The sequence below is a fragment of the Chanodichthys erythropterus genome, chromosome 20 (assembly GCF_024489055.1).
Source record: "Chanodichthys erythropterus isolate Z2021 chromosome 20, ASM2448905v1, whole genome shotgun sequence".
In the NCBI taxonomy this organism is placed as follows: Eukaryota; Metazoa; Chordata; class Actinopteri; order Cypriniformes; family Xenocyprididae; genus Chanodichthys; species Chanodichthys erythropterus.
In genome coordinates this window covers 22,178,703-22,250,791 of record NC_090240.1, presented here as the reverse complement: position 1 = coordinate 22,250,791, position 72,089 = coordinate 22,178,703, and the positions used below count along the sequence as shown (strand labels likewise).

The window sequence follows — 72,089 nt, the reverse complement described above, 5'->3', positions numbered from 1 at the left end:
GTCTCTAAATGTCAAATTCTTAAAAGGCAGTTACTGAGTGAATATATAAAAAAGTGAATAAAGTTTCCCGTCTTTTTTCAACAACAAAAAAATGAACGTTTGGCAGTTTCGGTACAAGATTTGGTCCACCTGACTCCAGCAAAAACTTTAAGATGAACCCTCGGCCACTTCAGATACCATCTTTATTGAAGAAACAATGAGCCATGGCACCAATGTGACTGTGTGTGTTGGATAGAGTAATTCACGCTGAGATCAGGTGGATGGTCACTCAGGTTGCTTTACTGGGCCTGACAGACAAAACTGGTACAAACACAACCAAAAGGTTGGTTAGAATACAGCGAATCGATGTTGATTCAAGTCAGCAGGATGAGATATTAGACTCAATATCTTTCGTGAAGATCTAATTTTTCCCAACAGTCCTTGATTACCAATCAAGTAGGCATGAAAGTCTATGCTGATTACACATTTTTACAAAGTGATCGTGAACATACAGGTGCATCTCAGTAAATTAGAATGTCGTGGAAAAGTTCATTTATTTCAGTAATTCAACTCAAATTGTGGAACTTGTGTGTTAATTAAATTCAATGCACACAGACTAAAGTACTTTAAGTCTTTGGTTCTTTTAATTGTGATGATTTTGGCTCACATTTAACAAAAACCCACCAATTCACTATCTCAATAAATTAGATCAATAAAAAAAGGATATTTTAAACAGAAATGTCAGGCTACTGAAAAGTATGTTCATTTCTATGCAACTTGGTTGGGCCTCCTTTTGCATGAATTACTGCATCAATGCCGTGGTTCATGGAGGCAATCAGCCTGTGGCACTGCTCAGGTGTAATGAATGCTTTGATAGCGGCCTTCAGGTCATCTGCATTGTTGGCTCTGGTGTCTCTCATCTTCCTCTTGACAATACCCCATAGGCAAGTTTGCTGGCCAATCAAGCACAGTAACACCATGGTCATTGAACCAGCTTTTGGTACCTTTGTCAGTGTGGGCATGTGCCAAGTCCTGCTGGAAAATGAAATCAGCATCTCCATAAAGCTTTTCAGCAGAAGGAAGCATGAAGTGCTCTAAAATTTCCTGGTAGATGGCTGCGTTGACTGTGGACTTCAGAAAACACAGTGGACCAACACCAGCAGATGACATGGCACCCAAATCATCACTGACTGTGGAAACTTCACACTGGACTTCAAGCAAGTTGGTTTCTGTGCCTCTCCACTCTTCCTCCAGACCCTGGGACCTTGATTTCCAAATGAAATGCAAAATTTACTTTAATCTGAAAAGAGGACATTGGACCACTGAGCAGCAATCAATTTCTTTTTCTCCTTAGCCCAGGTAAGATGCTTCTGATGTTGTCTTTGGTTCAGAAGTGGCTTGGTACATGGAATGTACCACAGTTGTAGTCCATTTCCTGAAGACGTCTGTGTGTGGTGGCTCTTGATGCACTGACTCCAGCTTCAGTCCACTCCTTTTGAAGCTCTCCTAAGTTCTTAAATCAGCTTCGCCTGACAATCTTCTCAAGCCTGCAGTCATTCCTTTCACTTGTACACCTTTTCCTACCACACTTTTTCCTTTCATTTAACTTTCCATGAATATGCTTTGGCACAGCACTCTGCGAACAGCCAGCTCTTTGATCAATGACCCTCTGTGGCTTACCTTCATTGCATAGGTTCTTGATGACCTGTCAAGTCAGCAGACTCCCCCATGACTGCTGTTGTGATTACTGACCTAAACCCAGTATTTATACCCTGAGAATTGTAATTTAATAGAACTTGAAATCAAATATTTTAATAATTTGAGATACAGATTTATTGATTTTGATGAGCAGCAAGCTGAAATGATCAAAATGAAAACAAAAAAGTCTTTTTTAACACAGAACAATCTGAATAAAACACATACCTTTGACAAACACGACCAAAAACAAATGGCAAGTTTGGCCAATTTATGCATGAATTTAACTAACATAGGGTGACCATTTTTTGGTGTCAAAAAAGAGGACGGGTGGGGTGGGGTTGTTGCTACCTAAATACTTGACAAATACATTCACAACCCTGCAACTATGTTATTGAACTTTAATACATAAAGTAATACATCCTTTCTATTTAACTTTTGGCCCTCAACAATAGATTAATAACAAATAATAACTATTTCAGTCAAAAATCATTTCAGTACACCTTGTGTTCTCTAGCATACTTTCCTGAAGATTGAATCTTTCCTAACAGTCCTTGATTACCAATCAAGTAGGTATGAAAGTCTTTGCAAGACATGTTTAAAGTTGTTTTGTGTACACAGAAGCCCCTGCTATGTTTCCACTAGAGCTGCAATATTGAAGAAAAATGTGATATGCCATGCAACATTCGTTATGCGATGCGATATTGTTTTAAGTGTGTAAAATCAATTTAAATTATAAACGATTTAAAACTACTTAAAATTTGAACTATTTAAAAACTGAAAATTATAAAACCAATTTATATTTTTCACATTCTTTCTGAGAAAAGCATCATTTCAACTTGACAATCAGTTTTATAGCATTCAAGTATTGCGTAATCAAATGTAAAACTAAAACAGCATAGTCTTCACATAAATTAAATATACATTTTCATAAGATTCATAATAAACTAAAGTTATAAAAGTTATTCAGTCAAGAGCAGTGAGTGTTTTTCTCTTTTTCTTTTGTTGTTTGACAGACAGCAGCAGGTTTACTGTATTAGGCTGCTTTCACTTCAAGACCTAATGCACAGATCCTATTGACACGCATCCGATCTTTCCCAACAGTTTCATTTAAGACATAACTGACTGTATTTACATAAATACTTGTCAAGACATAACTGTCTGTGTGCGTATTTAACCGTTTGAGTATGATAAGGGCCGGAAGAGAACCGAAGGGAGACACGATCGTAGAAAGCAAAAGATGAGTCCCGGACATTTTGGGCAATTTAGAAATCCCGGCCGGATGCATTTTTTTAAGGTCTAAAAAGATGACGTATGGTCACCCTAACTAACATTGTTTAAACTCTGTTACACATTGATAGAATTTGATTGATTCAACTGATCCATTTGCTTCATTATTTGATTAATTGTTTGCAAATGATTAATTCATCATTCATTTTCTTTATTTTCTACCAGGTTTCATGGAGCCTGTCTTTAGCAAGCACAAGCAAAAAAAAGAGTGTAGTTTGCACTGCTTCAAAATGTTCAACAGAGGGCGGCATTAACTAAATTTTGCCTTATGGTGTCACGAAAAATCCATTCAGCATACCCTTATTTCATACACAACACAATAGCTCTAAGTGCTTATAATTATCAGTTTCAGGTATTATGTTTTAAGAATATGACGATGACACACATATGGAAATATATTGTATTAGCAAGGCTCGAAATTGCGACCATTTTGGTCACATATGCTCCCTAAATTTAATGCATGCGACCTCAAAATATATATGGGAGCATTTGTGCAAGTACAAATATTCGTTGAGGTGCGACCTGTTTTCATTTCTATACAAAACGTTCACTAATTACTATGTGCCTGCTGTGAGCTGACACAGTGACCGGTCCACCGTTCTATCACACAACCAATTAAACTTCATCTTTATGTTCTTAAGTTTAAAGTGGACTTTAGGCTGGTTAAAAGCTGTCAATCTCCCTTTCAATGTGCATCGTTGTCACGTGAAAGGGAGCTAACTAGCGCGCAAAATGTAAAGAGCTGAAGAGAGAAGAAGAAAAGAACAGTTGCAGCAGGGCTCCACATTAACACTTGAATGCTTAAAAAAAAAACTATGGTGTCACCAAAAAACGAGAATGACTCATATTTTATTGCATTTAGTGTAAGTGGCGAGCGAAATAATAATATATAATAACCCACGTAGAAGGCGACGTTCTCAGGACCTTGTGCAAAATTCCCTAAAAGTTCTCTAAAGGTGACGAAAATTCCGAACCTTAACAGAACAATCGGGACATTCCTAAAACATCCTCTTTTGGTAATGAAAATGCTGCAGTTCAAGGTTCCTTATATGACTTTAGGGGGACGTTCCATTTTGGTTATTTTATGGTCAAAAAAGAAAGTTACAAAGATGACTTTTGGGGCATTAACAGAACGCTCCCTCACGGTCCTCTGTTGGTCATTTAATAACGTTCCCAATATGAGTTTAGGGGGACGTTCTTTTTTGTTTATTTTATGGTTGCGCAAGAACGTTACAAAGACATTTGGGAAGTTAAAAGAACGTCCTATAATAATAGTCTCCTAAACATTCCCAGAACATCCTGAATGTCCTCTTTGTAACATTCTCGCGCAACCATAAAATAACCAAAATAGAACGTCCCCCTAAACTCATATCGGGAACATTATTAAATGACCAACAGAGGACTTGTACGTGGGTGTTTTATAGAAAATAATCAAGTTTGAAGTCACCGTAATGGAGATGATCATTTACTTTATATGATTCAAAAATTACAAGAGAAATTCTAATCAGATGATTTTGATTATTAAATGATGGCGATTCACTGATCCTCTCCAGAGTCTAAACTCTGAATGTATTAACCGTTAGTTTTGTATTAATTAAAGGTTCATTTTGAGCAGTGTCTTTTAGACTCACACATACATCATGAATCAACATATGAACCTCAACAATGGTGACAAACAAAAATCTTTTTTGTGACTTTAGTAGCTTGTTTTGTGATGCCCAGCATTAATCTGTTTATCTGAAATTTTTGTCACCATTTTTGAGAATCTTGATGTCTGTGTGAGTCTACATGATCCTGTCAGAGTAATTTCTGCACAATGATACAAACTTTCAAAATATCAAAGCAGGACAGGATTTTATGCATTATCATAGGGCTAAACCAACCTGAGAGAAATACAATAATCAGAGATCAGTTAATAAAGTTATTGTATGATGAAATCATCAACAATGAGCAACCAAATCCATGTTATCTGATTTTTCTTCTTTACTCAGAATTTTTTTTTTTTGTAACAGATGTGCTTTAGAAACCCACAGTTACAACAATAAAAAAATTCAAGTTAAAACGTCAAGGGTCAGGAGCCCATAAAGCAAGTGCTTACCTCCATAACGGTGACATTTATACATTTTAATGAAACATCAACACCTCATTAAGAAGTTTTGTATGAAAGAAATAAAGTCAGAGTGGTTTGTAATAAGTGAAGATGCAGAGATGTAGAGAGATCTGTTAGTATTTAATGTTCTTTTCTGTTATCTGAGTTTTGTGAGGTCACCATTGTGCTGAAGAGTAGAGCCTGTGCCTCAGTCAATGATGATCCAGAAACACTGATGTTCTGCTGCATGTTGCTTTATTTAAAGGCTGCAGTAACTGTGTAGTTGCTGATGCAGTGATACAGTAGTGACATTAGCTCATGCATGTGCTGTTGTCAGCTAATGACTTACTGCAAGAGATTTGCATTTTAAAGAAAAGGTTTCATATTAGTAATTCAAGAAATACATGTAAAGAGCTTTTTTTTTATGTAAGACATTTAAGAAAAATTAGTTTTTGTTTGAACAGAAACTTTTGTTAGTCAATTCAGCTCTGATTTTCAATTCATTTTTTTGACAAGGGCAGCAGGGACATTCTGAGAACATTTCCAAATAAAATATGGTTCCCTAAATGTTCAGAGAACGTCCTGAATGTTTTGTGAAGGTCCGCCAAATAACGTCCCCCAAACCTTAAATGAACTCCACATCGTGACTGACTCTGAACGTACTAGGAACGTTACTAGGCAACGTCCTTAACACCAGTGGGGACGTTCTGAGAATGTTCTGGGAATGTAAAATTTCTAGCGGGGAATGTACTGACGGTAACAAGGTTGCGCAGTCTCTCGAGGAGAAATGGAAACAAATGAGCACAGCACACACAAACTCAGTTAACATACTGAAGTAAAAATGTGGAGTTTTTATATTTATAACATATGATATAGTTAAAGTTAAGCAACATCACACGACCAAGAAAAGTGCTGTCTTCTACCACCGCGATTGAAAATGTGATACATTTTAGATGCAATATTGACTTTTTTGTTCCGTTTCAGCAGCGAAAATAGTTCCAAACAAAGATCACAGCAGAACCATCGTGCATCTCACAGAAACACTCAGCCGTGTTTTCATTACTGAATGATTAAGCATTTTGAACGAATCGGTTGAGTCAAAGATTCAATGCCGCCTTCATAAAGAACTTCCTCATTCTTGAATGAATCAGCTGTTTGAACGAATTGTTTGAATGAATGACTCAATCACTCATTAAATAAGACGGTCTCATGTTTAGTTTCACGTTTAAACATATCGGTCTTTCCAACATTTCTTATATGTATTATTTTTTTTCAAACAATCTCATAACATTATTTAATGCAGTTGTAATCTTTCAGTGTAAATTATTTCATTTTATTGGTAACAGCCCCATAGTGTCGTATTATTGTAGAATTTATTGATCAAATTTAGGAATTTAAAAAGAAAGATGAAGCATACATTTAATAACATAAAAAAGCCCTTTATAAAAGGTGAAAAAAAAAATGCCCTCAGGGGTAAATATCACAAATATGCAGATTTAAATATGTCAAAGCTGATAGAACACTGATAAGATTATTGCTTCAGAATAAATTATATGTACAACACAAAAATCCATTTTCTTTTCTGGGCAAGTAAATAATAATGTCGAGCCATATATATATATATATATATATATATATATATATATATATATATATATATATATATATATATATATATATATATATATATCCAAGCACATTAATAGGAGAGGTGAAGGGAAGGAAAAGATGTGGTAGAAAAAAGTATACAAGCAATAGGGATAACCGCACCCTGGAGAGGATTGTGAAACAAAACCCATTCAAAAATGTGGGGGAGATTCACAAAGAGTGGACTGCAGCTGGAGTCAGTGCTTCAAGAACCACTACGCACAGACGTATGCAAGACATGGGTTTCAGCTATCGCATTCCTTGTGTCAAGCCACTCTTGAACAACAGACAGCGTCAGAAGCGTCTCGACTGGGCTAAAGACAAAAAGGACTGGACTGCTGCTGAGTGGTCCAAAGTTATGTTCTCTGATGAAAGTAAATTTTGCATTTCCTTTGGAAATCAGGGTCCCAGAGTCTGGAGGAAGAGAGGAGAGGCACACAATCCACATTGCTTGAGGTCCAGTGTAAAGTTTCCACAGTCAGTGATGGTTTGGGGTGCCATGTCATCTGCTGGTGTTGGCCCACTGTGTTTTCTGAGGTCCAAGGTCAACGCAGCCGTATACCAGGAAGTTTTAGAGCACTTCATGCTTCCTGCTGCAGACCAACTTTATGGAGATGCAGATTTTATTTTCCAACAGGAATTGGCACCTGCACATAGTGCCAAAGCTACCAGTACCTGGTTTAAGGACCATGGTATCCCTGTTCTTAATTGGCCAGCAAACTCGCCTAACCTTAACCCCATAGAAAATCTATGGGGTATTGTGAAGAGGAAGATGCGATATGCCAGACCCAACAATGCAGGAGAGCTGAAGGCCACTATCAGAGCAACCTGGGCTCTCCTAACCCCTGAGCAGTGCCACAGACTGATCGACTCCATGCCACGCCGCATTGCTGCAGTAATTCAAGCAAAAGGAGCCCCAACTAAGTATTGAGTGCTACATGCTCATACTTTTCATGTTCATACTTTTCAGTTGGCCAAGATTTCTAAAAATCCTTTCTTTGTATTGGTCTTAAATAATATTTTAATTTTCTGAGATACTGAATTTGGCATTTTCCTTAGTTGTCAGTTATAATCAAAATTAAAAGAAATAAACATTTGAAATATATCAGTCTGTGCCACATGGGCATTTTTGCCCAAAGTGTTTGTCTTTTATTATTATTTTATTATCATATGAAATTATGTAGTTATACAATATCACACAAGCAAGAGTGCCATTTTCCTCAAATCAGAATGATTGCAAATGTGATATTTTACAGTTAAATGAACAATAAGTTACCATTGTGAGTTACATTTTAGAAATTTTTCTTAATTTCACCAACGAAAATTTCAAAGTCAAGAACAGCAGAACAGTCTCCGTGCAACAGACAAACTTTTTTTATATATATACTGACTGAATCCTCATTTTGAACGAATCAGTTTTATTAATGATTCAATGACCTATTCATTAAAGATGGTCACTTGCTTCATTTCTGAATAAATCAGTCGTTTGACCAAATCGGTCGATGAGTGACTCACTCATTAAGAGTGACTTGCTGCCCCCTACTGATAGTTTAGTTTCATATTTAAAGTACATTTTATTTAAAAATTGTATTTATGTAGACAAATTGTAAATGCTGTGTAAATATATCAATGCCACTTCTCATGCCGCTTCTGTCACCTCTGCATTGCAAAGATGGATTTTGTTGATAATGATTTAATTTAAAATCATTCAGCCATAAATTTGACTTTAAAAATGTGCAGCAACCCTGATTTACAATTCAGACATTGTTTAAAAAAGTTTTATGTAAGATGACTGTCAATTGTATTGGCTTATGGTCAGATATTTTTATTAGAAACATTATCCATATTAATGCTTGACAGATTAATTGTAGCAATTTATAATAAAAAAAATACTTATTGTAAACATTACTTAGGAATTTAAATGAGATACAAATTAGCATTGAAATTATAGTAGCTATTTTCTATAAGCGTTACTTAATAATCCACCAAAAATTATGTGTAGCCTTTACTTGAAAACATGCTGTTAAATTTAAGTGAAAATTGTATAGCTTTTCAAGTAAATCCTACTTCAAATTTTTTTAGTGTAGGCTGCAGGTGAGTTTTTGGACTTAAGTGTACATATGAAATCTGGTAGTCTAAGAGAAAAAAAGTCTTTATGTGTGTGTGTGAGAGAGACAGGTCTTTTGTCTTTTTGACATTGATATAACCTGCTTCAAAAGTCAATAGTTCAATCTAAAATAGAGAGCACTGCAAGTCCTGTTCCCATCCAAAATGCCAGATCAGTGAAAAACGAGAGGAGCTACAGTATCCTTGTGCTCACACAACCAAAGATATTGACTCTCTCTGTCACTAAAGCATCATGGGAAGCAGACTGGAAGATGTTGTACATTTTTGCTCTCAGTTCCTGTGTAGCTAACATAACATGCCGAGACAACAGCAGAAAACTTCAGTTTGACATGCTACTCCATCTAACATTTTTCTAATTCTTGTATAATTATTCTACATGCAGTTTTGTGACATCATATTAATAGAATATTTGGTCTTTTAAAAATGCATTTGAAAACAGGACTTTACATAAGCTTAAAATAAATGGTGACAAATATGTATATAAATGGGCACCAAAACTTAAACACACTTAAACATACATTTTTACCTTAAATGTTGAAGATAGATAGATATAGATAGAGATAGATAGAGATAGATAGATAGATAGATAGATAGATAGATAGATAGATAGATAGATAGATAGATAGATAGATAGATAGATAGATAGATAGATAGATAGATAGATAGATAGATATAGATATAGATATAGATAGATAGATTTTGAGAGATTTTGTAAGCAGAACTGGATCAGCTTATAATAGAGCTTTATCTCTATGAGTCCTAAATGACAATGTGAAAAGTGCTGTTCCATTATTTATGAGGAATAGGGTAATCTAATCCTTCCTTTCACCAGTGCTTTGTGAATGATGTCAATGATGAATTTGCACGAGTCCGATTCAAACCTGTAACATTAAAAATGAATGTTACCTATAGCCGTTTATTCGGACAGAATGAATGTGTGTCCATAATGCTAGCAATGCATTTCTATGTTTTAAAAGCAAGTGAGAGACGTGAAGTAGTCAGCATACTATTTACAATTCAGCCATCTTTTTGCTAAGATCTGGCTATCTATCTGTCTGTCTATCTCACCCCCACACCCCACCCCACACCCACACACCACACCCACACACTTGTAGCTTTGTCAAGTATTAGTCTTGACACATGTGTACCACAAAGATTGTGCTATAGCTGACATGTCCATCAACCTAAATCAGTGAAACTGAATCAACCATGCATCACAACCTCAGAGTCATTATGTCAGTGCCTAGACCGTAAAACCATATGCAGTAGTGTTTAGAATAGTGTTAAGATGGTTTAGAACAGTCTTAATGGTATCTGTTTTTTTTTTTGCAATTAAGATCATTTCTCCCTTTCACTAAACAGTCCAGTCATTGTTGTTCACTGTTAATTCCCCACTGTTTACTATGTGTTTGTTCCCTTGAGAGACAGTAGAACAACACAAACACGTTATGCAACACCTGACTCAGTCCACATTATGTCTTCTGCTTCTTTGTAGTTTATTTTAGATGCAGCATGAACAGTTGTTTCTCTTGATATTACTTTGAGGTAGGAACTATATATACATTTTTGAAGAAAAAAACGAGTGTTGAATTTATATAGGACAACACTCATTTTTTCTTTAAAATACATTAATTTTCTATTGCTCAAACCTGCAGTTAGCATGCTTTCTGAATGAGATTCAGAAGAGATTAAATTGATTATATTTACAGAAATAAAGGATTTACTATACCGGTCTTCTTGGTCTTATTGCTTCTGCAATGACTAAAGAAAACCGTTGTCACAGACCTCAGTTTCAAAAAAGTTTTAAACTCCAAACTCAAGCCCTTAAGAGGTTTCATACATAATGCATGCCAGAGGGTTCAAGTCAGTGAGCAAGTCTAAGGGACGGACTGACAGACACAAGGACTGAATGAGCTCATAGGGCTGCCAACATCCTGCCAGAAATTTAGCCTTCTCTCTCTCTTTCCATCTCTGCTCTGATAACATTGTGGATTGCAAGCCTCTATTCATGTTTTATTCACATACACCACTCATATGGAACTCGAATTGATGGGCCCCCTCCTTTGCTCTCCATGCCTGACTGTTCAGAGCAACATGTCCTCATCTATTATGGATCTTAGATATACTGGACAGTGGAAATTAAAAGTTATATGAGAACCACCATCTGCTATCTACTGCATCTTTGTTATACATTTGATCACTTTTTCTAATCTATTGTCATTAAATAAGTTGATATAGCCTATATATTTTAAAATTTATTGTATGTTTAATACAATAAATACAAACGATTTTAACCTATAGTGCAGAATGTTACATCATAACTTAAATTTTATATCATTACATTGTTTGTTTTAAATTATACAAAACCTTGAGTTTGCACCTCTGAGTTTTCTCTGTTTATTTTTGTATTCTTTTGTTCAGGACAACAATGTGACTTTGTGGAACCATCTGTTTATAAAAAAAAAAACATAACTGCAGTGCTTGTCTAAATCTTTTGCAAAAATGTTTACTGCACAGAATTTCTCTTTTGGCATTAGTACATGCAGCATAGCTCTGGGTAAGCTAAGCATGTCTATGTGTGTGTTAGTGTATTTGTGATTTCTCTGCTTTCTGAGTATTTTGCAGCAGTAAGATTAAAATGCTTTGGACTGTCACCGTCTGATGGAGAATGTTCTGCCATGCGTTTCTAGGCTCAGCAGCACAGAGAACATCTGAGACTACCCCATCTCACTACAATAGACTGACTACGCATGGGACACGTTCATATATTTGACATGAACACATAAAAAAGAGACACCTGGCAGCCTAACATTCTCTCCCAAACCACAGAACTGTCATCGGATCAGACCCATTTTCCAGTAAACTCTTGACAGTTTTGAAACCGTAATAAAATCAAAAGGGAGCCTCAACTATGTATTAGTTCAGGGGTGTGCAGTTATTATTATGCAGGTTATTTTAAGTTTTTATTTTTTATTCTGTCTTTCTCTGAAATATGTCACTTTAGTTTTCAGTGGCATTGCATGGGTTGTAGTTTTTATATTAAAGGTGCAAAAGTTCTGATATGATTATTCTTTCTTTCATTTTTTAATGGGGGTGTGTAGGTCTTTATATCCACTCTAGATAAATTGCATAAAGAAGAATCGTTTATAATAATAATACATTCAGATTCAGAAAAATGGCACGGGTTCACAGACAGGGCTTAGCCCTGAAAAAATGATCATGATTTTAAATGGTAAAAGACTGTAAAAATGCTACAGTGAAAAAAAGTTAATTGGTTTACAGGAAGTTTCCGTACTATATATGGTGAATAATTAAGATTATATCAGTTAATGAAATACGTTTTTTTAACGTAAATGTTTACAGCGTGTAAAATAAAAAGTTATGAACCATAATTATTACAATATAAACCTTTAAATTATACGGTTATGAACTATAAAATAGACAGAAAACTAAGTGCTGTCCTGTAAAACCTAAAACATTGCTACTGTATTTTTACGGTAAAGTTCTGGTAACCACAGCTGCTGTTTTTTTACCGTAAATTTTAACGGGAATTTTTTTTTTTGTTTTTACAGTGTAAGCCAGGATTAGGCTTTAGTTCAATTAGGACATTTAAGTAGCTTTTATAAACGTACACTAGACTAAACGTACACTGGCACTGACATATTTTAAGATACATCAGTGCAAGTTGCTCTCAGTTAAAACAGCTCAAACATGCATTTTAGTCTGGGACTAGCCTAAGCCCTGTCTGTGAAACCAGGGGAATATGTTTAGAATACTCAAAACATTTGAGGAAACTTATTACGTCAATACATTTAAGTAAACTAGCTTTTTAAAATTTTTGTGACAAGTGGGGCGGGGCCGAGAGCCGTGGAAGCGAAGCAAGGCCAGTGTGGTGCACAGGTGTCTCTCATTAACAATCACATCACCAGCATCCCTTCGCTCCCACGGTTTTCAGCCTCAGTCCACTAATCATAATGTTAATTATAGTTAATAAACATCACATTCAGATCTTGGTTAAATGTTAGATAGCAAATAACACATGCCAATATAACTATCAAAGAGTCTGTCATTATATACTTGCATGTATATAATCAAACAAGTATATGTGGTTTTGCAACCCATCCTCAACTTAATCTCAGGCTCTACTCTTCACCACAATTTAACCCTACAAAACTAACATAACAGAACTCACTGTTCCCAACATAACACAACATCAAACACTAACTTATGTCTCCCTATTGTAATCTTGCGCAAAAACAAAATAACACTTAATTTCAGCATTAATTTATACAGTCTGACGCAAAGCATTCTGGGAATTAGAAATCTGCTGCACCTCAACTCAATCATGTTAAGTTCAGCTTACTACAATGAAGTTTTGAGTTTACACAACTTTTTTCTATTAAATACAATGAACTTTCATTATTATTTGAGTGAAACAAACTATGTTCACTGTTCAGTTTTACAGTGCATAAATGTAACAACATTTAAAAATAAATGGAATTCAAGACACATAATACATATATTTACTTCTGAAGCAAAAATGTCCCTCCTTTATTACATCTATTTCAATATATTTTATTATTTTAAGAATTATTAGTATTTATATAAAAAAATTGTATGTACATGAATATGACTTAACATAAATTATTATTTTAATATTCTTATTTTATTATTTTAATCACTAAGGGTCTTAAAAAGGTTGAAGACACCAGGTATTACAGCCACAAAATGAATGTGGTCTTAGACATATTTGATTGGTTCATATCTGACTTTTAATTATAAACTTTGATATTTTGGCAAATCTAAAAAAGGATCTACTTTTGATATATAACCTTTATAACATGAATTTACTCATGCCATGAGTCTTTAAACTGAACCATGTGAGAAAAATGAGAGAACACACAGACATAAAGGACTAAGTGGGGTGAAGAGAGAGAGAAATAGAGAAGGGGAGGGATCAGAAAAAGGAATAAGACAGAGAGAATATGAGATAGATACAGCCTAATGTGCAGGGGGAGGGGGAATAAGAGAGGGAACCGGAGTTTGATGCTACAGTACACTTCACTTCTGCCCTGGAGAGGGAGCGCACCATGACCAGCTAGCTGTGAGAGTGTGCACTCTCTCCACACCTCCAACTGAGTGAGTACAGGCACTTCTCTATCCTTTAGCACACAAAAAAAAAATGGTGTGTTTGGTTAATGTTCCACAGATTTATAACTACGAATATTTTGTGTAGTTTAGCAATGTGGTCTGAAAAAGCTTTTGATTATAACTTATTCAACACAATAAAATCTGAATCTCATATAAGTGGAAAAATAACATATTTTACCAGAAATTAAGGAGGCTGGACATGTTCTACAAAGTGTGAATGAATTTATGTCACTTACTGAGGCCAGAATGTCTTTACACTGCTGATGTTGTAACTACTTCTCGGTTTCATTTGAAATGGACCTAATTTCATTCCAAATAAAATGTGTTCATTATCATGCAGATTTATGTGGAATATGCATAGATTTTTGTTTTATCACAGTGGAGCTGTTGGCATACTTGCAGGCGCTCATGGTGTTTCTTTTGTGTTGGGGGAAGGAGTGCATTTGGAACCGCTGGGCTTCCTGTGTGGGGTCAATTAAATACTGCATGAGACTAGAGCACTAAAAGCCTGTCCCGTGAGGAGAGGAGTGCTTTGTGTATGTGTGTGTGTGTGTGTGTGTGTGTGTGTGTGTGTGTGTGTGTGTGTGTGTGTGTGTTTGTGTGTGTGCAATGGAGCATCAATGTGCAAAGCCTTGATTAAATTTGATAAACCAGCAAAGTTTTTAGAGGTGAAGACATGTCCTTTAAACAGTTTATGGAAATTTATGCTTGATTTCTATTTAATGGGAAGCTGGAATAAAAGTTGGAATGTAGTGCTCTAGTACCGTACATTATAGTTTCTGAAGTTTTTAAAAATCAGACAAATAAAATGTACTAAACATTTCTGTTAAAGTCTAAAATTATGCATTGCACACAGAAATTCTGGCACAAGATAATCTGCAGCTCAGGTTCCTCAGAAAGGCTTTAAAAAATTATTAAAAAATAAATAAACATTACTTTGTTAAACATATTCATTTTCAAACCAGTAATAAATTAATGACTACAACATGGTAAAATGTTAAAAGCGAGCACATCCTTGGTTTCTTTTTAACCTAGTGCTTAAAGGGTTAATATTTGACATTTTTGACCGCAAGACCTTCATTCATCTTCTGAACACAAATTAAGAATTTTTTGATGAAATCCGAGAGCTTTCTGACCTCCATATAGACAGCAACACCAATTTCAAGGCCCAGAAAGGTAGTAAAGACATCGTTAAAATAGTCCACATGACATACAATGGTTGAACCTTAAAGGGTTAGTTCACCAAAAAATGAAATTTCTGTCATTAATTACTCACCCTCATGTTGTTCCAAACCTGTAAGACCTTAGTTCATCTTTGGAACACAAATTAAGATTTTTTTTGATGAAATCTGAGAGTATTATTATTTTTTTTTATCTCCCTTAGAAAGCAATGAATTACTACATTCAACGTCCAGAGAAGTAGTAAAGACATCATTAAAATAGTCCATGTTGGTTTAACCTTAATGTAGCGACAAGAATACTTTTTGTGTGCATTTTTTTTTATTTTTTAACTTTATTCAACCATTTTTTCTCTTTACTGTCAGTCTTCTACGCAGTGCAGTTTTTGTGTTTACGTCCGAACGCCAGCTCAGTATTGGCCGACGCTGTTCACGTGAGCAGCACGATGCATGCGTGTTCACTGCATCAACTGTGCAGTACTAGTCAATTGTGTTAGTACTTCTAAATGAACCCATAGCCTAATTTAATTGCATTTAATTCCAAAACTTTCTCCAGCACTTACTCTTATGCTGTACAGTTGTGCTATTCTAGTACTCAATTGAAAAGTTGCACTATATGGACTAAAGCATCTGCTAAATGAATAATTGTAAATGAAAGCATGGGTATTGTAGATCAGGTTGCCTTTTATAACCTTTCTTGCTGTCTTGATATATAGTTGCTCAGTCAAGTCACTTGATCAGTATAGGGGTCAATGCCATAGTGCTGCTATGCGTGTTGTGTGGCCAGAATAAATCTTTAACTGTAATATGTTTAACTCTCATATATCTAATTTGGGTGACTTGCGTCAATCTGGTGTCCATATTCCACTTTCACTGCTTGCGGTTGAAATACAAGACGCCGTTCCTATTTATATCACCCTGCGCATATAGGAACTCATCTTTGATAGGAATTGTGTCCTTGGTACAGTAACCAGATGTATGTGAATTCAGGATATAGTGTGTAATTAAGACCGACTGCCTTAGATAAACAGTGAGTTGTTACTTAAAGGAGGAGAAAGAAAGATGAAACTTTGCGAGATAACATGAGGACAGGAAGTTCTCATCAGGATGAGGTATCAGTTTGATGGTATTGATGAAATGAGAAGTTATCAAATTCAGGTCAGCTGCTATATATCATTTCAATTATATTATATATATATATATCAAGCTCATTAACCAATAACAAAAATAACCAAATCAAATATATATCTATATATCTATATACAGCATAGTTTAGGCCCTGTGAAGGCTTCTACCTTACCCAAGCCCACCCTTCTGTTTCTCATGGGCCATCAGTCTACTCCCAGGCAGCCTGTATGCACCCAGCAGAAGAAAAGCAAGTAGAGTGGAAGAAAAGCTATATATAGATCAACAGGACAAAAAAAACATGTACCGTCTTTCTCCATTGCTTAGGCTGAGATGGAGTGACATCCTCAATTTCTGTCCCTCCACTCACCCTCATGATTTTCTTCACCACAAGCTCTATCGCTTTTTTCCTCTCACTTTTTTCTCCCTCCAGGCTGTTCTCTTGTTCATCTGATACCTGATTTAATTTTTATATCTATACTCTGTTTTCATCTGTTTATAAACAGGTTTAGAATATTGGATTTGGAAGTACCATATTGGTTATTGATCATTACATGAATGTAATTATTCAGTGTTATAAACAGGGGTCCAAAAGTCTGAGACTACTAGTAAAAATGCTTCTGTTATCATTTTTAACGAATTTATTTATTTCCTAGTATACATTATAGAATTTCTGAGTATTTGACTTAATATTTCCTAGAATTTTTAAATGTCTGGGTATCCTGTATCATACCGTTTCTTTTTCACAATCCAAAACCTCCTAATCTAAATTATCTTAATTGTTTTATCATATTAAAAAAAAATCCTAATTATTTATAGCAATATATTATATATGACTTATATTATTTTCAGATTTTAAATCCCAAATCTTCGATGTAGTCTCAAGCTTTTGGACTGATGTACCACTATTAAATAATTCCAACTATTATAGTTCCTGTTACAGCTAAGGTATGTGAGTGAATGTGGTCTTGTTTGTTTTCAAGCTCGCCCACTTGCAAACATGTGTATTAAGTGTATGAAAGAAAGCACAGCGGTAGCATGGCCTCAAGATATGCAGCTCTAAAAGCCACAGCGGACAAAGTTGAATGAAGAAAGAGCACATGCTTCCAATATAATGGAGTCCAGAGAGAGGTCCAAACAACCTGGGGCAGCCTTGGGCCTCTGTTAGCATGCTGATTTAATACAAACTGAAGAGGGTAAGGGTCCCTATTCATGCCCCACTGCTTCAGTTTTGGTACCGTCCCATTGTGACTGCATGGAAGCTGACTCACCTTGTGTTTGTGGAGCGTTCTGCATCATGCTATTGTCAGGACAGTAATGCTGCTGTGAAGGCATCCATCCCCGACCTCATTGGGCGGAACAGATTTACTCTCAGTGGGATCAGGCCTGGAGAGATAAGCGGACAGAGAGAGAGGTTATCTAGATCAAGACTCCAAGGGAGTTTGTGTGAAAATCTTCCAGTGCTGTGAAAGATACAAAACAATGTAATCGCAACGGACCGGTAAATCCTCTTAGTGCTATAACAAAAGCATCACTGCATGAATGCGGTAACCAATAGAACAGACTGAACCAGTGTTGTGATGCTATGAGACATGAGCGAATGTGATATTGCTTTTATAAAACAAGCAGCAAACATTGAGAAATATACATTTTACAGCAATATTGCCATGTCCGTTGTCTATTTTTGCTTTGCCAACTAAAATAGTTTGAAACAAAGTCAAATCAGAATTGTCTGTTGTGAATCTCAGGATGAGTGAATGATCCATTCATAAAGAAAATCACTTGTTACGCTGCTGAATGAAACAGCATGTTTAAACGAATCAGTTGAGTGAATGATTCAAAGAAAAAGTTGGAATGCATCAAAGAGGAGGTGTGATCAAAAAGTGAAAATAAAAAAAAAAAAATCTAATTAAAAAACTGGAACTGGTGTATAAAAGTATTTGGACTACTTATTTCGGTGGTCTCGATTGAAAAGGTTACAATAATTTAATGACATTAATGATTTTTATCTATCATTAATTTACATAGGATTTAGAAAACATTTCATTCACTGTTCCCCATTATAGGACACCAAATGCATTAGTGCAATTGGTTTCCCAGCTGTTTCTCATCAGGCAGATGTGTTTGTTTGCATTGTTAATTCATGCACAAGTGAGCTTTTTCACTGCCTGGTCCTGATTTAACTTTTCCATTAGCTTCTGCTGGTGTTGGAGTCTTCTGCTCAATGAAACAAGCAGGAAATGAAATAATTAGAGCAGCGAGGAAAACACTACCATATGGTACATTAGTGCAGTAATCAGATTAATTCACAAAAGATTTTGCAATTTATTAAGTCTTTTAACAATTGTGATGCAAAGTGTCAGTGTATTCAAAAGCTATGATCTCTGATTGACACACAGTGACCGTTTGGCATATTCAAACTGCTTATATAATTTAACTGTTGTCAATGTAGTTCAACCTCCCTTCTGATACTGATTACATATAGAATGATCATGCAAAAATGAATTGTTGCATGTGTTTATTTAATTTTCTCGCGGTGTGTTGCATGTAGTTGATTCTTATGGACTTCTGATCCCTGTCCTCATTATAATCAAGATCTATCATGGCTACATGACACATTACAGCAGGAATACGGGAATTTTGACAATATGAATGAAAATGTCAGTTTAGCAGAAATAATTTGTAATTACAGCCCTGAAACATCAAATCAGACAATTTAACCAAAAATATACTTGTGACATCCAGTTATGACAGAGCAGTCTTACAGATTAATTATAGTGTTTTTCTTGAATGCACAGTAGATAGGTTACAAATGGGAAGCATTTATGCATTTTATGAATGCATTTGTATGTAAATAATATGCATATTTATGCATATTTTAATGCATATTTAAATTCCCTATGACATTTTGCTGGAAAATGAGAAGGGCCTTTTAAAAAACTGACTGGGATAAGTAAGTTAATATAAATGAGGCATGTTCTAAAACAGATACAAGCTAAAAATGTTGGTAACTGCATATTTTAAAAACAAAAAACCAAGGCCTATTACTATTAAAAAAATAAATAACTGCATAATTTGAGTATTCCTCACATACAAAATGGTTAAAATCTTCTTATGCAGTCATTATTGTATACTAAATATATATACAGATACAAATCAACAGAACTGCTGTTAACATTTCATAGTCATTTAGCAGATGCTTTTATCCAAAGCAAATGAGGAACATCACATGTATTGTATCATAAAAGAGCCAACAATACCACAAAAACTACCTGTTACCTTTAGTTTACCAAATATGAAGCTTCAATGCTTTGTTATGGCACACAATGAACATTATTTTGAATTTTACTGAGATGTTCAGAATATAATAGGGAGACACATAATACTTGGGAGCGTGTGTAATTATTAAAATGTATTCATTTTTACCAATTCAGGCTTGCTTGTTTTCACATAACACATTTGGGCATCATAATGTGAAGAGCCTCACTTCACGCAACCCACTTCTTAAAGCACTTCTCTGTATTTCCTGCTGCAAGAGAATGAGATCTCAGTGTCTCGTGTGAGAGGTAAACATCTCCTCCCCCGCAACATTGGCTGCAGAACAGCATCTCCAGTGTATGGAGCAGGAGAAAATGGAGCCTGATTGAATGTGAGAGCAGGCGGAAGAAAGGCAGCAGCGGCAGAGGGAGGGCGTTTGCTCTCAGTGAGCAGCACAACTCAGCTGCTGCAGTCAGGGCATCAATTTTGTATAGGCGTTGAGTGCAGTGCCAGTGCGTCCGCTAGTATCAGAGCTGAGGCTTCCCCTCTCTCTGCCAGCCTCTTTACCGCTGACCATGGAGAGCAGCTCGCGTCTCGCTCGACCACAGAGTGATGGGGGGCGATACGAGCTGTCTCTATAGGCATGTCAGCGTCCGATTCTAGCGCAGCGCTGCTCAGCTGCAAGGTAGGGATAGTTTGCCTTCTCTCTCCCTCACTTTCACTTTATCTCTGTCACTCTCTCTCTCTCTCTCTTTCTTGCTCGCTCACTGATTTTCTCTCGCGTGCTCCCTCTCTATTACATTTTCACTCCATGTGATTCTGTAATCAATCAGTGCTGCTTTGGTGGAGTGAATGAATTTTGCATGCATTCTGCCTGGGTCATAGTCTATTAATATCCTCATGTAAGCCTTTTTTATGAATAAATTATTCTCAGTCGAGATGTAGCTTATGCCTCAGACTTTCGCCCAGCATACAGACTCATCAAATGCATTCAGCTGCATTGATTGTTTAATTGAGAACATGTATTCTCTTTAACTCTCTCGTATATTTCTGTGGGTATGCTTTTAAGTTGTGTTGCAAGTAGTTGATATGTCGTTTTGCAAGGCAGAAATGTCCATTCCAGGGGCTTGACCATAATATTTTTATTACCAGCAAACCAGGGTCAGAATTATCCAGTTTTAGGCAAAACATGGCACTGAGAGGTGACAGAAAGCCACAGATATTTATGTATAAGTTTATATTCACTTATATATTTACATATATTTATGTAAATTAAAATTCTTCTGTTTTTGCTTTTATTATTTCATAATTTTATTCCATAATATTCTGTTATTGGTCTTTATAGGTTTTTGGACACTGTATTCACTTGACATAAATACATGGCATGCAGTGTGTTTTATATTCAAAAAGATTTTTTTTTAAAACAAACAAACAAAAAATAGCCTAAACATCAATTCCAGGGGGCAAATATCTGATTTTTTTTTTTTTTTAACATTTAATTGCAGTCAATGTAGTTCAACCTCCCTTCTGATACAGATTACATAGACTGATATAATACAATGCAAAAATGCACTGTTGCATTTGTTTATTTATTCTATGTGTGTTGCATGTATTTGATTCTTATGGACTTGTGTGATCCCTGTTCCCATCACAATCAGGATCTGTCCTGGCTTGCATCCATGTTCAAACACATTGCAGCAAGCATACAGGAGACTGGGAATCGGATTCTGACAATATGAATGAAAATAGGGCATGAAACTGTTTGAAGTACAGAAAAATGAATGACTGTTATCTAACAAGCCTTGTGAACAAGGGGAGGTTCACTGATTTTTCGCCCCCTGTTGGCTGTGTGCTGCTATTGCACAGCTTGCACAACAAGTTGTGCTAAAGGCAGAGCAGGCAACATTCATATTCCCATGTATATGCTCCAGTACAGCACATCAGTTGAAAGAAAATGCCAAAGGCAATGCTTTTAAAAGTCTGTGATTGAAAATGTATTTTAAACATGGAAATAAGCAGAAAGTTTAAAGATTTTGAAAAAATTTACATTATGATGCTAGGGGCCAGATTTACTAACAGCTTGCGCCAGCACAAACCCTCTTTTGGTGTTAAAAAACTACTGTTGGAATTTACTAAAGACATGCAGTGCAAATTTAGCGCTGAAAAGGCATGGACTGAGTTGTTTTTGCGCTTGACCTTATTGCATATGCATCTGTAGGAGTTTCCCTTTCAGACGCAAAATTTATGAGAGGAGAATATTTAAATGAATCACGCAACGTGATTTACTAATGTTTGCGCTAGTCAATTTACTGGTATATGCAACATTATTTAACGCCCAAAATAAGCATGTCTTAACCCATTTTGCAACATGGCTTCAATTAGGAGGAGACACTGCAGAGAACAGAGCATGTGGTAGAAGGGAGAAAATATTTTCCACTCGTATTAATTTCTTTGGAATGCCAGAGGAAGACGTTACCCATATATTACATGTAACAAGTTGCACCTGTGTCGACCCGCACCTGATAAGCATCAGCAGCTCTGCTTATTTACGACCCAACGCTAATTTGCACTGCTCTAGGTAGATTGCATTGGTCATTATGTAAATAATTTGACTTTAATTTGCGTGACTGTCAACAGTAGATCACATGCAAAACTTGTCACCCCCATCAGTGCTTTTGTAAAATTTACGCTAATCTTCCCCGTTTAGTAAATCTGGCCCCAAATATGTAAAATTATTACATTAATCATGTGAAAGTCTTTGTACAAACAGTCAGATTTCCATGCACTGTAGCTCAAGATGCACTTTGGATCATTTTCAAATCATGATCATCAGGTTTTACACAAACTTGTGGAGTTAATGCAGCTTGAGTGTTGCTGTCATTATAAGCAAAAAGACGTTCTGTCATGACAACAGTTCCGTCTGACATGAGTGTTTGGCATGATAATGGATATGACAGTTTGTTGATATGTTTGGCCTTGTCAGAATAGATCTGCTAGATGTGCTATGCTGCTGCAGAGCAAGTATGGGACTTGATACAGCAGGAACCAATCAGCTGTGCCCTATTCAGAATTATGTGTTTGCTAGCAGATTGAGTCAAGGACCTATCAGCCTGTGGCATCTAGAGTTTCATGACAGAACTTTGTATCTAAACCTTCTGAAAACATTAAGAAATTCAAGGCAATTTTTCAACTTTCGGTAACACTTAAAAGCCTTTATATATAAAGCATTATTAAAGTTTTTTAATGCATTCTTTATGCCTTGTAACGTAACTTGTTATAATGCTTCGTATGGTCTCATGAATAATTGTAACCACAGTTATGTTGCATTATAATACGCATCTATTAATTGTATAATTAATTGTTTAATTGTGACAAACAACCGATTTCACATGTAACAAGGAATCTGTAAATATAATGAATTAATGCATTTTAACTTTGGTTAAAATTATTTATGAAAAGATATAATGCATTATTGGGCCCTATCTTGCACCCAGCGCAATTGACTTTGTACACCGACGCATGTGTCATTCCTATTTTGCACCCGCGCAAAGTGCGCTTTTCCCTCCACAGAAGCACGTCGCTAAACTAGTGAACGAACTTGCACTCCCTGGGCGGTTCAGTGCAAAAAAGGAGGCGTGTTCCGGCACAAACAATCCCTGGTGCTATTTTGCTGTTCCATTAAACAATTGCGCCACTGACCAGAAAAAACCTAGTCTAAAGTCAGTGGCGCGTTGCGCGTTGTTCATTATGCTATTTTAAGGGCGCATGCTTGACCATAATGTATAGCGTGCACAACGCGCATACACTTTGCTCATGTAATCTAAGCAGATGCAACAGTTATTTTTGCAAATCATAAATTGTTACACTAAAAAAATATTAACACATGAGATGACGGAAATCATTGTGGTGTGCCACGAAGATGTGAAAAAACCTGTTTAACCGACGCTATTTTGGGTGGGTTTCTCCCATCCCCATACAACACAACTTCTCTGTCTTTCACTGCTCTTACAAGAACATCAGTCTCCTCGGCTGTGAACCGCTCCTGGCGTGCGCCTGGTAAATACGCCATAATAATAGCAATCCATAATGGAACTTGCGCACGTGCTTTTAAAGGGAATGTTGGATGACGCTCTGATTTATCTGGTTTATTTCACGTTACGCCCAAACCACACCTATGAATAATGAAGCTACTTCAGACCAACCCATTTTAGATTTGCGCCGGGCGCAAGAGCCATTTATCCCGCCGGGAAAATAGCAACAGAGCCGAGACCCGCCCACAAAGTTACTTGCGCTTCGCGCTTTGACACTTGCGTTTCAGATCGTTAAAATAGGGACCATAATGTACATTATGAATACCTTTATAACTTATTATACATAAAGGCTTTAAGTAGGCCTTTCATTGGTTGGGTAACACTTTGCCTTTATGTACAGTATATGTATAATATTCACTTTACTTCAAATGACACTTTACTTCACCAAAGTGATATGCTGAAAATATTATTTGCAACAAAAATGTGTTTTAATTAGAAAAACTAAAAATAGATGTATTTTCAAAAGTGCTCTCAGACTTTTGTATACCCCACTGTCTGTTAAAAATGCAAATGAGTGATGCTTTGTAGCTCATGACACAAAACACTTAGAGTAAAGCTTTATTTAATCTATATACTGTAAACATTGTATCATGCAGCCTTTTCTGGGAATGTCTAATGGTTAGAAAGTGTGTTATAAGTGGATGAGGTGTTGTGAAAAAAAATACTCTGAGCGGATGAGGTTGCTATGCATCGTGTCTTTTAAAGGATTACATTATCGATCCAGGTACTGAGCGAAAAATTGCTTAGTCTGTCAGGTCATCTGAAAACAACTCAGAGTTAATGTACGTTAATACACACTGTGTATGGAACACAAAATGTGTCACAGCCTTGTACAAGTACTCTGACGCTTATGAGAACGACCCCTGCATCACTGTTACCTCCTGTCAATAAAAGTGTCCAAAAATAAAGAAAAATGTCTTTGATATTGTGTGTTGTTGTGCTTCAAAGCCCTTCTCTGTCTTTCTTTTCATTTATTTCTAATCTGAACACATGAAAGAGATGAATGTGGTGTAGTAGATCATCCAAGTGCTGGTTCAGGATAGCTCTGTGATAGAGATGCCTCCCATAGCAGGGCTGCCTTTTAATTAACATGTTCATTTAGACGGGAGGTATATTTTAATCGCATATAAGAATCTTATCTTAGCTTAATTATGCTTTATCTCTTTCGACGGTAGGTGTCGCAGACACCTGCACCCTGCGGCTGCCTTTGATATTTAAATCATATCCTCACTGTGTTCTAGATTTTGGAGGGAAAAAGAGAAAGCAAGAGAAAGGCTGGTCTGAAGGAGAGATCAGAGGGATGGAGGATTGCAATACTTGTTTAGGGTCAGTGGGTGTTTTGTTTTCGGTGCATTTGTTCTAGGGTCAGAAATGTATGGGGCTTGAGGCAAAAATGTGGCTGTTGTGATTAAAGTGAAACGTGTAAATGAATAAAAAGTGTTGATTGCGGCATTACATTTATGTCTGCTCATGTTGCATCAGATTTATTTTTTCTTCTTTTTTTGAGCATTAAAAAAAAATCACATTTCTGTTGAGCTTATGAATGCATTTATGTATTCTGTTATTATTCAACATACTCATTATTGCCATATCAAGAGCAATATTGTCAATAATGATACTGTCGTAATAATACATCCCTACCTTGTAACTGAGTTTTTAATTTTATAGTTGATATACTTTTTGGTGGCTATTTATAATATGCAGTTGTTGTGTAAATACATACATGCCAACTTTGAGCTGCGTTAAACAGCCTGTCATATGCAGCTTCTGTTCCAACTTTGTGGAAAGTGGTTTGATAAAAATTGGTTGAAGTTTTTTACATAAATGTCAACATGTTACAAGTTTTAAGGTGTCAAATATTGTTACATTAGTATTGCCATAGCCTTTGCAGCAATTGCTTTGTGTCAGATAAAAATAAAAAGTTCTGTCATGAAACTCTAGATGGCACAGGCTGATGGGTCCTTAATGCAACCTGATTTAAATCATTTACTGCATGGCGCAAGATGATTGGTTCTTGTTGCATCTGCAGCCAGTGAGCTTGCTGCTCAACATTCAAATAGCTGGTGAGCATTTACTATAGCAGCCAATTCCAAATACATTAAAGGGTTAGTTCTCCCAAAAATGAAATAATGTCATTTATTACTCACACTCATGTCGTTCCACACCCGTAAGACCTTCATTAATCTTCGGAACACAAGCTAGCTAGCTAGCCTCCGTTTTGTTTGAAAACACTTCAAAGGTCAACAGGAAGTTACTCCACCCAGGATCGCTTAGAACACCTTTAATGTACTAAAAACATGTTTAAATCAGTTCATGTGAGTACAGTGGTTCAATATTAATATTACAAAGCGACGAGAATATTTTTTGTGCGCCAAACAAAAACAAAATAACAACTTATTTAGTGATGGCCGATTTCAAAACACTGCTTCAGGAAGCTTCGGAGCATTTTGAATCAGCGTGTCGAATCATGATTCAGATCGCGTGTCAAACCGCCAAACTGATGAAATCACATGACTTTGGCGCTCTGAACCGCTGATTCAACACGCTGATTCATTTATGATCCGAAGCTTCCTGACGCAGTGTTTTGAAATTGGCCATCACTATATAAGTCATTATTTTGTTTCGTTTTTTGGCGCACCAAATTTATTCTCATCGCTTTATAATATTAATATTGAACCACTGTAATCACATTAACTGATTTAAATATGTTTTAACTGCATTTATGGATCTTGAGAGAGGAAATGTCATTGCTCCGTATGCAGGCCTCACAGAGCCATCGGATTTCAACAAAAATATCTCAATTTGCATTCCGAAGACTTACGAAGGATTTACGGGTGTGGAACGGCATGAGGGTGAGTAAGTAATGACAGAATTTTCATTTTTGGGTGAACTAACCCTTTAACACTGTCATATATCCATTATCATGCTAAAAATCCTTCAAGAGTTGTCATGACAGAACTGAGAACAGAGCAAAACAACAAATTAAAGAAAAAGAAAACTAATATAAAGTGGAGTGCAATAAAGAATACATTGAATTTACAAGTAAGAAAAATAATTATAATAATAAAATATGAAAAAGCATTTCTCACATTGGACTCTTTTCCTTTTTGCAGAGTTCTGCTGATTCCTACACGAGTAGACCATCGGATTCCGACCTGTCCCTGGAGGAGGACAAGGAGGCGTCTCGGCGTGAGGCCGAGCGCCAGGCCCACCTCCAGCTCGAGAGAGCCAAGGTTCATCTTCATCTGCAAATAACGTTAACTTTTCTTTGTTTTTGTAACTTTTTTAATGTTTTCTTGTTTTTTGTAGACCAAACCTGTGGCATTTGCAGTGAGAACCAATGTCAGCTACTGCGGGGCACTTGATGAAGACTGTCCGGTTCAGGGTGCTGCCATCAACTTTGAAACCAAAGATTTTCTACATATAAAAGAGGTAGGAAGTGATCAATAAACTAAAGTTAACAGTAAGCTAATTTAAGTTTCAGTGTTTTATTGAGCACATTGTCTCTCATCCTACAGAAGTATAATAATGACTGGTGGATCGGGAGGCTGGTGAAGGAGGGGGCAGATATTGCCTTCATCCCCAGCCCTGTTAAACTGGAGGCCATGCGGATCAAGCAGGAACAGAAAGCAGCTCAGAGGTCATCACATCAAATCTAGTCATTACTGAATACTGTATAAAGGCCTGTTTACACCATTGTTGATAATTATAATGATAAAGATACAGCTTTGAATATCATTCTAAATGTAAAAGAATAGCCACACTAATCCACACTATAACTATAACGATAATTGCACAGAGAGAGAGAGACGATATCATTGAAATCACTTTCACAATGATTTTTTTTTTTTTTTCAGCTGGTGAACATTGAGACTGATAGCCAATCAGAATCCATTTTACATTAAAGAGCTCAAGCATTTAATGCCGGAGATGACATAACTGCAGCATGCACTTATAATAAACCAAATGGAGAATGATATAGTGCATTGGTGTGGACGCTATAGTTATCTTTATAGTTATCATTGTTGGTGTGAACCGGCCTTAAATTATCATTTAAGAATAGTTCACCCAAACACATATATTCTGTCATTATTTAGTAATGGTGCTCACCATTAAAATAGCTAAAGAAGCTGACGTGGCACTGAAAAACCATGAAGAGTTAATAAACAGAGAGTTAATACTGAATAGCATTTATTTTAGAAACAATATCACCGGTTATCAAAACAAAGACAGAATTGCAGCAGTGATTATTATTATCAGTACTGGCTCATTTTTGGTGAACTAGGTTATATTGTAGGTGAGAGATAAAAGCTTCTACCTTCAATTGCTGTGATTTGCCATTTAGCTTGCTATTAATAAGAAAACTTAACTCATAAGTGCTGCATGGGATTCTTAGTTCAAAGTATGATATCCTACATTCAGCTATCCACATATCTCATCCCCTGGTTTCCAAGACAAGCCTTAAGTTAGTCCTAGACTAAAATGCATGTTTGTGATTTTTTTTAACTAAAAGCAACTTGCACTGACATATCTTAAAATATGTCACTGCCATTGTTTTGTCTCAAGATGAACACCAGTAATGTTTTTTTTTCTCTAGGGTATGTTTATAAAAGCTATTTAAAAACCCTAATTGAAATAAGGCTGAATCCTGGTTTAGCCTAAGCCCTGTCTGTGAAACCGGCCCTATAATTTCAAAGTTTGTGTGTTATTAACAGGAAAATGGGAGGGAATGCATCGTCTGGGGGCTGGAGGTCTACTCCTCCTTCTGCAGGTGAGAGGTATTTAAATACTCTCACACATCACTGTCTTACTGTAATGCTACAATCTCTCATTTCCATATCCTTCTTTTTTCTGGTAGCGTGATTCAATTAATATTTCAGTATGAAATTGTTTTGCATAAAAACAGCATATTTCAGATTTTCTTTTAAAACCTCTCTCTTGTTTTCAACAAGCCAAACAGAAGCAGAAGCAGGTAGGTGGTTAAAGTTGCTTCCTTGATTTCATAGTGCAACACAGTCCCTCAAATTATCTTCGGATTATCTTCGTTCTGAACACCACTTTTTACCCCGGGTAAAGGGACGTTTCTCACTTGTAATTTAGAAGTGGGGTTAGCATCACTTTTTACCTGGGGTTATGAAACCCTACTCCGTAACATGGTTTGCACCGGTTTTGCGGTGTTAACCCCGCATTGCAGTGCCAAACTTGTACAGTGTTAAAGTGTTATGTTACAGCTAGACACTTAGCAACAGACCACCAATCGCGTACTCAAATTGGCCTGCTTTGGACAGTCACGGAAACACATCGAATTGTATATAAACAGTAAATTCAGCGTTTGAGGGGAAAAATGTCAAATGCTGATACAAAACGTGACAATGAGTGAAGAAGAGACCGCTTCCTTCTTACCTTTATAGTCCGAAATGTCCATTCAGTATAAACTTGATAGAACAGTCGACAATACGAGGATGTGCAATGCAATGTAAACAGGTCGCGTGCTGCGTTTATCCAATCAATAATACTGACACCGCAAATATGCAAGAACGGTAAAGGGTTATAGTTGACCCAAAAAATTCTGTCATTTATTAATTACCCTCATGCCGTTCCACACCGACCTTCGTTAATCTTCGGAACACAAATTAAGATATTTTAGTTGAAATCCGATGGCTCCATGAGGCCTCCAAAGGGACTTTTCCTCTCTCAAGATCCATAAAGGTACTAAAAACATCTAAATCAGTTCATGTGAGCACAGTGGTTCAATATGAATATTATAAAGTGACGAGAATATTTTTGGTGCGCCAAAAAATAAATAAATAAATAAATAAATAAATAAATAACGACTTATTTAATGATGGCCGATTTCAAAACACTGCTTCATGAAGCATCGGAGCACAAATGAATCAGATCGCGTGTCAAACTGCCAATGGCTGAAATCACGTGACTTTGGCGCGAACAGCAGATTCGACACAGTGATTCATCTGTGCTCCGATGCTTCAGCAGTGTTTTCAAATCGGCCATCACTATAGAAGTCGTTTTTTTTTTTTTTTGGCACACCAAAAATATTCTCGTCGCTTTATAATATTAATAATATTAATATTGAACCACTGTACTCACATGAACCGATTTGAATATGTTTTTAGTACCTTTATGGATCTTGACAGAGGAAGTGTCATTGCTCCCTATGGAGGCCTCACAGAGCCATCGGATTTCAACTAAAATATCTGTTCCGAAGATTAACGAAGGTCTCACGATTGTGGAACGGCATGAGGGTGAGTAATAAATGACAGAATTTTCATTTTTGGGTGAACTAACCCTTTAACCAGGTTTAGGAATGTACAGTGTGAAACCTCAGTTTATGAATAGGCCTACCTAGGATGAACGTTAACCCTGCATAAATTATAAGCAGTGAAATGTGAAGCAAGATAACCCAGGATTCCGTTTACCTGGGTTTAGAATAACCCAGGGTTAACTATTTAAAGTGTGAAAAGCCCCAAAAGTGGTGTTACATATTCACAGTTTGTGTCAAGCCTCTCAGATGATTCTCTGTGAGAGATGTTAATGCTGTGTTATTAAAAACTGCATCCCTTGCGGCTACTCATTAGATGTAGAGAAATGTTAGTTAAGATTCAGAGCGTGTGTGTGTTTGTGTGTTGCAGACAGAGCACGTTCCACCCTATGATGTAGTTCCATCCATGAGGCCTGTTGTTCTGGTTGGCCCCTCACTGAAAGGCTATGAGGTAAATTCTGCAGGATCCACAATTAAATACCACCAAGCAAGTAAAAGTTGAGTTTGATGAGTAAATAAAACTTTGCTAGCAACTTTATGCAATGTAAGAATAATAATATGACAAACAAATCAAATCAAAGATAAGAAATCATCATTCACTCAGACTTGTGTGTCTTTAACTTGTACCTCAATGTGATTACATTATATATTAAATCACCAAAATTAGAATATGAAGAACAAAACAATGTTATTTTTGTAATATTTATATAATATTATAGTATTTATTAATATTTTGAAGAAACTTTTTATTTTTGTTTTCATTTTAATTTTAGCTAGTAACAGGAATAGTTTTAAAGTTAGTGCTCATCATAATTATTTGATTTTTTTTTTAAATCTATATTTGAAATATTTCTACATATCTTTAATGCATTTTTATTTTAGTTCATTTCATTTTACACCATAAACTTATATGTAAAGTTTTTTAAGTTTGTTATTCGTCTAATTTTATTTTATTTCAGCTTTATTTCAGTTGCATAAAATGGTTTTAAAAGATTTAATTTTAGTTAACAATAACAACACTGGAACTAAATCACATTTTGCAACAAGTTCATGCAGAGATTTGCTTATCTAAAATATGAAATGATATGCCAGTGACACTTTTTGTCACAAATGAAAGAAAAACAGGTAAATAATACCATTGTCGTGGGGGGTAAAGATATATGCAGTTTGCATGAAAAAAATGGTCAATATTTTTATTTATATTTAATAAACAATATTTAAATAACTATATTTAACATAATTAAATTTAATATAATAATGAAAAATACAGTTTTGTGGCTTATGAAAGGTAATTATGGTATGTAAATTCTTATAATTCACTCATGGAAAAAAGTTTGTTTTGGATCCTGCTATACGTGTATGACTGCTCAGGCAGTATAAAATGTCTTTTTCTGTTATGGTATGTGAGAGGATTCACGAATGTGAAATATTTAAGTCCAGCTGTGGCACTCTGGACACATTTGTCAGTCAGCTCTTTAACAGAAGACACCAGGGACCTGCTTCTCCTGCTGACTCTCTACTCTCTATTTCTGGAGTCATTCATTTTTCACCCCGTGTCTAAATAAAACCACCTCATCCAAACTATATTAGCCTTTTATATGACTCTTCTTCCAAATCCCCTGTTTAGGTCTCCTTATTTTCCCTCTAGATTCCTTAGACAACAAAATCACTGGTTATATGTTAACACTATTAATAGCTCAGGACCTAAATGACCTCAGATTGACAGATTAATTATACTGTACATGAAACGTTTCTGGGGTTTGTATGTTTTCTCACGATCTTCTCTGATACAGGTGACTGATATGATGCAGAAAGCCTTGTTTGACTTCCTGAAACACAGGTTTGATGGGAGGTGAGTGAGTGAGTGAGTGAGCTACGCTTAAAGGAACAGTTCACCCAAAAATGTGAATTTGGAAAAATGGAAATCACTTACTCACCCTCATGTCGTTTCAAACCCATATGACTTTCTTTCTTCTGGAGAAGAAAAAAAGTGATTTTTGAATAATATTGTGGCCATTTTGAAGGTACACTATGCAACTTTTGGCCCTCTAGTGGTAAAAAACAAAACTTCATGCATTTTGAGATAAAACATCCATTGTCTCTTAAGAAATATAATTAATAGTGTTTATAGCTATCCAGAGCAATTTTTCTCTGTTTATGGATATGACAAGATGCACAGGTGCAATTTTCTGTAAAAACCATCCTGCTAGGTCTAAAATATAAACACTTGTAATAGGCTTACAATAGTGAATTTTGGAAGAGGGATTGATGATGTATTGAAAAAGTTACATAGTGTACTTGTGTAATGAAAGTGGATGAGGACTGGGGCTAAGCTTCAAAATATCAAAAAGCACCATAAAGTATCATAAATCAACTTGTGTGCTATATTACAAGTCTTCTGAATGTATTTCTTTTCTTGCTTGGGAATGTTTTTTCATGGCAGGATTTCTATCACACGGGTGACTGCAGATCTGTCTCTGGCCAAAAGGTCTGTACTGAATAAGAAAGCTATCATGGAGAGGTCGAACACTCGCTCCAGTCTGGGTGAGTGACAACATACAGGGGTAAAGCTAAATAGTAAATTAATATAAGAGTGATAAAGTATTTTTAGTATGAAGGATCATTTGTTGTTTCATTATTAATGTGGTTCCTGTTCTTATGCCTGTGTCTCTCTCTCTCAGCGGAGGTACAGAGTGAGATTGAGAGAATATTTGAGCTGGCTAAAAGCCTGCAGTTGGTGGTCTTGGATGCAGATACTATCAACCATCCCGCACAGCTTCTCAAGACCTCCCTCGCTCCCATCATTGTCTATGTGAAAGTGTCCTCTCCAAAGGTGCAACATTATTTATCCAATCAATAAATAATTTGTACTTGTTTTAAGTAATTTCGATACGTTCAGAGTTCCCTGAAGCATTGCTCCCACTTTTGTCCCTCATTTTCTCTGTCACTCATTCTACCTCAGGTCCTTCAAAGACTCATTAAGTCCAGAGGGAAATCTCAAAGCAAACATCTCAACGTGCAAATGATGGCTGGAGATAAACTAGCACAGTGCCCACCAGTGAGTCCCAGTACTGCAAATACATTCAGCTCCTGTTAACGGACATTAAACCGAAGCAACAAATAAACAGATGCAATATCCTGCCCTGTAACTGTTTATCTTCACTGCTTTGCTCTTGTATTAGGAAATGTTTGATGTTATACTGGATGAGAATCAGTTGGAGGATGCCTGCGAACACCTGGCCGAATATTTAGATATATACTGGCGTGCCACTCACCTGCCAGGCTCCGCCCCCCCAAACCCTCTAGTGGAGCAAAATGTAGTTACACCACCCTCAGCTAACTCTAGCCAACAGGTGAGTGTTTAAATGTTAACTGCATGGACTTCACTTGCTTTAATACAGCTTAATTAATCTAATTAATTAATCTCTCATCCTCTTCCTCCAGTTCTCAGAGACGCAGGAGCTAATTGAATGAGTACTACCACAAATAAGGGTGAGTGTTGGATCGATTTTCATCAGTTGAGATCATGTGTCAGTTAAAAGATTAGTTAACTTTCAAATGAAAATTAGCCCAAGATTTACTCACCCTCAAGCCATTCTAGGTGCATATGACTTTCTTCTTTCTGATGAACATAATCGGAGATATATTAATAAATATCCTGACGCATCCAAGCTTTATAATGGTTCACGAACAGGGTTCACGAGTATGAGCTGAAGAAAGTGTCTCCATCCACATCCATCCATCATAAACGAATTCCACACGGCTCTGGGGGGTTAATAAAGGCCTTCTGAAGTGAATCAAAGCATTTGTGTAAAAAAAAATATATATATATATCCATATTTAACAAGTTATGAAGTAAAATATCTACCCTCTGCCAGACTGCATTCCATATTCAACGTACGAAGAAAGTGTAAAACTCTTGCAGTTCAATGCTTACGCTACGTCCTACACCAAGCCCCACGGTTCGGGGCGCATGTGATTCACGGATCATTTGCAAGTTTCACCGCAATAGAGTGAACAGGTTATAATTTGAACGTGTTTTGTCTTGTTATTTCACACATTGAACTGATATAAATCCATTCTGTTATCGGTACGCACAGACAAGACTCGCGCGCACAAAGAGCGAGCGAGAGGGAGAGGCGCATTCCAGATAGCTCTTAAACCCTAAATTAATTTCTCTTTCACGTCCTCAATGCACTTGGATGGTCACATACGTAATTAGAAAGGTTTTACACATAAAGAAAAGCACTATTTTTTTAAAAATAAAATAATGTCTTATATCATTATATAATAAAAGCCGTTTCATTTTATATAGATTTTTCCATTTTTATCTTTATTTTTTACTCGCTTCACTATATCTTGGTAACCCACCCTATTTTTGAACATTTTCGCTAGAAGAATAAATTCATTTAATTTCATTTAAATGGGCATTTCTATAATGGCATCTGTAACCAGTTTTATTTTCTTTATTTTAGTTTTAAAGCTAGTAATTTTATGTGCTTTTTTCATTTTTATTAGTTTTTAAAAAATATTTAAAAATATTTCTGTATAGTTTGTATTAGGTCTTTATTTTATTTCAATTAGTTGCCAAGGCAACATTTCTAATTGTTGTGTGGTTTTTGTTTTTTTAAGTTGATTTATAATATAATTTAATTTAATTTCAACATTTTACTTAACACAAACTATTTTTAATAGATTTTGTCTTAGTTTTACTAAATAACAACACTAACTGAAACCCTTCTATGGAATAATGCTGCATCCACACCAGTAGGTGTCAGTATAACAGTGGTCATATAGCACAACAGAATTGAGTGCACTATTAAATAACAAGTGACAGTAAGCTTATAAGAGTGCTTATAACCATAATGATCACTTTCTCCACTGCTCTCTGATTGTTATAGAGTGACACAGAACATTCCAGAAAGACCCCCAGAATATTCCTCAAAGGCCAGCCACTCACTGCCCCAGAATGAGATGGGGCTCAGAGCAGCTGCCCCCTGATGAGAAAGAGGAGGAACGGGAAGGATGGAGAAGGAGAATGAGATGAGGGCCGAGGAGAAGTGGACCAATCCCAGCCTCACTGACAGTGACAACACACACCCTTCCCTGCACTAACACATGTGTCGTCCTTTACATCTCAGGACCACTCTGATGCAGGCCTTCAGCCAAAACACACACACACACACACACACACTGGTATACACACATTCAACTGGTCTGAACGTCCCTGTTGAGACCCACACTGAGATCAACAGGGGTTTCCCCCAACCCCTTGGTGGTGCCATCTGTCCGCCATGTTCTGCCAGCCTGACTCTCATCTCTGGGGTGAGGCTGGCACTGGCATCAGAGCATCCATACCATGCCCTCACAAAGAAGGGCACACCATGCCACAACTGCCAGTCAGCTCACTCAGTCTCCACCTCCTGCATCACTTTTGGTTTGTTTTCAAGGTTTATCAAGACTGTAGCTTTTGCACAATTCAGATATGATTAGCTCATAAATAATAACCCAATAAGCTTTATGTAGCACAACTCTCAAATTACAGTTGGGACTGTTTGTAACTGAAAACGTTTTTATTTTCCTTTTTGTTTTATTTTCCTGTCCTGTTCTCCTTTTCTTGTGTCCTTTCACACACTGGGAATCTTTAGGTTTATGTCAACCAGGGTAAATTAACTAATTCATCAGTATTTCCAACTACATTGCACTAATATCACCCTTTCAGATCAATGAAAAGCAGACCACATGAATGTTTGTACATCTTTTGCCTAGATCTCAGTATTGCACTAAACAGCCTAATATAGTATTATTTACTTAGTGGTTCTCAACTGGTGGGTCGCAGGTCTGTTCTAATGGGACAGCAGGTGATCAAAACAATTCTAAATAATATAAATAGTACAGAGCCCCACACATGATGTGGAAAAAATATATATATTGTGGCCATGAATTTAGAATTTGTTCTCTTGTTTTAGTAAATTGTGGCCATGATTTACTATTTTGCTAGTTTTAGTTAAATTGTGGCCACGAATAAAGAATTCATTCCCACGACTTAATTCATTCCCTCGTTTTAGTAAATCATGGCCATGAAATAATTTGTTCCCTTTGATTGAAAACACTGCTTCAGGAAGCTTTGGGGCGTTTTGAATCAGTGTGTCGAATCATGATTCAGATCGCGTGTCAAACTGCCAACGGCTGAAATCACGTGACTTTGGCGCTCCGAACTAAATAAGTCGTTATTTTGTTTTTTTTTTGCGCTCCAAAAATATTCTCATCGCTTTATAATATTAATATTGAACCACTGTACTCACATGAACCGATTTAAATATCTTTTTAGTACCTTTATGGATCTTGAGAGAGGAAATGTCATTGCTCCCTATGGAGGCCTCACGGAGCCATCAGATTTAAACTAAAATATCTTAATTTGTGTTCCGAAGATTAATGAAGGTCTTACGGGTGTGAAACGGCATGAGGGTGAGTAATAAATGACATTTTTAAATGCATTTTTTAAAAGCATTGATAAAGGATCTACAGTTTAGCCCACATAGACTGCTGTTCTGATCACTGAAGAGTTTTGAAAAGTTCAAAAGTTCAAAAGTTCTGAAGAGTTCCTGTCATGTGCAGGACTCTGTAATAGTGCAACTAACCATATAATCATGCATAGTTAGGATGACACAATAAATAGACTTATTAAGTTTTAAAAGGAGAACATTAAACATCTAATCAAACCACATGGTATTTTGATACAAATTCACCTGTAACTAAGAAAATTTGGTTGATACCAACCTGGATATGTTGGCTGACATGCTCTCCGAATGAACAAACTAAGCAATGTTAAAGAAAATTTCACCCAAACTATTTGTAACGACTTCATTTGTAATGAAATGAAACATGGTTAATGCCGCAAAGCGTTTTTGTGAATTATTGACTATTCATTCTGATGATTTAATTATTAATTAATTATAATTATATTTGATTCATATTAATGATAATTTATTTTTATTAATATATTTTAAGGTTTGATTCAATTCAATTCAATTTAAAACTTTTTTTGTTTACTATTTTTAGTAAACCAAATTGAGAACCACTACTCTATTCTAATTGTTTGAATTACAGTGACATCTAGTGGTTATGTTTGAAACTCTGTAAAAGTAAGACCCTTGCAAACATCTTTGTTTTTATAAAAGTATCACTACATAATCATACCATTGTTCCAACAGCAACAGTAAGATGTGTACTGGTAAGAGGATGTATTGCTTCAGAACACGTTTTCACCTCTGTTTAATAACATACTCTTTTCCTTCATTTTGAGAATCTCAAAACACTGATAAGTTCTAATCATTTTTTTTATATCTTTACCATCAACACTTATATGCATGATAAGTGATGATCTTGCTGACATATCTGCTGCTCTGATTGTTGAGTTTTGCTTGCTGCTGCTCTTCCATGCAATAACAAACACATTTACAAATTTTATCACACATAACAGAATGACTTATGTCTTAATTTGCAAGACAATCTTTTAACTAAATGTTCACTAAATTTACATGCACATGCAGTCCCATTGTACAATGAAGCTAATCATGACTATGCATGACAAATGGTCAGACATTTGTAGTAATACACCGCACTGTAAACTGAATAGGGAGATGCAATAGAAACATATAAACCATCTGCTTGAGTATATACAGATTGCACATTAAAATGCATTGCCCTCATCTATATATAAATGCACAAAAAAATGACTTTCTGTTAGTTTAAAGTGTACATGTATAATATTATTTACATATATTGATCAAAAATGTTATTTGGGACCATGTTGAATCTTCTGTCAATTTGTGAAACACTGCGAAAAGCAACAAGCAAGAGACACAGGCTTTAAAGCACAATGAGCTCTTCCCAGTCGAAAATGTGCTTGATATCCTTCCAGGTGATTTTTGTACATAGTCAAAAACTATGTCTTTGGGTCTCCAAAGTCTATTTTCAAGGCTAATTATTTATTTTATTAGATATTTATGTTGTTCTCTATCACAATTTACTGTACTGTATGCAACACTGGAAGAAGGGCGAAGACTTGGCTTGTACTAATAAAGGTCTACCACAGAATAAAGGGAAATCAATATGATTGCACTATTTAGTTTTTGTGTTTGAGGTTTTCTTTTGGTTTACAATGCAATAAATGCACTATGTAAGTGTGTAAACCCTCTTCCAGTAGTAACCTTATCATATTGTACTAATGTGACGACACTGACCCAGCACTAAGCTCTGGGAGAAAAAGAAAGGGAAAAATGTACTGATGCTGAACAAAATTATTGTGTGCTCTGGGGAAGAAAAGAATAATTAAAAAGAAAAAGAAAAAGAATGGCCTCTGGTTTCTCTCACTTATGCATGTATTATTGATACATAACATGTTTTTTTTTTTTAAATAAATAATTTAGCTTAAAATCGTATGAATGCAGTTCTAATAACTTTAGATTTGTTTAATTCATTTTAAATCATCAAATGAATTTTCAAATATAGTCTGTCAATTAATGAGGTCATAAAAGCTGCATGCTAAATCATAAAAGAATTAACCAAATGTTGTTCACAATAGTTTTAGATTTAGTATAGTATGTCTTACCAGACATTTCAACATCCCAAAAGTAGGCTGTTTTATGTTAAAGGTGCAATAGATTCTCTACAGAAACATTTTTGTTATGCTGGTTGAAAGTATCCTCATATTCTGAGAGTAATCACCATGTTAAGCGGTCTAAATGTATTTTCAAAAATATATATATTGTCTGTGGAAGGCATAAGACAATAAAATATTTGTTCAATCATTGCATTCGGTCCGAATTAAATGATAGCATGTGTTCCCTGTCAGTCAAAGTGTGTTTGCATACCACTGCACAGCCTGTTCACACAGACATGTGCAGAGAGAGCGAGAAGTGCAAGCGAACAGCAACAACCTAACTACTAGGTACTAAAAGACAACAAAAACCACAGCAAAAAATAAAAGCAAATAGGTAGAATTAAAGAAAATAACAGGACAATTTAGCCGCATAATTTATTCATGCTGTGATGCATTGCAGCATGATGATGAAGAGGTTGTCATCATCTAGTGGTCTAATCTTACACAGAGTGTTTTTTTTATCATGTAGCTGTAATGCAATTAATTTCAACTTAATAATAGTCTGTTATAGAATGCATTGCGGCATGAAGCATGTCACCATTGTTGAGATTTATATTTCTATGCAAGAGGGTCTATGGTTGTAAAAAGTTTGAGAAGCCCTGCAGCGGTCAACCTGAAGCTTTCACCTGCACACCCACTGAAGCTAAAGAGGGTTGAGCCCAATCTCTATCTGCATGGGGGTCCTCCTGGGAGACTGAGTAGTTGTAGGAAGAGGTGTTAGAGAGGACAGTGTGTCTGATCAACCTGTCGCCTGAGTCGGTCCTGATGCCACAGTACAGTTGCAATAAGCTGTACTGTATAAAGGGTATATCCCTGGTGTAAAATATTCCATACAGCACATCACATATCACCCAATGCCCCAGTCACTATAAACTGTGCTGAAAGGGTTAAAATAAACCCCAGAAAATAAGGGGTGTAACCCTGGGGCAAAAATAGCCCCTATATTACATCACATACCATGCAGGTAGTTAGTTTCATATCAAAAATGATATAGTATTTTATTTAGTTCTTACAACTTACATGGAAGCACACTATTTTTCAGTACTATTTTTTGAAAGAAGTCTCATGAAGCCTGCATTTATTTGATCAAAAATACAGAAAAACAGTAATATTGTCAAATATTATTACAATTCAAAATAATGGTTTTCTATTTAAATATACTTAAAAATATTATTTACAAACAAAACCGACCGTCGTTGAAATCTCAAAATGGAGCAAAGCTGATCATCATTGAAATCTCGTAAAGGAACATAACTAACCGTCATTGAAATCTCATAAAGGAACAAAACTGACTGTCATTGAGATCTCGTAACGAAACAAAACTGACAGAAGAAAATCGATTGCCATTGAAAACCGACCATTATTTAAATCTTATAAAGGAACAAAACCGACCGACCGTCATTGAGACCTCGCAAAGGAATAAAACTGACTGCTACTGAGATCTCCTAAAGGAACAAAACCAACCATCATTGAATTCTCATAATGAAACAAAACCACATGTCTTTGAAATATCTCAAAAGAACAAAGAAACAAGACTGACCATCATTGAGATCTCGCAATTAAACAAAACCGACCATCATTGAGATCTCATAACTGAACAAAACCAACAGTTTGAATAGTTTTGAACTTGGCTATCTTTGAAAAAACAGCCGTTTTTGAAATCTCGTAGAGGAACAAAACCGACCTTCACTGAAATCTCATAACTTAGCAAAACCAACCGTCATTTAAATCTCGTAATAGAACAAAACCAACTGTCATTAAAATCTCATAAAAGAACAAAACATACTGTATTAAGATCTCATAAATAAACAAAACAGACTGACAATGAAAACCGACTGTCATTGAAATCTCATAAAGGAATAAAACTGACTGTCATTGAGAACTCGTAAAGAAACAAAACTGACTGCTATTGAGATCTACTAAAGGAACAAAGCACATCACTGAAGTCTCGTAACGAAACAAAACAAAATGTCTTTGTTACCCAAGTCAGTTTCGTTCTTTTACGAGATCTCAATGACCTTCAGTTTTGTTTAATAATGAGATTTCAATGACGGACGGTTTTGTTACTTTTTGAGATCAAAATCTCAAAAAGGAAAAACACAGACATTGAAATCTTAAAGTGGAACAGAACCAACCGTTAGCTTTCAACACCATTCAACACCACAAGCGTATGCGGGATTCCTTCAGAAGGATGTCAGATTATTCTATAACTATTCTAAAAACATTTAGAGCTGCTTGGATTCAACCCACTTTATTTTCCTCATAAGAAACAACATTTATGGGACAGTTCATTTGTTGCTGATTTGAAATATGTTATTTAATTGTGAGTTCGCCAAGCAGTTTTTGAGATTTCATGATTCCCCATTCAAAAAGATAGGACTTGGTCTTGGATGCCTGAAATAGCGGCCCAGGTTCGTTGCAAATATGGCCACCAAGTGAACGAACTTTCCTTGAAAGGGACTTTGGCTTGAATCAGAGCTCTGGCCAGACTGTGTGCAACGCATTATATTACTGAGTTCTGATTGGCCTATCGCTGATATAGTTTGTTAATTATCATACAGAGAATTTTTAAATTTCGTTACAAGATTTACCTAATACATAACACTGTTAAAGTCTTCATAAAAATCTAAATTGACCCTGTTTACTTTGTTAGTGCATATTACTAGTCTAGTGTTGAACAAATACTCCGTGCAAGTTAATACACAGAAGAAAAATTGTTTGTCTTGGTAATCTTTAATCAAAATCTCAAAAGTTACTTCCGGTCTGGGATGACGTCAGTTTGACGGCTTGGGTTGAAATCGCTTAAACCACTCCCCTCCAACCTTTAGTCTGCTATGAGCGAGAAATGGAGAGGAGGAGCACTAGAGTAAAACCCTGCCCTCTGTTCAATATTCCGTTTCACAACACTGGAGAAAAGTTGTTTGCTACTTCCAGTTCACGGGGACTTTAATCTAAAGGGCATGGTACAGAGGGGATACGTTTTGTCATTTTTTTTTTAAAAAGGGGGATGCCATCCCCACGCATCCCCCCTCAAATCAAGCCCAATATGGGGAACCCAAAACAATTAAAAACAAAAGCATTCAAAAATTTATTTTCCTCATTTTAAATTAATAGATAACAAATGAGATTTCAGTGATATTTTGACCACTCAAATAGGGAATGTTCCCAGTTTCCATTTAAGAAATCTGGTCACCTTAATCTAATGACTCTGAATAAGTTCAACCACCTTTCTGTCATTTGTTGTTTTATTTGTTTCATTTAATTATCTTTCTCTTGGTATCATTGTTTCTTTATTGGAATTCTGGTACTTATCATCATTCTTGTTATCATATCTTGAATGCTTGTTGAATGCTTCTTAATGTTCTCCTGAAGGTATTTGTATATTTTCATCTGTGTTCAGGAAAACAAAAAAAAAAGTTAGCATTTCCTAGATCACATATTGCACCTTTAACTAACCACCTACATCTAAAATGGTTGAGGAATCACAAACATAAATTCCAAATTTCCTCTAGAGGTCAGTGCAGGAGCAATTGTTGTACAATCAGAACGAAAGGTCTGTGTAAATACAATAGAATTGTCTTTATGCTATTTCTACAGTTTTATATTTTTAAAACGTGAAACTGTGCCATTATTTTTTAAGGAGCTATTTCTACCTGATCTGAGCCTTAAAAATATGTTTTTTTGTTTTGTTTTTAATTTAACGTTTAGTCAGTGATATTAATATTTTGACTTTAATGAAAGTTAATGTTACAACAATAAGCACATTTTAGGTTACCTGCTAAAATCTTTTTACAGTGCATGCATTTAGCAGTGAGGTCACATTTTGTCATAGTCTATATTAAACTCCAAAACTCAAAATATGGGAAAACTAAGAGTCAAACTAAGCCAAACACTATGCTTGAACATGAGTTGAAATTAGCATTTACTGTAGATGCTTGTTACTGCAGTTCCTGGTTCAAGACTCCTGTACAGCCTACTGTATGAATGTGCTAGATTTGTAGTTCAAAGTATGTCAGGCTTGTTTGTAATTGTGTTTACAAGCACGGTGAGGCAGACACACCATACCTCCACACTTTTCCTGCACTACTGTGGGTCACCCTGGCACAGGAACTCATTAACACATGCTAATTAGCTGCCTGCTGGGCCTCTGTCTGCTGCAAGTGGGCGGTTGTGGGTCAGGGGGTGTTGTTAGAGTCTCTTTCTCTTCTCTCTCAGTTGGTGTTCTAGTAGCAAGAAGAGCTGATTACTACTGTGGCTTGATATGCTCTCAGTATCGCGTTCCCTGTCATCAGAGCACAAAGCTTAAAGACAGATTTGGCTAATGAGAGAGCTAGAGAAAAAGAGATGGTGGTTCGAGGTGGTCCGAAACGACTGACCGGAACGTAAAGTTCGACGGAGAGCATTCGCACTGATCCTCTTGACCTCATCACAGTATTCATCAGATCCACACATGCCCCAGAACAAATGGGCTTTGCCATTTCCATATGCTACTTCTCTTTATTTTTGTATGCTCCATTTCCCTCCTGAGAGGCTGACACTGAAAATGCTTTCATTTTTATCTGCAAATGACACAGCCATCTGTCACACATGAGGGTTTATCTTTATCTCTGGTGCTGTCAACAAATGCTAAACGTCCGTCTGCACAAGTTGCATGCATGAAACGATTCAAAAATACAACATTACATGCGTTTAAACATCTCTGTGATGTATAACTTCCCTGGACTGTTTTCATGGCACAGCTGAAACAAATGTCTTTTTGTTGCTTTAACAGGTAGATAAAAGTGCATGCAATACATATTTTCCCCTGGAAGTAAATAAGTACATAAATATAGCAATTTATAAATAGCCTATCTTATAATATAATAAAAAAATTGTGACATTTTAATTGGTATAATTTGGTCAACACACGTCTAAAAACTTTTTATAACATATCTTTTATTAGAGATAAAATACATTTAGATAAGATGAGATAAAAGTTTTCGAAAAAGGAGGGCTGACGGAAATATGTTTCTGGACAAAGGGAATGTGTGTGTGTCAAATGCACCAAAATATTTAAATATTTGAGGTCCTCTCATAAGGAAATTAGGGGATTCACAGATCATTAAAGGTTAGAGTGGTTAGGAGGAAGGACAAGAATGTGTGAACAGTCCTATTGTCCTCATGTCTGTGGCTATTGATGCTGAATGAAAACAATTTAACTGATTACTTTAGACACAAAGAAAATGTCAGAATATGCAGGAAATCTAGACAAACTAAAGGGCCTAATTTACTTTGCATATCTAAGAACGCATGACATATAAATAAGTCAGAAGTACAAAGTATTCTGACCTAGTAAGATAATTTTATGTTGCATAAATGTATAAAGCATCTTGTGTAATCACCACAAATATGTGTATAGTTTGGTCAACAAAACACTTTATGGGATTTTCATAACATTTCTTTCATTAGTGAAGGTAAGATGAATTATGTTTCTGGACAAAGAAACTATCAGAGATGATACCTATAAAAACCCATATTGAAATCTTAAAATAATAATAAGCATATATATATATATATATATATATATATATATATATATATATATATATATATATATATATATATATATATATATATATATATATATATATATATATATATATATCAAGATTAAAATATGAAAATTATAATTAGTAAATAATTAAATTAAAATGCTGGGTTGTTTCAGCCAATGTTTGTGTCAAATATGGACAAACCCAACCATAGGGTTTAAATGTTCCATTTAAAAATTTATACCAACGGTTGGGTTTGTCCATTTTTGACCCAGTATTTTTTACTAGGTTGTACACTCTAAAAAATGCTGGGTTGAAAATGGACAAACCCAGCGATTGGGTTGTTTTAACCTAACTGTTGGGTTAAATGTTTGCCCAACCTGCTGGGTAGTTTTATTTAATCCAACTATTGTTTGAAAATGACAATATGGCTGACTTAAAATGAATCTAAAATGAAATTAAAATGTTCATTTATTAAACATATTAATAAAAGTTAATTTTCAAGATATTTTGGGTTCATTTTAAGTAAGCAATACTGTAATTTTTAAACAATAGTTGAGTTAAGTAAAACTACCCAGCAGGTTGGGCAAACATTTAACCCAACTGCTGGGTTAAAACAACCCAATCGCTGGGTTTGTCCATTTTCAACCCAACTTGGGTTGTTTTTAACCCAGCATTTTTTAGAGTGTATATATAAATATATAGCCAACCCATATATAAAATTTTGTCTTACATAATGATCTTTAATAAATGCCATGAACCTAAGGTTACACAGAGGTAGGAACCCAAATGCAACCTTCTGACACCTTCCGTCTCTTACAGCAGATTGTGTTGTGACACACTGGGCTGTTGATTATTCAGCTCCACCTGCTTTCCTGTGCTTTGTGCCCTGCTGTTACATCAGGGGAATTCTTCCCTCATACATACTTCATGTGGTCTCCACCCCTGCTGCGGATACTACAAGCCTCATCCATGATACCACTAACTGGTTTAGTGTAGGTTTAATGGCATAATAACAAGGGTACAAGGGCTTCCAGTCAAAATTAAGACCAAATATTATATTCCCACCACAGAATTTTAAAAGTAGTTTGCAAATTGACATGGTATGAGAGTAGGGACAAAAACAGGGAGACAATGTGCATGATATATCTACTACAGATACAGAAAAGGCAATATGAACATTCTGCTCTGAAACCATTTGATGATGTGAAATTAGACCATCCAAGAATAATTGAATTTGTAAGTAGGGGATGGGAGAGAAGTGTTTGCGTAAGGTCTATTCCTCCCAGCCTGCTGTCTCTGAGGTGTTTAACATACAAATATAACCTTGAAAGTGTCAAAGCCTCTGTGCCTGGTGACTATCAGATCACTTTAGCCTTCTGAGACTCCCTGAGGGCTGAAATTTCGAACTTCCCCATCAGGCCAATAAACTTTTGGCCTCACACCCGTCATTAACCAAACTACTGTGTCCAAAACAAACACAGACTGGGATCAAAGAGCAATTTGTCCAATAATCCAGTCAGTTGGTAATGTAAACAATGGTTTCATGTTTTTAGTCAAGGGGATTTTTAAGAGGAGTCATGCAAGACTTTACTGTAAAATGATCAAACATGTCAAAATGGATACATTTCATCAAGACTAATAATGTTTTCAGTATTAGGGCAGAAACAAAATTAAGAATTAGCTATTGGGGATGTATCATTGGGGACATTTGAGGTCGTTGTTATCATATATGATTTAAAAAGACCTCAAAAATAAAAGGAAAACTCTCTGAAAGAAATAGCATTAAAAGTAGGGGAAAGTAAAGTCAGTATGTGGGGGGACACGAATGTGTGAACAAACCAATTGACTGGCTTATGGTGCTGAGTGAAAACAATCTAATTAATTACTCAGGAGACAATGACGACGCCACAATATGCATGAAAAGCTGTGAAGCGGGATTATTTAGTTAGTATGTGATAGACATTCATTGAAGCTATAATAGAAAACGCTATTCTCAGAGGCCATGTGATTTATAAACAGTCTTTTGTAACCACAGAACAACCCTAATGTGGGTATTTTGGATAACTCGTGTATAAATTTAGCATTTTGTGGAATTTTTTATTCGGTAAGGATGAGACAAAAAGTTTCCCAAAAGGCTGAGTCGTCGGGGGAAATACGCTTCCTTCCACTTTCCAGACGGAGGGAAGAATGTGAGACGTCATGAGCATCGTGCAAGGTGATTGGTTGTTGTGCGGCATATATAAACCCATAGTCCACAATTCAATCACTTCGGCTGCGGGCAATTCTCAGTGTTTTGTGTAAGCACCACAGAAACTGTTGTGCACTCGCACATCCTCGTGTCTGTCTGTTTTAGACGTTTTTTGTTTATTTATTCTGTTAAAATATATCGTAAAACAATGAAAGAAAGAAGAAACGCACAGCCACTGGTGGTCAGATGTAAACTGGTGCTGGTTGGGGATGTTCAATGCGGGAAAACTGCGATGTTACAGGTTTTGGCGAAGGATTGTTATCCGGAGGTCAGTACAGCATTTCTGAAATACTTAAAATAGTTCTGCAATTATATTATTAATGGTATTGCCGAATAACACGCATGTCTAGATTAACTGTTGTTTCTTAGTTTACTTGTAACATGCTTAGTCCGTTAGGAATATGTCCATATCCTTTATGTTTTACTGCCATAACAAAATAATGCAAACACTGAATCGTTTTTACGTAGAGGTAAGGAACAGTATGTAAGAAGTGGTACCCCGTTTTCTTTCTACGCATTACATACATGCAGCATCACATGCATGTTCATCAGTTTTAATGTGTTGCATCTCTTCCTCAGACGTATGTGCCCACAGTATTTGAGAACTACACAGCCTGTCTGGAGCTTGATGACCAACGTGTTGAATTGAGTTTATGGGACACGTCAGGTAAGACAAAACGGATGATTGAGTGGCTAAATAATAAAAATGGATCTAAATGGACAATAACATTTTCTTTCGGGCATGTTATGTAGCTTGGACGGCATCATAATGTAAATAAACGAAGCAGTACGAGTCTCGACGTGATATGAAATATCATGTGTAATGGGGAATAGACAGTATAATTTATGGTAATATATAAAAACATTAAATCAAAATGAGATATTTGATTGGTGTACTGTTATGAGCTAATGTGATGTCAAATGGCATTTTGGCCACATCATATATTAAAATGACATGGTTTTCATTATCATTATAATGTTGCATCTCTGTAGTTAATAAAAAGCTGCATCAGACATTCATGCATTTTTGCTTTAGAGTGTATTCATAGTCTGAAATTGCCTGGAGAAAACACTGGAAATTGGAAACCACATTGGTTGAGGTTAGAAAATGTACCAGTATTGATAGCCTGTAGTCAGAGAATTGCTACATTCCTTACAGTTGTTACAAATTGTAGCTGTTTTATATTCTGCTCAAGGAAACAGTCTGGCTTGTTTTGATCTGTGTTGGGTCAACCCAGTCATGCTGATTACTAAGCAAGACCTAATTTAAATATTGAATTTATGCTAATGCTGAAGCAGTGTATGAAAATGTAAATGTAGAACGATTGTAACATGATCAGTTTGTAGTAGAACACCACATAGAAACAATTTTCTACAAATCATATGTGCATTTGATTAAAAGAGTGTCCAGTGGGCCAAAATTGTTTTAACATGGTGTGAAAATTGAGTACAGACTCTTGAACTTTCGTCTGTCTGCTTGTGGATATCTAGTTAACTTGAATATCATTCAGAGACTTGATACTTGAATCCATCCACAAAAGTGCCATGTTAATTTTTATTTATTTTTTTCAAACTGACTGATGATGATAAACCCTGTATGCCCTTAAAGGATTAGTTCACTTTAAAATTAAAATTAGCCCAAGCTTTATTCACCCTCAAGCCATTCTAGGTGCATATGACTTTCTTCTTTCTGATGAACACAATCAGAGATATATTAATAAATATCCTGACACATCTGAGATTTATAATGGCAGTTAACAGGGATCATGAGTATGAAAGTGCCTTCATCCACTTCCTTCCATCATAAACGTATTCCAAATGGCTCTGTGGGGCTTAATAAAGGCCTTCTAAAGCGAAGTGATGCGTTTGTGTGAAAAAAAAAAAATCCATTTATAACAATTTATGAAGTAAAATATCAAGCTTTCGCCAGAAAAAAATTGTAAAACTCTTGCAGTTCAAAAAGCTTACGCTACATCCTACACCTTCCATATTCAACTTATGGAAAAAGCTTAATTGACACAATGCCAGTTCCGTTTTTTCGTAATTTGAAGACGGTCTGGCGGAAGATCACGTCAGTTACTTTTTCCGTAAGTTGAATAGGGAAGTTGTAGGACGTAGTGTAAGCTTTGTGAACTGCAAGGGTTTTACAATTTCTTCGTATGTTGAATATGGAAGGCAGCTCGTGTGGAAGCTAGATGTTTTACTTCATAACTTTGTTAAATATGGATTTTTTTTATTTTTTTTTACACAAACGCATCGCTTTGCTTTAGAAGGCCTTTATTAACCCCATGGAGCCGTGTGGAGTATGTTTATGATGGATATATGTGGATTGAGGCGCTTTCTTCAGCTCATACTAGTTGGTCTCGCTCACATTATAAAGCTTGGATGCGTCACAATATTTATTAATATAACTCCGATAGTGTTCACCAGAAAGAAGAAAGTCATATACAGCTAGGATGGCTTGAGGGTGAGTAAAGCTTGGGGTAATTTTCATTTTAAAGTGAACTAATCCTTTAATCCCGGAAGTTGCGTGAAGTCAGCCAATCAGATTAGAGCTTGCCAAATCGAGAAAGCCTTTTTTTATTCCAATATGCATTAGGCATGTGGCTAGACTATTGTCTGTCTTTCTATCAGCTGCCATGCATAATCAGTAATCTAATGAGGGCGTACATGGTCACTGAGGCGGTTCACATCTCCCCACAGCTTCCCATTGTAGCCTATTGACCTGATTTCATGTGATGTGTATCTCTGCTCCTTACTGCTCATTTCTGAATCCCTAGTAAATGACAGACATGATAACCTAAACACACACCAAAAGAAGCATCATAATTAGCACCCAGTAACATCTTGCTGTTTGTTGACTGTGAAGTGTGGCTGATGTGATTAGGATTCTGTAATGTGTTTGTCTGTTGTACATGTGCGATAGAGATTGACAGACAGTGAGTGAGGGAGAGAGAAAGCAAGGATTGAGATTTCATGTACAGATTGCTGAATGAAATATGTGCTGTTAATATGCCCCAGCCTTTTGCTCATGCTTTTTGATCTGATTTAGTCTGCTTCGAGACAAGCCAGCTGAGACAGGGTACGGTTTAAGGGGATGAGTCGGGGCTTGAATGAGGATGAGAGGGCAAACCAGAGTTTTATCCAGTTTTTAGCTGTTAATCATGGCTGGTGTTGTAGAATTTGAACTGTATTTCCATCAAGTTAAACCGATATTCCAAGTCAGACTACTCACGGATGTAAACTGAACTGGCTGCATCCTTAAGTTCAGCAAAAAAATAAATAAATACACCGCAAAATCCCCAGAGTTAAATCAACTCTGCTCAGAGTAGCCTACATATGGTCCCTCTCTATATAGTGTTAAAGTAACACTGAAGCAGAGTTAAAGGTAATGAAATTAAGTGATTAATTAAGTGATGATTACACATTAGTGATGAACACCTGCTGTTAACAAGCAGAATCACTGAAGAGAAATACAAGAACTACAACTGACTTCCAGCCACAGCCTAAGATGAACTCAACTGAAGATAAAAGACATCAAACTCCACGAACAGCATATTATCTCATTAACTTTAACTCTGCTTCAGTGTTATTTCAATTCTATGTAGAGAGGGACCATATGTTCTCTGAGCAGAGTTGATTTAACTCTGGGGATTTTGCTGTGTAAATTGATAAAAAACTAAAATATTTAATTATTTCTCACAATACAGCACTGATATTCTCACACTAAGGCGGCCAAATAGACTGTAGCATAATTATTTTTATACTGTGTTTCCGATAAAAATCCAAAGTTTAATAAATTAATGTATAATTATTTTATGTAGATGTATGTATACATTGCTATTCAAATGTTTGGGGTTGGTAAGATTGTTTAATGTTTTTGAATGAAGTATCTTTGCTCACCAAGGCTGCATTTATTTGTTCAATACAGTAAAACAGTAATATTGTGTGATGTTATTATTATTACAATTCAAAATAGATGTTTCTATGTTAATATAGTTTAAAATATAATTTATTCCTGTGATGGCAAAGCTGAATTTTCAGTGTCACATGATTTTCAGTGTCAACAGAAATCATTTTAATATGGTGATTTAGTGCTCAAGAATCATTTCTGAGTATTATCAGAGTTATAAACTTTGTGCTGCTTAATATTTTTGTAGATACTGTGAATCTTTTTATGAAGTTGAAAAGTTTTGTAAAATTATAAATGTCTTTACTGTCCATTTATCAATTTAGTGCATCCTTGCTGAATAGAAGTAATAATTTCTTTCAAATAAATCTTACTGACCCCAAACATTTCAGAGATTATGCATGTGTGATTCATACATATTCATACAGAACTGCTAAATTATGTCCCATTACCTTTAGTGCGCATTTAAAAAAGTATAATTGCTGTTTTAGTTTTGACATAAAATCAAACTGGTGCCAAAGTCAAAACCTACAGTAATTAGATCATTGCACTTTTTTGATCACTTTGAATTGAATTATCATTAAAGAAAATTTAGCTTGAACTCAAGTAGAAATGACAGAAATTGTGACAAGTGAAATGATTTGAGTGTTGTTTACTATACTGTGTTATATACTGTGTGCTATTTATATCAGCTCAGTGATTCTGCTCAATGTGAATGAGGCATCTTATTAGTCTTCTCCTCATTGATTGCGCTGACCTCATCATTGGGTTTTGAACTGCTTTCTTTGAGGCCCAGAAAGGATTTACAGGTGAAAATCAATCCTCTCACTTAATCACGACAGCCAATTGGACCTACTGCAGGCTCTTAGAAGATGGCCGTCTGTATTCCTAATATGGAGGCTATAATTAATTTGCATTGGAGTATTAGCAATGGATTAGGTGGCATTTGCTGTTACGCTGATGGATGTACATTTCTGAGAATATAAATTCTGCTGCTTTAGTATGGGATGACTACACAAGATCGGGTGTGTAAAAATAGTGCTCCATTAGCACATTAAAACAGCCAGTAGATTAATGTGCTCTCCAGTAGCCATTGGCAGTTGATGACAGGCACCAATGAGGAAACACCACCACAGCTCTGAGATAGTATTCCCTGAGGGGTCATGGTCAGCACCTCGCAATGAGAGAGAGGGGGGATTCTTTGTTGAGCTGATGTGATGGAATCTCTGGGATGCTAAGGAAAAGGGGGTTGGGGATATGGAGAACGCTCTAGGTTTTGTTCTCATCTCTAGTAGAAAGACTGACAGGGGCTTTTACTTGCTTCTAGCTCCTTTGTGAACATTGACCTCTCTCAGCCCCCTGCTCGCATCTACATGAGTCTCAGAGTACTGCTTGATTCTCACATATTCCACTGTATTGAGGTTTACTCTTAGTCAGCTTTTTAATTCTGTTATAATATCTGTTGCAGTTGAACATATTTAACTACAAGTCAGTAAAGATTTCAAGTTCTTTTGAGTCAAACATGAATGATGATGACTTGCAGATCAGTAGCCTGACTGATTCATTAAGTGAATTATTCATCTGACTGATTCAGACTGATAACTTGTGAGTCTTTTTAAACAGTTCATTAAAAGAAGCATAATAGTTGTTTGCTCTTGAATTAGACATGTTTTGAACAAAATGACGTATTGTCTGGCGTTATTTTTGCAGCACAGTCTTTCTCACATTCAATAAGCTCATTCACTTGGCTAAAATGATTTCTTTTGCTCTGATGCTGTAGAACCAGGAAACAATAGCATTTTCTTTTCATTATATGATACAATCTTATTCACACTGGAATTATATTTTCTTTCCCTAGTAAATGGCATTAAGCGACAATAATTGACAGGATCTGTTATCACTGTCTCATTGAGACTGTAAGAGAAGGCTTAGTCATGAGGGACGAGAATTGTGAACATGACTCTTAATAAGTACTGAAGTGAATCATACCCAAGACCAAGTGACATTTTTACAATCCAGACTGTGACGTCAAGCACACTCAGGTGCGCACCAAAAATGTCTAGTTTAAATGTGCTTTTTTTTATAATTTTTCAGAATATGTCTGATGCAACTTGACAGGTACATTCATAGTTCAGAGTCATTGATGAAACGCTGCTTAAATAGTTTTTCAAAGAGTGAAAGGGATCAGCAGATGGAATGCGCTGCGGCTCTCATCTGTGCGGCACACAAAAGCAGCCCACTCCACCTCCATCTGTTCTCTTCACAAGACTCTTCCTGCGCCCAAGGAAAAGGCCATCTCATATCAATCACATGCACACGTTGGCCCACTTTTCAGCTAAGCTAGTTTGCTCCAGGCATGGCATCACAACAAAAAGCATTTAGTGCGATTGTAGAAACTGCTCTTTTTTTTTTCCTCCCTTTTTGCACGCTTCACCAACCCTCCATCTGGTAATACACAGGCAGTCTAACATCCTCATCTTGTTTAGCCAGGGAACTTGTGGCCCAGGGTTGAGAGCAGAGAAATGGTTTGTTCACTATTGAACATAGTGCAGTTCTGTGACTGTGTTCCAAGACTGCAGGTGGTTCAGGATTCATGTTTGGAAGCGCTCCCTGCCAACAGTATAAGCATCACGGTGTCCTTTTCAGATTTCAAACAGTGCTTTGAGTGAGTTTTGGTAAGCTCACCATGTGGAGGTCTTTGTCTCCTGGGATGTGCCATTTTGTTAAGTTTAATCAAATGCTTTTCATCCCTTGGTGTACATCTACATCGATCGCTGCATTTAGATCAGCAGCAATTGAATGCAGCCTCACGCCCAGGTTTGTGTGTCCGTGATGTCCCAGGAGAGAGAAAAGAGACGGTGATCTGTGCTTCAGATGTGACTTGTTTTCTGAGAACCTCAAACCCATTCCTGCTTTAGCCAGTGATCTCCATAATGAAATGAGGGAAATTGGCTTCATAATTTTTAATTTCATGTTGATTTTTAGTTAATTAAAACTCTTTTGAGCAATTCTTACAACAAATAACTCAATCTTTTGAATCTTTTTGAGTGATCAGTTTGAATTAGTAGGGTGAATCCTTCACTGAATATACTCCACTTGAATTAAAGGATTAGTTCACATTGAAATGAAAATTACTAGGTGTATATGACTTTATTCTTTCTGATGAACATAATCGCAGAAATATTAATAAATATCCTGAAGCATCCAAGCTTTATAATGGCAGTGATAGGGATCAATGAGTATGAGCTGAAGAAAGTGCTTCCATTCACATCCATCATAAATATGTGCTCCACACTGCTCCGGGGGGTTAATGAAGTCCTTTTTTATATATTTATATATTTAAACAAGTTATTAAGTAAAATATGTACCTTGTGCCAGACCGCCTTCCATAAGGAAGTTACGAAAAAAGTGTAAACTGGCATCACCTCAGTTACACTTTTTCCATAATTTGAATAGGGAAGGCGTAGGATGTAGTGTAGGCTTTGTGAACTGCAAGGGTTTTACTCTTTCTGCGTACATTGAATATGGAAGGCAGCTCATGTGGAGGCTAGATGTTTTACTTCATAACTTGTTAAATATGGATATTTTTTACACAAACGCATTGCTTCGCTTCAGAAGGCCTTTATTAACACTCCGGAGCCGTGTGGAGAACATATTTATGTTGGATGGATGTGGATGGAAGCACTTTCTTCAGCTCATACTCATTGATCCCTATTCACTGTAGTTTAAAAGCTTGTATGCGTCAGGATATTTATTAATATTTCTACGATTATGTTCATCAGAAAGGAGAAAGTCATATACACCTAGGATGGTTTGAGGGTGAGAAAAACTTGGGCTAATTTTCATTTCAAAGTGAATTCATTCTTTAAAGTCAATGTTAAAAATATTTGAGTATATTGAGTGAAGGATTCATTCAAGATTCAACTTAAGTTTTTTTGACTGATTTGTTGAATAAATGCTCAAGAGTCATGTTGACAAAGTTTTAATAAACTGAAAATCAGCATGACAAAATTTAACATTTAACGTATTGTTAAAGAATTTTACTTGATGTTTACGGATATGAATCGTAAGGAATTAATTCATGATTATTTTAGTACTTGTGTGAAAGTAATGTTTGAAAAAAAAATGTAATGTCACTCATTGCCAAATGATGAGAATTGAAGCATAAATTTTAAAACAATTTTTGTAAAAGATGTTTAGTTTTAGTTTACTTTATACTACATACTACACATAACAAAGTAAGTTATAAACTGTGCGAGTTTGAGTCATTAAAAAAGAACTAACTCCTGAGAATCAACTATTTGAGAATCAGTTAGACCATACTGTTCTCACTATGTGTTTTGTTTCAATAAGAATCAACCCATAAGAATCAGTTGTTTGGGAATCCTTTGGCCTACACCGGTCACATTGAAAAGCTTTGAAGAAGTATAACCGATCATTTCATAAGAGTGATTTGTTCGGGTATCACTTGGACTATGCTGACCTTTTTTTTTTATTTTTTTTTATATATATATATATATATATATATATATATATATATATATATATATATATATATATATATATAAAGTAAGGTCCCTTTTCAACAAACTACTCAGTCAACATTTAGTATGAAGCTTCTAGAATACACTTCATGGTTAATGATCGATTCACTGACTCATGCTAAGACATGAAGACTGTTACACGTGAGGTTCAGAGTGAGACTGATGCAAAATTCATCCAGAAAAGGAGACTCTGCAATAGTGAGGTGTATATAAGGCTGTTTACACCACCCAGCATCTTCTCAGTACCAAGTGGGTGGGCACCGCTCTGTATCAAATGATTGATAGGCAGTTAAAGGATGCCTTTAGGAAGACGGCGCTCTGCAGATGGTTGACTCCAAGGCTGTTGCTGTGGAAACAGGGGGACTGGAGGTATTGGGGGGGTGGCTTACTTAAGGATTCTGAGCAAGAGCTGGAGGAAGTGCATACCCCAGCCCTATCGCTCCAGTTGCATAATCTTGTGGAAAAAAAGAAATTGAGGGAGAGAGCGAGACACATAGATCAATGAGGATTTAGAGCTCAATTGTCATTTTCTTCTCCTTTAAAATGCCAATATGGCAAGCAGTGAGAGGAAAGGGGCTTTAACAGGATGTATGCTGAGCTGACTGGAAATGAAGTGATGACCAGGGGAGCTCTTCCTCTGGCCTTTGTCTGCTTCTGTCTGCAGATATATACAGCGCGTTCATTTATCTCAGAACTTATGTAGTCAAAATGTTTAAAGAAGATGTGGAACTAAAATTGACTATATTGTACTAATGTTCCTGTTTTACCATTTTATCAGTGCACTAAAATTGACTATTTATTTTAATATTCCTGGTTTAGATTTTAAAAATGCTTGCTGTCATAATTTTGTATTGAAATGTAACATTTAAAAATGTCCTCCACCTTTGAAATTACATTTTATTTTCTGCTGACTTCACCAAGACCACACACACGCACAGGAAAAAACACTCAATCAACGGCTTCACTCAGAAATGCGTCACGTGAACAAAGTTGTGTTATGAAAGCAGGTTCATGTTCTCTCATCTATCTTGGGTATTATATTACAAAAGAATGTCAAGGACACCTAAACTGCACTTGAGGCCCAACGGAAAGAACATTTTTTTTAAAAAGGAATTGTTAGTTGCATGTATTGAATGATATTTATATATAGTCGTCTCTTCAGTAGCATCTGTCTCTTGTTTCAGGATCTCCATACTATGATAATGTGAGACCCCTCTGCTACAGTGACTCCGACGCAGTGCTCCTCTGTTTTGACATCAGTCGCCCAGATATCTTTGACAGTGGACTTAAGAAGGTAACTAGATATTCCTATTAAAATTCAAAACCACCACTGACAATGATCCTCAAGAAATCATTAGACTGTGCTTTCTTCACTGTAAAATATTTTGTCAGGTAACCTAAAATGTGTTTCATGTGGTATCATGAATTCAAACAAAGCATCTTTAAAAGAAGTCAGTTTAATTTAGAGTTCTTTATGAATGATTCATTTGTTTTTGCTTTTTTACTTTACTTCATCAGCATTTTTTGGGATGCAATATTTATCACACTATACTTGCCAGAAGTGCTTGGCACGCAAGAATCAAGATTATAATTATCATTATGCAACCGTAGTTATACAGAACAATCTGTTTGCTCTGAAAGATAAATCAGTTCTTGCAAAACAGTTATTTTATATATTTCTGTCTCTTTGCAGTGGAGGGCTGAGATCCTCGACTTCTGCCCCAGTACTCGTATTCTCCTCGTTGGTTGCAAGACAGACCTTCGGACGGATGTCTGCACACTGATGGAACTGTCCAATCAGAAACAAACACCCATCACTCATGAGCAGGTACAGCCACACGTTGTTTCTTACTACTGATGGATTGATCTTGCTTACAAGACAATATGCTCTGTAAAATTGCTTTTTGAACTACATTACCACATTCAAAATCTGGGATCAATTAGATTTTTTTAAAGAAATTAATACTTTTATCCAGCAAGGATGCATTCAATTACTCAAAATTGACAGTAAAACATTTATAATGTTAGAAAATATTTATATTTAAAAAAAAAAAAGCATCAAAAAAGCTTTCTATTCATTAAAGAATCCTGAATAAATTGTATCAGTTTCCACAAAAATATTAAGCAGAAACTGTTTTCAAGATTGATTATAAGAAATATTTCTTGAGCAGCAAATCAGCATCTTAGAATGATTTCTGAAGGATCATGTGACACTGAAGACTGGATTAACGATGCTGAAAATTCAGCTTTACATTAAGGGAATAAATTAAATTTTTAAAATACATTCAAATAGAAAGCTATTTTAAATTGTAAAAATACTCAACAATATTACTTTTATTTCTGTATTTGAGCCATTTTAAATTGCAGCTTTTCAAAAACTTTTTAAAACGATCTTACAGACTCAACTTTTGAAACGGGGTGTTTGTGTGTGTGTAAATGAATAAATAAATAACATGTTCACTTTATAATATCATGCTTAATATGTATGTATATATGGTCATCTTAATATAAATGGGTACATGAAAACATATCTGCCCTCTATAATTTAATAATTTCAGCCCTCTATAATTTAAACTAGTTTTAAATCTTTAAATCAGACACTTTTACTTAGGATGCTCTCTTAAAAGGTAACCACCTATGTAGAAAACTCACAACATGAACGAAGCTTTTGAATCTATGACCTGTATTTATTGAGACATTTTTAAGACTGAGAAACTACAGCGAACTGAGTTTTTTGTGCATCTTCTCCCATCACAGGGCTCTGCCATGGCCAAACAATTGGGTGCCGAGGCTTATCTGGAGTGTTCAGCATTCACCTCCGAGAAGAGCATCCACAGCGTGTTCCGCACATCTGCGCTGGCTTGCATTAACAAGCTGCAGCCACTTGCCAAGCCCAGCCCGACCCGTCGGCTGTCCAAACGCCTGCTGCACCTGCCCAGCAAGTCCGAGCTCATCTCCTCCACCTTCAAGAAGGAGAAAGCCAAGAGTTGCTCTGTAATGTGAGTGGAGAACTTCACCCCCCATAACAAAAGCTACACCATTCCCTGCGCTTTGGTCTGGGGAAGGGGGGTGGGTTCCGATTGCCACATCATTGACATGTGGAATCCTTCCTCACCCCCCAAAGAAACACCTTTCAGAACAAGTGGACACCTCGCTGTCCTCCTTGTCCTGAGCTCTTCAACAGTGCATATGTATTTTCACTACTGTATCTTGCTTTTTCAAACGAGATTCGATCATCAGCCGTCATCTATTCATTCCTTGTTATCGAGAGATTTGCTGTCGTTGTGCCAGTTGAAGCTCGGAATGATTCAACTTAGTAAATAGGAAACAGATGTTTTAAAAGAAGTTTCAATGTTCAATGTAAGCTATTCGATGTATAAATGCGAGATCTCTAGTGTAAGATTCAAAACACATACCTACAGTATGCACTAATGACTAAATCTGAGGGAACCGATCCAAGGGAATTGTGAAGCCGTGACTGTTGTGGAGATGTGCGCAAATCCTGGGTCATGTAGAGGAGAAGGAGGCCCATTTGGCATTGGCGGCAGTGCAGGAAGTGAAATATGATTTTTAAATGGGAGCCGTCCATATCTGAACACTAAGATGGAGAAACAGAGGGAAACAAGGGCCAAAAATATTTGTAAAAAGACAATGTATGATGCAACCAAAGTAAATTTTCCCTTATTTCCTCTATTAGAACACTGTCTGATATACACGCTTCTATTTTTAGAGGCATTAGAGGGATAGAATGGGTGTGACTGGGGAATATATTACAGTGATTATCTGTATCTCAACATCTCCTGCTGCTCTGTACTGTAGGCAACCATGAATTTGTGAAGCGATCCCTGTGCTAGTTCTGAGAGGACTCGATCGGATCGAATTTGATATCTTTTTTTTTTTTTTGTTCTTGAAATGACATCGAGAGATGTCGTAGCACTATGTTGATGTTTTCAGAAACCAACAGATTCAAAAAGTATGCAAGAAGGTTGCAAATCGCCTGGTTTGAGATGATTAAGATCAGACCAGCTTGGGTTTAGTTTGTCATGCATCTTATGTAGCAGTCTCCCATTTCATTGCCTCCATGCTCATTTGCAGCACTAGCAGCAGAAATATTTGTGAATAATATCGTCCAATGTGTTTCTGAACTTGATTATCAATGGGGAAAAAACATGTTTTCTTGTGCAAAGTGCTAATCTTGAAGTCTGCTTTCCACCACAAAGCAATAATTATGGTTCAAGTGCTTATAATTCAAAGTGTGTACAGTGGCAATAATTAAAACAAAAATGGCTATTATAAATTCATGCTACTGCTTTGTGGACATGCGTATATTTATGTGGATATACATCAGTGCTGCTGTAAAAACAAGCCAATATATTGTGACTCTGTTGAGCCTTTGTTAAAGTAATTAGATGAAAATATGACCATTGGAGTGCAACGTTTTTTTTTTCTCCTTTTCAACCAAATAGGAATATTAGTGATTTGTTCACGAGCATAAGAGAGGTTAATGCATGAAGAGCAGATGAACTGGAAGGAGATTCAGACTGGACATTTTAATATATGATTCAGCTGACCTGATAAGGGCTTTGATGTTTGTGAATCTGCAAGGCCAAACTGGAAATGGAAACAGACTTTTGGAAAAGAAAAAAAGAAAAACGGGCTGGTCCTGTTTAATGAAAGATATTTTTCCATTTTTTTAACTATTGTTCAAATAGTAGTTTTTGCTTTATTTCTGTACACTTGAAATCAATATTTTTCTCATTTTGTTCAATCATCAGTGGCGGAAGATAAGATGCGAGCAGCCACTGTGGCCGTTTACAAGCTCCGTCACTGTGATCACACACCAAATTCCTTTTTGCATTGTCTTGTTACTGTGTAAATAAAATAAATTAATTTTGGGTGCTAGGGAGTATGAACAGCGTGTAAACATGTCACATGGCTGGTCAGACATTGTAGCTGCCGATTTATTTGTTTGTGAAGTTCTGGGTCATGTGAGCGTCCCAGATGAAGATGGACATTCAGTCATTATGCTGCCATTGCACACTGTTTGGTACGAATACACTTCAAGCATGTCCTCTAGTTCTTCGGTTGTACATATCCTGTTTTGTAATCTTTGTAAGACATCAAAAAAAAAGAATGTCACAAGATTAAATATTTGTTTATGTTGTGGACTGACAAAGATGTGCTTGATGTAAAACTGCTTAGTCCTGTTTATTTGGATTCATCATTTGAGGCAGGCAACTATTTTCTGTTTTGTGTTTTACACTGTTTACTTCAGAATGTTATTTTTGAAAGTATGTCTTCTCCCTTCGTCTTTCCAGTAATAAAGCTTGCCTTTGTGTGGCACAAATGTATTGGACTTGTGTGTATTGGAGTTTATTTTAGACTGCGTACTAAGGCAATTCATAAAGAAAACATATATACCCCTAGTGGCTGAGTTTGGTGCCATGTTACAAAAAAACTGAAAAATGCTGCCAAAAATGGTGTTTCTTTGACTAAGAGAGACTTTGACTACATTGTCTTTTTTGTACATTTATACAGATAACTAATTCTATCTCGTACTTAAACTTTTACTATGTCAAAATACTTAAGTTCAGTAATAAATGCTACATTCACGCCATGTCGTAATTACCATGACTCAGAATTATGCGTTTCTGTGGCAACGCTATCAAGGGCAAAATGAAACTGCAGCGGTCAGGTGGTACAAGTTGGAGTTGTAAAAAGCATTCATGTCCTTGTAGAACTCATAATTACAAGTTGGAATCTCGTAATTATGGCATGGTGTGATTTTTGCATGTTCCTGTGTCTCCATATATTTTGTTGATCCTGGGACAACATTTCTGTCTTTTAGTCCTAACCCTATCTCTAACCCTAACCCCACCCATAACTTATCCCTAAAATCAGACAGAAATGATAAGTGAATAACACTGGTGTATAAACACCTAACCCTGGTTGTAAGCCTAAACTTGACTTAAACTTGTTCCTCAAATCTGATTGGTTGTTTGCAATGTTGTTCCAGGATCAATAAAGATCCAGGATCCTTGATCCAGGAACATGTTGTACTTGGTGAAATCACATTCTCTGTGAAGGCATCAATCTGCTCCTGTTCAAAACGAAGTTTGTCAGAATTTTTTTTTTTTTGAAAGTCTTCTATGCTCACCAAGGCTGCATTTATATGATCAAAAATACAATTAAAGGTGCCATTGAATGAAATATTTAATTTATCTCAGCATAGTTCAATAACAAGAGTTCAGTACAGGGAAATGACATACAGTGAGTCTCAAACTCCATTGCTTCCTCCTCCTTGTGTAAATCTCATTTGTTTAAAAGACCTCCGAAGAATAGGTGAATCTCAACATAACACCAACTGTTATGTAACAGTCGGGATCATTAATATGTATGACCCCAATATTTGCATATGCCAGCTCATGTTAAGGCATTACACAAAGGCAAAACGTCTGGATCTGCACAGCTGAATCATCAGACTAGGTAAGTAAGCAAGGCAATAGTGAAAAATGGCAGATGGAGCAATAATAACTGACATGATCCATGATAACATGATTTTTAGTGATATTTGTAAATTGTCTTTCTAAAGGTTTCGTTAGCATGTTGCTAATGTACTGTTACATGTGGTTAAATACTATCGTTTATTACTTTATTCACGGAGACAAGAGCCGTCGCTATTTTCATTTTTAAACACCTGCAGTCTGTATAATTCATAAACACAACTTCATTCTTTATAAATCTCTCCAACAGTGTGTAATTTTAGCTTAAGCTACTGAGCACTATCAAACTCATTCAGAATCAAATGTAAACATCCAAATAAATACTATACTTACTGGAATCGATGTATGCATGCAGCATGAATGAAGAATACTTTGTAAAAATCCATTTTGAGGGTTATATTAGCTGTGTGAACTTTGTTTAAATGCTGTTTAAGGCAGTCTAGAGCTTGTGGGCGGGGGGAGCGCCAGAATTAAAGGGGCCGCACGCTAAATCGGTGCATAGGTAATTATGGCTGAAAATAGGCAGTTAAAAAAATTAATAAAAAAAAAATCAATGGGGTAAACTTCACAGACACATTCAGGGGACACCTTAGACTTAGGCCCAATCCCAATTCTACCCCTTACCCCTTCCCCTTTGTTTCGCGCGTTCACGTGAAGGGGTTGGGGTGTCCCAATTCTCATTTGGTTGGAGGGGAAGGGGTAGGGGGAAGGGCCAGGTAGCCCTTCAAACGAAGATTTTTCGGGACCACACTTCAGACGAAGGGGTATGATAAATTTCCAAGATGGCCGACCAAGCGAGCAGAGAGACCCATAAATGTAAGTATTTTCTTACGGTAAACAGTATTTTAGTAATAAATAATCACTTGTTTTATGTTGCCTTTAATCTTGTGTTCATGTATACGGTTATGTTCTCAGAAAAAAACATTTGTTAAAATCGCTATGAAAAAAGTTTGCTGATGTTTTTTACTTATATTTTTTTATATTTTATTGAAACCCGCGTTGATTTGACAACAACATAAATTCAAATCCGGTGGCAGCTAACTTGTCTTTTTGACGCATACCTGATTAATGTATTGTTTTGTTGTGGTTACGTCCATAAATACGTGTACGTTACATGATATAAACAAAAAGTGCATTCAGTTTGCGTGCTTATTCATCATTATTGTATGTAGGGACTCCTGAGGAAACACGCAGGCTCATACGTTTTCGTGCAGAAAACGAGCAGCGTTTCTTGAAATCGAAATACACAGCAAAACAACTTCGGGAGTGAGTCATCTGTTAAATGTTTATGTTGCTTGGGCCTGATTACTGTGAGATATGTGCACTAATAGTAAAAATAGCTGTCGCCCAAGCAACAGAGATCACTACAGCTATCGATGGCATCTTAGAAGTGTGTGATAAACATCGGCGCATCTATGACGTAGGAGCTAGCGACGACTTATGATGACGTGTAACGGTCTAGTAGTGGTGTCCCATTTCTTAGGGGAATATTTTCAGCCCTACCCCTTGACACTCTGTTTCAAGGGGCAAGGGGAAGGGGTATAAAATAGAATTGGGATTGGGCCTTACATTACATCTTGTTAAAACTAGTTCTAGGGCACCTTTAAAATAGTACTATTGTGAAATATTATTACAAAGTCAGTGTCACATGCTTCTTCAGAAATAATTCTAATATGATTTGGTGCTCAAGAAACATTTATCAAGGTAAAAGTGATAGTGCTGCTTACTATTTTTATGGAAACAATTTTTTCAGGATTTGATGAACAGAGTTCAAAAGAACAGAATTTATTTGAAGTGGAAAACTTTTGTAATATTATAAATGGCTTTAGTGTCACTTTTTGATCAATTTAATACATCCTATCTGAATAAAAATAATTTCTTAAAAAAAAAAAAAATTTTACTTTTTCTTCTGTAAATGTATCAATTAAAGAACTTTAATTACCTCCTTTAAATTAAGCAATTATTGTGGCATTTTTATAGTAACATAATTCCAACAATAAAATACTAACTCTCCTTCTGTTAGCGTCCCTTATTATCCGTTTGGATGCCAGGTGGGCTGTTGCATTGGCACGTTCCTCCCTTTCATCAGCCAGTGCAAGACATCTCCTGCTTAACCACATACTTACCTAGATTCCTTAGATACTGAGCTGGGGTGCACATCTGTCCCAAGACACAACATCTGGGAGGGGGCATGGGGCACAAGCTGCTGCCAGTGTCCAAAAGAGGAACGCTGCCAGGAGGACATGAGGCGGAGGTGGAGACCCCGACTCAGCAGCCAAGAGAGTTCCACACACCCCGGCTCCAAATCTCACTGGGAAACGGCTCTACAAAGACAACCGTAATGAAGTTGCTCATTCGGCGCATGTAAAATGAGGGTATCATTATGAAACATGCTAAGCAACGTCTCTTAAGGCTTATCAAACAAAGCAGAACCATTAGATTAAAGAAGTACTAGTGGGAGCGTGTGATGTTTGCTTATAGCTGAGCTATTTGCAGACATTAAGTCCCTTGACCATCTGTGAAATTACTTTGCGATGCATCGCAGTGTTTTAATCCAATGTGCAAGTGAGGACTAGCATGACTGAAAAAACAATTGTCACTCAGAAATAGCTAGTAAACAAATACTAATTACTTTGTAATTATTCACAAATATTTACAAAGAGACAGCAAGTAACATTAAATTAAACATGGAATTTAAGGTATAGAGAGACTGAAATAGTATTAACTTGTACAACATACACCAATAGTATTCATTTTATAGAACTTTGAAAAATAAAAAAACATCTATCTGTCTTCCATATAAACATATAGAGTCCCATTTCTGTGATAACAGTGTGGGAGTTTATCAAAAGCACTGACCTCCTGCCTCAAATCACCTGCAGTGCTTTTGATCCACTCAACAGCGCTTATGAAAGCATGCTAGAAGGATCTAGGTTATTGTTAAATGCCATGCAATAGCCACATGCAGGGAAAGTACAAGGACCCGAGGGTCTAGTCTCACCTAAGCCAGCTGTAGTGTTCGCTAACACAAAACGCGCTTCCCCAGAAGTAAACAAGCCCATACTTACTCATACGCATGGAGAGGGAGTTGTAAGAGTGCATACGTTGATAGTCATAGCAAATTAGGCCAACATCTGGACAGGCACAGGGAAAGGAATTGCTCACTCAGCTATGAACAGATATGGGTTAAGGCCACAGGCATCATGGCACAGTCTAAGAACCAGAGAAAATTGCAGGGTAGGAAATTGATTTGCTTCCATTTTAAAGTAGCTTAACTTGTTTTAAATTGTTTGCTTGTTTCATTGACATCGCCCTTACAAACTACATTTATGGTTATGTAGTGATAACTTACTATTAGTAGTTAATTAGTTAAAGCAGTTAACCATTATTAGTATGCAGACATTTGAGTCTAGAAGATGTTAAGTGATTCACTATGATGCTTACTAAGAGAGACAATATTTCTGTCAAAAGCCACATTAAATAAACAGAATATTTTCTGGCAACAAAATAATTACAATTAAATAGTCTTTTAAAATAAATAATAATAATAAAATGAATAAAAAAATTAATCAAAATATTTGTTTCTGCATATTTTGGTCATTAAAATTAAGAGTTTTGTGTGATTTAAATCCCTGGTTAAGAAGGTACTCAAAATATTTTTGTCAAGTATTCATAAAAAACAGACAAGAAAAAATGTTGCAAAAAAAATGCAGTTTCTATGACTAAGAAAGACATAACGTATTCTGTACAATTATAGAAAATCATGCTGTACCATGATTTTTTTTTTTTTTTTTTTTGGTCATTACAATTAATTAGCAATTAAAAATAATTTTTAAATACACTGAATATCAATTTTAACAGATTGTCAAAAATATGACATTTTGTATTATTTTCATTTTTGTGTACAGTCAACAAGGTCTATGGGGCTGTTTAGACGACATCTTTTTCAACTAAAAATGAAAAACTTTTTATGAGTTTTGGCTGTTCATTTACACGACAACAGCGTTTTGGTGGCCTGAAAATGCAAACCTTTGAAAACGGGTTTCAAAGTGCAAGTTTTTGAAAATGGTCTCCGTGTAAACAACAAAAACGCGAATCTGTGAAAACGATTCATGCACATGCGTATTACATGTTCAGTCTATGTTGTTTCATCGCCATCTAATGGCCTGCCAGCAGAATACAGCGTTTTTAGTCGTTTTCACGGATTCGTATGAATGGGGATCGTTGACAATGGTGTCGTCTGTACACGGAAAACTGTCTCCATTTTAAGCATATTGTTGTCCTGTAAACGTACCCTCAATCTCTGAGGTGGAACAGCCCAAAATCAACATTTTTAATTGATATGTTGACATTAAAAAAAGTAATGGGACAATAAAATGTATCCTATTCATGGTAAGTGTCCTTTAGCCATTCTGTGCACAAAATAATTTGGTATGACATCATTCCCACCCCTCACCCATTTGATCTTGTTCTGACAGTTTTTTTTGTACATTTTAGGATCCTACAATGCATCTTTATTTCAGTGTCTTTGAAAGAAAGGTGAGTTGCAATCCTAATAACCGGATCACTGTTTGGGTTCGTTTCTTTTCTGTGTGTGAACACACACCTCCTGAGAAAGGAAAGCGAGCATCGCTCTCTGATTACTGATGAGCTGTCTGCCTCTGCAGCAGACCCATAGACACTTCCACCCTCTCTCTGTCTCACACAGTGTCTGCCGCAGTGCAGGGCCCAGCCAGCTCATCAACACCAGTGCCTCTGTCAGGGTCAGTCAAACACTCTTTTGTGCCCTCTCAGTGCTGAGTGTGATTAATGTTTTGATAGTGGGTCACCGGTGTATGTAAATTTATATTTTTTTCGTGCAATAATAATGTGACATATTTGATATGACACTCTATTTGTGAAGGTCCATAAGCGTCTGTGTGCTCTGGGCAGATTAATGAAGCAGACAGAGCTGCAAGGAGAACATGTGCCCTGCATTTACCCTAGTAACAAAAAATATTCAAAACCCCACAGACAGAGCAACTATTACTCTCTGATATAGCAGAATCAAATACACCTCAAAATTAAATACACTTTTAAAATAAGTTATTTAAAAAAATGTAAATAAAAGTAATTTGTTAGTGATTAAATACACTTCCCATAAATAAAAGAAAATTAATACAAATATTTAATCATTTAATATTTAATCTAGTAAATCAGGTAAAATGTATTGCTGTAAAAATGGTTAAAAAATGGATGACATTTTTTTTGTAATGGGGAATTCATACGGTAACAGGATTTTTGGTCTTCAAATTAATTAATAATTAAAATGTGTTTTAGTACACTGAATTGAATAACTACGGAAGAGGAATAGGGCCAAGCAATAATAAAAAAATAAAACCATCTCGAGATTAAAGTTGTAAAATTTTGAGAAAAAAACAATTTTTTCTCGTAATTTAACAACTTTTTTCTCATAATTTAATGACTTTATTCTCAACATTTTATCTCAAATTTTTTCTCGAAATTTAACAACTTTTTTTCTTGTAATTTAACGAGTTTATTCTCAACATTTTATCTCAACTTTTTTCTTGAAACTTAAGCTTTTTCTCGTAATTTAATGACTTTATTCTCAACATTTTATTTCAACCTTTTTCTCTAAATTTAACAAGTTTTTTTTGTAATTTAACGAGTTTATTGTCAACATTTTATTTAAACTTTTTTCTCTAAATTTAACAAGTTTTTTTTGTAATGTAACGAGTTTATTCTCAACATTTTATCTCAACCTTTTTCTCGAAATTTAACACGTTTTTTTCTCGTAATTTAACAAGTTTATTCTCAACATTTTATTTCGACTTTTTTCTCGAAATTTAACAAGTTTTTTCTCTAAATTTATCAAGTTTTTTTCTTGTAATTTAACGAGTTTATTCTCAACATTTTATTTCGACTTTTTTCTCGACATTTATCAATTTTTTTCTCGAAATTTAACAACTTTAAATTTTTTTATTATTGCTTGGCCCTAATCCTCTTCCGTAAATAACAATTCAACAGATTATGTAAAAAAAAAAAGAAAAAAAAAAAGACATTTTTGTATTGTTTTAATTGTTGTATTGTCAAGTAAGTCTAGATCTCTGAGGTGGGACAGCCTGAAATCAACATTGATGGGATACTGACATTAAAGATAGCCAAGAGCAACTACAATGTAAAATTAAAGCTGCAAGCAACGATGAAAGGGCCCTCGCACCCGGGGCCACCACCACCCGGTGGCCTTGGGAAGATGGAATCCAACGGAAGTGATGTCTCGCACTCATTGAAGCAAAGCGCGAGACATCACTTCTGTCATCAGAACACGTTTTCTGACCTCACTAACCAGATGCGCAGGGCAGTTGGACATAGTGGTGTTTTAGAGGTAAAAAATGATAAAAAAATACTGTTCGGTTTCTCACACAAATCGATCGTTTCGTGTCTTAGGACATCAATGTGTCGTCACGAGCCGCAGGGTTTCATTTGGATTTGTCTGTGCATGTTTTTTTGACTCTTATAGATGGAATTCCCATTGATATGCATTATACGACTGACAGACCGCAACAGTTGAAAGTCACCTACATCTTGGATGCCCTGGGGGTAAGCAGATAAACATCAAATTTTCATTTTTGGGTGAACTATCCCTTTAACAAATTAGTGTTATATGAATATTCTTTTATTCTTTATTCCTTTTTATCCAAATATTCTTTTCATAATTACCATAAACCACTTTTAAAGGCTTAGTTCACTTTCAAATGAAAATTACCCCAAGCTTTACTCACCCTCAAGCCATAGGTGTATATGACTTTGTTCTTTCTGATGAACACAATCAGAGAAATATTAATAAATATCCTGACGCATCCGAGCTTTAGTGGCAGTGGCAGTGACTGGGATCAATGAGTATGAGCTGAAGAAAGTGTCTCCATCCACATCCATCCATCATAAACATGCCTGTCATGGCTTGACACGGGTTTAATTAAGGCCTTCTGAAGCGAAGCAAATAGTTTGTGTAAAATAAAATACAAGTTATGAAGTAAAATATCTAGCTTCCATCAGACTGTCTTCCGTATTTTAATTTACAAAGAAAGTGTAAAACTCTTGCAGTTCAAAGAGCTTACTCTACATCCTATGCCTTCCCGACCCTATCCAACTTACAAAAAAAGCTCAACAGAAACGAAGCCAGTTCCGTTTTTTTTTTTTCTCCGTAATTTGAATACAGAAGGCAGTCTGGTGGAAGCTAGATATTTTAATTCATAACTTGTTAAATATGGATTTTTTTTTTTTTACACAAACACATCACTTCGCTTCAGAAGGCCTTTATTAAGGAGTATGTTTATGATGGACGGATGTGGATGGAAGCACTTTCTTCGGCTCATACTCATTGATCCCACTCACTGCCATTATAAAGTTCGGATGTGTCAGGATATTTATTAATATAACTCTGATTGTGTTCCCCAGAAAGAAGAAAGTCATATACACCTAAGGCTTGAGGGTGAGTAAAGCTTGGGCTAATTTTCATTTGAAAGTGAACTAATCCTTTAATGGTTTGATTTTTTTTCATGGAATGTTAAAATACATTATAAACAATTTTGTTTACCCAAGCAGAATGCCTCTTCCATGTTTGTGCTCCTTTAATCATCCTGCAACCAGCTGACAGTGTCTGATCCTATGAGCACCCTGTCCACCCACTCGCTCTCTATAGGGCAAATGCACACATGATCAATTGTTCAGCGTTCCTGAAGCTCTGCCAGGCTCGCTCTCTTTCATTGTTTTGTAACAGAAGCAGCAAAATCTTCCTTGTGTTTCTAGGACACATCCAAACACTTTAAACGGTATGTCCTGTCCACAATTCAGCCAAGCAAGTCAAATGTTTCCTGCCTGGATGAGTAATCGCAAATTTAACCATGATTCTTTTCATCTGTGTGTGTATTTATTTGGATGATTCATGCTTCTGTTCATTTAATCATCTAATTAAATATTGGTTCTGATTATAACAATATCCGCATGCCTGCTCTGCATAAACTGAAACAGGATATTGAGCAATCCAAAGAAAAGACATAGACACAAACATGCAAAGATATGCACACACTCGCATTGTGCTTTACCTCCTGCTATCACTAGGCAACAGTGCACACAAAGGCTGCGGCAGTGCGGTCTGATGTGTAGAATGTGACTGTGTTGAATGCATTGAGTGGGGCAGCAGGAGCAAAGACACCAGTCAGGTTAACTGTCATTGTTCTCATTACCTCCAAGTGAAAGAAAAAGAACGAAATATAGCTGAGCACTCAAGTGATGACAACCGTGTTCTGCAAGTAAATCTGGCAAACAACAAGGAGGGGGGTAAACCACTGTGTACTGAACACGGCCAGGATGATTCATCCCTGTCAAACCCAGACAACTCACCCCAATGCACAAATACGCTTTTTCAGTTCAAGTGCCATGATGAGATTAAATGTAAGTAATGTATGCTCTGTGGTGGGGTCACCTTGTCTGGGTTCATTTTGCGTCCGGCTGACTGTACGTTTTCCTGCATTAGGGGTCACAAAAAAAAAAAAAAAAACATGCGTTTTTGACGCTGGGCAGTAGAATGAAAAACAAACTGCAAGGTCTTATAATCTTTTTTTCCCCCAGTTAAACTTAACTTGAGCCTCAATGTGTGAGATGCTGCAAAAACGTGAGTAAACAGTAAAAAGACCCTTGCTTTATATGTAAATGGACTAGATTGGCATCTTTGATCATGTGCTCACGTCTTGCATATGACGTACGGACGTTAGACGGACAATTTTGAATTATGTTACAGTTATGTTTTACTTCTTTTGCAGCGTCCCGCACATGACACAGTGTTCTACAAGGGCTTCTTTGTGGCCTGTTTACACATGGTATTAAAGGAATAGTTCACTCAAAAAATTTGTCATCATTTACCCGCCCTCAAGTTGTTCCAAACCTGTATAAATGTTTTTGTTCTGCTGTACACTAAGGAAGATATTGGAAGAATGTTTGTAACTAAAGCAGATCTCCCCCCACTGACTACCGTACTATTTTTTTTTCCTATAATGGTAGTCAATGGGGGCGAGATCTGCTTGGTTACAAACATTCTTCCAAATACCTTCCTTTGTGTACAGCAGAACAAAGAAATTTATATAGGTTTGGAACTACTTGTTGAGAGTGAGTAAATGATGACAAAATTTTGGGGTGAACGATCCCTTTAAGATGCATTTTAGATGATCGGATCACAAGTGGACAACGCCAAAGACTATAGAATAACACAAGACGTTTCACTCGTATTGTTTTGAATGGGAGAAAGTGTAACGCGCAATATGGCGGAATAAGTCCCGCCTTCTAAATAAGAGCCAATCGCCGACTGGTAAAGTCATCGCGTCACTGCAGCGGGTGTTAGAATCACCGGTTTCTATAGAAACAGTCAGACGCGCGCCTCCGAAGAGACGCGCATTTTGGTCTGCACATGCGCATTAGCTTGATCCAGCCTGAAAAATAATTTTTTTTTGTCATGATTCGAGCGTCTAGAAACTAAATTTATGAGCCGGTTGTTGTTAGATTTCATTGTTGATTTCAAATATGAAATTTAATCATAAGGTTGGCGAACAGTTTTGGAGAATTTGATGTTTCCCTATTCAAAGAGATTGCATGATGCCCAGGATGCCCGAGAGGTGTTTCAAAAATGGCCGCCGAATGAAATGACTTGTCTTAAAGGTGCTAAAGAGGATGTTTTGTTTTATACATTTTTGCAATATTACTTGAAACTGTCTTTACTAACTGATGAAAGACTATTTATTAGGTGCACTGAAAGGAATAATATTAATATACATCATCTGTGCACGAGGTAGGGCCTTGAATACATCAGATGATCACGTAAACGATTGGCCCTCTGGCTTGTCAATCACTGCCGTGACGTTCCTTGTGAGAGACGAGCGCGGCTGAGCGCTCCAGTAACTTTCCACACTCCACAGGCGCCGCATGCAATGTTTTTGTCCGGAGACAGGAGTAACAACTGCAGATTATGGGCCCTATAACACACCCGGCGCAATGCGACGCAAGGCGCAGCGCAAGTGTGTTTGCTAGTTTGCGTCCGGCGCCGTTCGCGTTTTCCCGTTCAGCGCCACGTCCTTAAATTAGTAAATGCATTTGCGCCAGTTAGTGCGCCCATGGGCGTGCTGGTCTAAAAAAGAGGTGTGTTCAGGCGCATTGCCGGCGCATTGCTATTTTAAGGAGCTGAAAATAGACTGCGCCATAGACCAACTCAAACCTGGTCTAAAGTCTAAAGTCAGTGGCGCAATATTTTTTTGTTAGAGCGCGTTGGTAGAAACTGCACCTCTGGGCGCGTCCACAGTGCGCGTTGACTTTGCTTATTACACACAGGGATACGCATCACACAAACATGCCAAATATTAAAAACAAAAGGATTACAGTGTAAAAGAATATTATTGTGTAGGCTACATAAATATAAAAATGTAATGATGAATAGTCATTGTGTGTATTAGAATTAGGATACCTATTTTCAATTCAGCCTATTACTACTTATAATGATGAACGAAACTGGCTAATTAATTGAACAATCTTGCCAATACACACACATATTAACTGACTGATCGCGCGGAGCTATTTGAAAGCCTGCATCCAACGCAGACGACTGAAAGATTGACTGGCCACTTAACAGGTAATTTCAGCAAAACATCACTCGTTGAACTCCTCAGTTGAATCGGTGTGTTTAATAAGTCAGTGTATTTTATAATGTTATATAATATATAATTATATAA

General features: G+C 36.3%; 2 protein-coding genes across 2 annotated transcripts; both read left to right on the top strand.

Annotated features, from left to right (window-relative positions):
* The first annotated feature begins 20,182 nt into the window (after window positions 1-20,182).
* Window positions 20,183-34,924, top strand: cacnb3b (calcium channel, voltage-dependent, beta 3b). Its single transcript, XM_067370736.1, has 14 exons — window positions 20,183-20,224; window positions 26,744-26,863; window positions 26,940-27,062; window positions 27,149-27,270; window positions 28,346-28,401; window positions 28,583-28,602; window positions 30,281-30,361; window positions 31,704-31,762; window positions 32,354-32,454; window positions 32,592-32,743; window positions 32,873-32,968; window positions 33,093-33,263; window positions 33,355-33,402; window positions 34,812-34,924. The coding sequence occupies exons 1-13, from the start codon at window positions 20,183-20,185 to the stop codon at window positions 33,382-33,384; spliced, it is 1,173 nt and encodes a 390-aa protein (XP_067226837.1). The 3' UTR covers window positions 33,385-33,402; window positions 34,812-34,924.
* An 11,467-nt stretch (window positions 34,925-46,391) lies between these two features.
* Window positions 46,392-60,185, top strand: rnd1b (Rho family GTPase 1b). The gene is made up of 5 exons (XM_067370737.1): window positions 46,392-46,625; window positions 46,937-47,024; window positions 55,996-56,105; window positions 56,505-56,639; window positions 57,569-60,185. The coding sequence occupies exons 1-5, from the start codon at window positions 46,506-46,508 to the stop codon at window positions 57,812-57,814; spliced, it is 699 nt and encodes a 232-aa protein (XP_067226838.1). The 5' UTR covers window positions 46,392-46,505; the 3' UTR covers window positions 57,815-60,185.
* Window positions 60,186-72,089: the final 11,904 nt, after the last annotated feature.

What these genes read in the sequence shown, in the direction of transcription:
- cacnb3b (XM_067370736.1), top strand. Translation starts at nt 20,183, where the DNA reads ATGTCAGCGTCCGATTCTAGCGCAGCGCTGCTCAGCTGCAAG. An exon ending in AAACACAGGTTTGATGGGAG is followed by an intron (nt 31,763 to 32,353) that starts GTGAGTGAGTGA and finishes TTTTCATGGCAG; the next exon opens with GATTTCTATCACACGGGTGA. An exon ending in TGAAAGTGTCCTCTCCAAAG is followed by an intron (nt 32,744 to 32,872) that starts GTGCAACATTAT and finishes ATTCTACCTCAG; the next exon opens with GTCCTTCAAAGACTCATTAA.
- rnd1b (XM_067370737.1), top strand. Translation starts at nt 46,506, where the DNA reads ATGAAAGAAAGAAGAAACGCACAGCCACTGGTGGTCAGATGTAAACTG. An exon ending in CGAAGGATTGTTATCCGGAG is followed by an intron (nt 46,626 to 46,936) that starts GTCAGTACAGCA and finishes TCTCTTCCTCAG; the next exon opens with ACGTATGTGCCCACAGTATT. An exon ending in CACCCATCACTCATGAGCAG is followed by an intron (nt 56,640 to 57,568) that starts GTACAGCCACAC and finishes CTCCCATCACAG; the next exon opens with GGCTCTGCCATGGCCAAACA.